Raw genomic sequence first — 70,019 nt, 5'->3', positions numbered from 1 at the left:
CGTTTGGGAGTGTGTCAACATGTCTGGGTGTGTCTGTGTGTGTGAGTGCAGGAGTGTGTGTGTGTGTGATTGTGTACCATTACCTAAAACATAAACCAGAGAGTGGAGGATGAGCTGAATTGTTTGGGCCTTTTACGCCTGTGAATCAGGAGGGCAACATAAAGTCAATATAATCAACGATGTACAGCTGGACCCTTTGGCTGCATGTATATTTTTGCAATATATATATATTATTACTGATATGATGAATAGTATATGGGATAGATACTTTATAAGTACATTGGTTTTGTTCCGTTTTTTTTATTGCTGCCTTATAATTAACATTTTAATAGAGCAAATTTATACGCCCGATGAGGAGCATTCTCATGAGCAGCGCGATCCACTTCCTTGTTGAATATCTTCACGGCCTCAGGGATACTAGCGGGTCTGAGCGAGAGGCAAAAGAATGTGTCCTGTGTGTAAAATAATGAAATAAATAAGATGGAGTGACACAGTTCTTTGGGAGATGAAGGTCACGGGGAGGGGAGAGGGCTTCTGGCAGCGTGCTCCTGGTCCTAGGGGCCTTGTTGTGTACACCTGTGAAAGAGAAAACAGGCTTCAAATTGCCTGACCGCTGTGCAAGACACAGTGTCGCACTGTCACTCCCTGCTGCTAGGGTGTGTGTGTGTGTGTGTGTCTGTGTGTATGTGTGTGTGCGCATAATTGAAACCTGCAGCTATGGTGTGTCTGTCGGTTTGTGTGTGTGTGTGTGTGTGTGAATGACTCTGTGTCAGTCTGTGTGTGTGTGTCTGTGTGTGTGTGTGTCTGTGTGTAGGGGGGTATGTGTGCTGTGTGCAGATAGGTGATCCCTGAAGCTTAGGTGTTTGTGCCTGTTTGTGTGTGTGTGTGTGTGTGTGTGTGTGTGTGTGTGTGCACGTGTGTGTGTGTGTGTGTGTGTGTGTGTGTGTGTGTGTTTGCATAGATGCTTGTGTGTGTATATTTGTATGTGTGTGTTGTATGTTGATCTGTGTGTGTGTGTGTGTGTGATTTGTACGCAGGTGTGTGTGCATCGGTGTTTGTGTGTTTGGGCATGCGTGTGTCTTTTGTGTGTGTCTTCCTGTGTGTGTCTGCCTGTGTGTGTGTGTGTGTGTGTGTGTGTGTGTGTGTGTGTGTGTGTCTGCCTGTGTGTGTGTGTGTGTGTGTGTGTGTGCACACATGCGCATGTACATACGCCGTGTAATGAATGAAGACCAAAATTAGTCTTTAACTGCTGTTCACTTTTAACTCCCTAGCTCTCCGGGAGCCTTCCCGCTGCTCAGACGTGGAGCCACGTAGCTCACCGCCGGGTTAACAGGGGCGTCACTGAGCAGGAGCAACACATAAATCTCTGCTTTCTCCCAATTGGTTCTTGCCTTTCCTTTCCCGAGCCCTTCGTAGCGCCCGTCTGGAACATGGACCAGCAGGACTGTGACTCTAATAGGCTTTAAACCTGTAACGGCGTCTCCGCGGGACTGTGTTTTGCTGGGAAGTAATTCTGCCCAGTGAAGCTGCTGCTACTGCTCCCACAGAGCAATTAAACGCGATGACATCTCTGCGGCATGACGACTGTGCTGCTCCTTCCAATGACAGTCCCCCACTCCCCCTTCAACGTGGAGGAGACAGACCACCGTGTGGACCAGGGGGAGCCCACCTGAAGCAAAGGTATGGAATACAAATCATTTGATAGAGGACTTGATTCAACTAAAATTAAAAATATTTTTTTAGTTGCAAGCTGAGATTGAGCCCATAGTCTTCCCTGACCTAAATGGATGTTCCCAAAGACTTGACTTGTGTGTATTGTAAGCTGTTTCATTCGATTCTGTTCATGTGCTGGAGAGTTCATACACACGTGTATGTGATTGTGCACAAATTTTGCACTGGCAGGTTGTAAGGAAAATGACATAATTATCATAACATGGACAGAATATACTCATCACATACAAGCAAGTAATTTGCACTGCCTAAATATTGAGCATGTGTTCGTTTTACATTGATTGCATTCTATATAGCCAATGTGTTTCTGTGGATATAACATCTAATGATTAATTCAAAATAAGCCATAGTCTTTCAAACTAACCTACCTTATTTATATTTGAGACAAGGAAGAAGTAAAACATTCGACCAATCAGGAAGCAGTGTTCCTGATAGTGTAGAATTAAACGGTTTTCTCAGAGTACAGCCCCGGGGCAGAGACACATAGACAAATTAAACATATAACATATGGTCGCCCATAATAAGACTTGTTCCACCACTTTGAGCACGACAGTGCGATCAGGCGTCTGGCGAGCATGTGATGTTCGGCCCACATGGGGCTGACTCGTGGAGGGCCTGGGGCCCGGGTCAGGGGTCAGGGGTTTTGGGGTGTCAGGGCGAGGCTCGGGGTCCAGGGTGGACGGAGAAAGCAACAGGAGCCAGGGGTGGGCCTTCCCAAGCAGTTCATAATTGGAGGGATTCCATCAGCCTGCTGATGTTCTCCCAGCTGTCACCGTTCAATCCCAGGGAGACACCTCACTGACCACACTGACAATCTGCTAGGAGGAATATTATGTACGCTTGCCCTTCTGAATATGGGACGTAAATAAAGATCTCTTATAAATTAAAACAGCACCACGGTGAGCAATGATGTTTGTTTTTGATTTTTGATTTCAGACGGTGTGTGTAAAGTAAACCTTGAAATAATTTCTAACATTGCAAATAATGATGGAGCAAAAAGAATACAAATCTAACTCAGTGTACATCACTCACTTATATTATGCGCATTATCAACATTGAGGCTACTACTTCCCTCACTTAATTGCAGCCCATTTCTCAGAACAAAACTGATAAGACTCTTCTTTCATTTGACTAGTTGGGTAAATATCCTAGAATCCTGTAAACACACTGGCGGTGACAAAACAGCCGTTTGCCGGGAATCTTCTGTTTTCGACGCATGACACATAATTAATCAGCAAGGGACACAGACTCATTAATGGCTCCCTGCTTATTAATTGTCCCTGGTGAGCTGTGTTCAGTTTAACATGTAAATGTGTGTCGGAAGATGCATCGCCGCCTCAGACCCAGGCACTCACTTAAAGTAAAATGACAGTAGCAGGGGGGGAAGATAACGAGACGCCGTGTTTTAAATGCATGCTGCTGTTGAAGATAACTCGATTATCATTCACTGCATACAGAGCATCATGACATTCAGAGAGGGAGGGAGAAAGGAGTTCTTGCTGGTGATGTAATTCCTGCGGTTGTGTGCAGACTGCTAATCACTTGGGTTTCTCCTTGCAGTGTCTCGCGAGGAGAGGGGAAGGCCAAATCAAAGCAAATGATTACAAATGAGAGCACAGGAGACAGGTAGGTGGCGGTAGGAGAGGTAGGAGAGGAGAGGACGGGCTGAGGAAGGTAGGAGAGGAGAGGAAAGGAGATGACACGAGGAGACGTGTGGATAGGAGGAGAGAAGAAGAGAGGAGAGGGAAGGAACTGAAAGGATGGGAGACGAGGAGAGTTGAGCTTAGGAAGGAGAGCCAAGGAGGGAAGACAGGAAGTGAGCCAAAAGAGAGAAGAGGATAAAAGAGGTGAAACAACAAGCAAAGACGAGGATTGAGGTGAACAGAGTACAGGAGAGGAGAGGGAGGGTTCCCTCTACAGTATCACCACCTATTGACAGAGGAGCTCTTTGACTCAGCTCCATGACAGGACAAACCTTATCAATTGAATTGGACTGAACACCCTTCCAACGAGGTCATCAAATCCCCCCCATCCCCTGCCCTAATCGAAGACAAGCCGAATGTGTTCAACCACATTCTGGAATCGCACCATTTTAGCTTTCAGTCTGAGACCTCTTCATCCACATATTTCAGAGGAGGATGATGGCACAATTGCTGAGCAGATGGAGCCGTAGCACAGTTAAACTCTGGAGGAGCTGTACACACACGCGGGCTATTTTAGACAACGGTTCGTCTGCCTTCACACACAGAACAACACTGTTCCAGTGATAGAAAATTCACAACAACAACTCATATAGTCAAACAAAAATCTTGCACATCTGATTCGCCTTATTGTTTTTGACCAGACGTTTGCCAGTGTTTTAATTGGAGGCCCGTAATGTGTTTGTGTCTTGGACACAAAAACAATGATAAACAGGAGCTATAACCGAGACCAGGCCATATAATAGGGGGAAAACATCCCCTATCAAATCAACAACAACAAAACCCACGAGCAAAGTGAGCCGTGAAATGGAGATGAGTGAACGTGGACTTTGATGAGAGAGCCGTGTGTGCCTTGGCCTGCATTAAAACACTTGTGTGCAGAATTGAAAAGCCTTCACCATCTCAGTTCCACATGCAAAGCGGCTGTGTGTACCAAACGCCTGGCCCCCTCCTCAAGTCCACTCATCCTGCTTCCTCCACACAGCCGGAAGAGCCAGGCAATAACCAGGCAACAACCAGGCCCCAGAAAACCAAAGCCAGCGCATGAATACAAAGTGAACAGAAGTAACCAAAGAGGAGAGGAGAATAGAGAGGAAAGGAAGGGAGGGGAGGAGAGGAGAGCGGGGGAGAGGAGTGGAAAGGAAAGGGGAGGAGAGGAGAGGAAGGAAGGGGAGAGGAGAGGAAAGGAGGGGAGAGGAGAGGAGAGGAGAGGAAAGAAGCGGAGAGGGGAGGAGAGGAGAGGAAAGAAGAGGAGAGGGGAGGAGAGGAGAGGAGAGAGGAGTGGAGAGGAGAGGAGAGGAGAGAGAAGAGGAGAGGAGAGGAGAGAGGAGTGGAGAGGAGAGGAGAGATGAGGAGAGAAGAGGAATACAAATTGTTACAAAAAGAAAGGAAAGGAAAGGAAAGGAAAAGAGAGGGGAAAGAGGAAAGGAACCATGGAGCCGAGAAGGGGAATGGAGAGAATCCAAGAAAACAAAACAAAGAGAAAAAGTGAACTGAAGAATTGTGAAGAGTTTATTTCAGATGCCATTGTCCATGTCCACCACTGCGCCAATTAGGCCAATACTGTGGGACATCTGTGTTCTCTCCCTTGTTATGCAGCAAATGTGTCACAGCTTTTAGTCCCATTCAAAAAACCTTTAGTGGTGGAATGCTCAGACCCAACAGAGCAGGAACAAATGTTTGACCACAAGTCTACACGACCACCTGCTAACAGCTATCTCTACCCCATGAAACCTTCAAAACAGATTTCAAAAATTGGCCCGTGATAGCTGCCTTTATTGCCTGCATTCATCTCAAACTCAAATACGGGATTCCTATGCATGTCTCATTTGAGATGACTTAATGACACAGAGACTGCATGGCAATCTATCTATCTATCCTATCTATCTATCTAATCTCAGTGACTCCAAGACCAAACAAGAACAGGTGGAGAATCGTTCACATGAATGAATCTGCTCTGACTTTGTAATCAGCACTATTTCAGGAGCAGCCCTGCAACCCACTGGAACTCACCGGCGTGATGTGACCGACATCACGCGCTTGCAACCGCCCCCGTGGGGTGTCGTGTGTCACGTTGATCTACGAGTGTGAAGATCTGGCTGTAACTGTAGTGGTGTGTTCTCCCCACAGCACCATGACTCCAGTTCTCACTTTCTCACAAGCGTCCAGCCTCCTGGACGCGGGCCAACTCCTTGTTTGGTTTTTTCTGTCCATCCCTTTAAAACTTAAAAAGCTGCCTCATCATGCTTCCTGTGTCCCGCGCAGCAGATATGAGACGCAGGGTGGGCCGCGGTGACGAGGCAGAGATCTGCGAGTTCACACGGACGGGGGGGGGGGGGGGGACATTTTAATTAGCGCCTATACTCTCGTGTTCCGGAAAAATCCACAAACTGCTGGAAGTCTCTGGACTCGCCTTCTCTACTGCTCCAACAAACTCCCAGTGCTCGTTCCCCACATTAGTTGTGGGTTTCTTATTGTAAACGCCATGACATAAGCACTCACACTACAGTCCATAAGGGTACAGCCACGTGTTTCAGTGTTTGTCCCCAGGAGGGAGGCTAGCCCCCCCCCCCCGGTGAACGACACCCTGAGTGTGGCTCCCACAGATTTGTGGTTTTGTCGGGCCGGGGATGAATTATTAATCAGTCCTCCACTACCATAATGGGCACTTAATTGCGGGGCGTCTTGTTCGACAACATCAGCCAGGGTGATGAAGACTAGCTGATCGATCCACGGCCCGGCTCACAGGCCTCGTCCTCAGCCAACCACTGGGTGCTGGACGGCCAACTGTCAATTCCATCTTACATCGATTTCTTCTTCTTCATTTTTGTGTGTGTGTGTGTGTGTGTGTGTGTGTGTGTGTGTGTGTGTGTGTGCGTGCGTGTGTGTGTGTGTGTGTGTGAAGGGGGCTGGGTTCTTTATTTTGCTGCTACAAAAAACAAACAAAGATGAAACATGAAAGGCTATGTCATTTAACCTGCATGACGCAGACTTGGAAAAGATACAGAGAGAAAAAAGCCCCAAATGCCTATTTTGATTATAATTTTAACTCTTAGGCCTTATCATTTTCATTTCAAGGTAGCCTATAAAGAATATGTATTTTTTTTTTTATTGAAAAACAATATGAAGTCATTCGTGATATATTTGCAGTCTACACAGCAGGACATTGAAAACACACACAAAACGGGTTCAATGTTCGTCAGGATTACTGTAGCTCTATCCATAGCGCAGAAGCACTGATTCCGTTTCCTAACTTGATTCATCCTTTCCTTGACGTATATTTGTGAATGAATGGAGACAGACTTGTATATTTATTTGTCGGGAATCACAACTCAAGGTGGCCCACCTAAATAATCAATAATCAATGTTGCAAAACTTGCATGCCTTCCCCAGCAAACCCTGGCATCTCCTCGACATGTCTCTGACCATCAGGTGAAGTAAGTACACCGTGCAATGAACCCGGAGGCTACTCGTCCCCAACACGGACCGGCTGTTGACGTGACATGAGGATGAAATACACCACTTCCATGTTTTTTTTTTCTTGTGTCATTGGCATGATACAATAAAGCGAGACAAGCTCATAGGAGATAATTGGTTGATGAATCGAGATCATGTTTGATCCCCTCCCCACCCCCCAATCCCATATTGAACCCTAATCAACCCTTACCTTCTCTCATCTCCCTCTGAACGATGGTAGACGTGTGTTGCGGCAGGTCGGTCAGTGACAGTTATCCAGCTCTTCACATGATGGTACACGGTCGTCACATATCTTGAGACCGGGCTGTGAACGTGTTAAGAAGATGGGTAAACAACGCGGTCCTGAAAGCTAAAAACCAAAAAATAAAAAAAAAATAAAAAAACAAGACTGAAACGATCCACCTCGCTTCTCTTCGCAGATGTATTTTCACTTGAATCACTTGTTTCGGCCGAGCCTCGTGTATTCTCCGCTGCCGCTCACGCGTAACGTTGCTGGCTTGTTGCAGCCCGCCGTGTTACAGCGGGAGCCGTCACAGACTCACAGCCGGGGAAAAAAACGCAGTTTTTTTGAGACTGACGGTGACGCTGCAGCGTTTGGTCCATCGAGACGTGGGATGCAAAGGGATGGGGGTGGGGTAGAGGACCCAGCGACGAAAACATTTAGCATGAGGTCTGAAGTGCGTTCAGTGGTCAAACATGACGTCAGAATCCCGTTCTCTGAAGGACCTGGCTACTAGGTGTGAAAGGAAGGATGGAGAGTCGTTTTTTCTGGCACTTTCCTCAGTTTCAGAAGAGTGCTGCTTTTGATGAGTCATCGAGAGCCAAGTAATAAAACAGGCGGGTTACAGCGCTCACCTAATATTAGGTTACAGGTTATTAGGGGACATTTTCACATGCACACACACACACACGCGCACACACACACGCACATACCTGTGTCTCTCTCACACACACACACACACACACACACACACACACACGCACATACCTGTGTCTCTCACACACACACACACACACACACACACACACACACACACACAAATAACACTCATCATTTGAGGGCAAATACATTAATATCAGTCCTTTTAAAGACCAGGATGAGGCTTCAATCTAGAAGCTCCAAGATATTAATTTCCACTGCATTCATCCACTGATGGCATTAGGACTCACATTGTTTGGTCTGTATACTTCCAAAAGGACTGGATGTCTTTCATGGATTTCGGAGGAAAACCATTGTTTGGACAAGCCTCTGTCGCTCAGCTTCCTGTGCGGCATGCTGAACATCAACAGCCGGTCGCATTGATAAGATCTCCCTCGCCGGCCCTTTTTAGCAGCTTGTCTGTTACATGATCTGCTCTATTGTTCGTTTGATTGAGATGTTTCCAGTACAAGACAGCCACTCCACATAATCTGTCCTTGGCAGCAGGAGGAAATTCACTTTACCTTTACCTTAATCCATGACTCATTTGGCTGTGCATGGATACAATCTGTAATTTCTTTAGATGAAGGGGAGTTAGAAACTGCACACTGTATACCTGGGAATTATACACTCAAGTATAAGCATAATGCAATCAAGATAATCATACTTGCCTAATGGAGTTGTAGAACGTAAACTTGAAAGGTTGTCCAACATGCATGAATCAACACATGTAATTATCTTCACAGTAGCAAGGACAAGGAGAGAAGCTGATTTGAGAATTCAGAGAAGCTAAGGACATAATGAAATGAAACTACTCTAAATGCTTTATTTAAATAAGAAAAGTATTTTCACGAAAACTGTTTGAGCAAGCTTTCTCTAATTTTGCTGTGGCAGCTTGAATACGCACACAATTGGGAAATCAGCACTCAGGAATGTGAAAAAAACAGGAGATTATTGAAATTTGATTTTAAATTGGGTCATAGCCTGCCACCCTGTGTGAGTGACTCTAGCCCCGCGAGACCCGGGACTTAGCCTTGTGAGACCTTCCAGTCTATTCAAGTTTGCGCAGTGATCTGCAGAGAGAAAACAGAATGTGAACTCACGATAACAGATTGGTCCCACAAGGCTCGTCACTCAGAGTGCCGTTACAATTGATTTTTAATAGGTTTCATATTTCATTTTGGACTGTCTGTTTGAAATCCATATTAACAGGCATTATTTTATCTATACACAACAAAGAAGGGATATAAAGCAATGTTATAATGTGCAGTTCAACTACGTGGCAATAAAGGGAAATCGAGGATATGCTAGTTGCACACATAGGCGCTAAAAACACGGAAGACCCTTCCTTCTGTGGTCTCCAAAATGTCTCCAGCATTTCAATGGAGCAATATCGTGATAAAATGTACACGGCTATTCCTTCACCAGTGGACGTCAACGTATCCCAGACATTTTAAGTAAACTAATGAGTTTCATGGTCAAATTTGATTAAGGTCTTCATCAAAAAAAATCCACAAATGCTACAACTACCGTAAAGAACAGAAAGGGAGAAATTCTTGTCACATCGTTTAAACAGCTATTGCAGTTCATTTCATGACATTATGAATGCAGCTATTTCTACAAACACTGCGTCACATTTACACAACACAGCCACAAGCGCTTCACAGTGTTTGACCAAGACCATGCTCCATGACTGTGTTTTGCAATGTTCAGAATGCATCAGTCCCCAGGGGGTGACTCTAGTTGCCATCCCATGCCATTTCTCCACAAGCATCAATGCACAGAACAAGTTTCCAGAGGATCCTTCACGTCTGCTTGCATAACCTGACATCCTGTGGAGTATTGGCATTCAAATGCAGACGGCTCCGTGTGCGTTTTCCCTCAACATGTCACGCCAATTATTTGTCTCTGTGGGAGCAACCTATTTGTGGAGGCAAGTTCTTCTTTAAATAAGAGGAGTGGCCCGGCCGTCGCAGCCCTTTAATGCTCTGTTCCCCCGTGGCCTCTGACTGGATGGTTTATAGCCACTTGCCACCTCTGGCTGTGACCCCACGGGCCGTCTTCTATCTGTTGCTGCAGAAGGGCTGTGACGCGGCGGCGTGGCACTGGAGCTGCTATCTTTAACCCCGTGTTCGCACTCCTGCAGGGAGCACGCTGCTTTCCGTGGGCATCTCTGCACCACGGAGCCAGCGGCCCATTCTGAGGGTTTATGTTGGATCAGTGAGACAAACGGTCGAGTCCATTTTATCTGTGGTGGTCTTTACGTGCAAAATGCACAAATGCACTTAAATGTTTTTTTAATTTATTTTTGCATGTTGAAATGTATAACATGTATGTAAACAACGGTTCTGAAATTAATAAATCAGTTTGATGTTTGAATAAAGATGACTCGCCGTGTCTTTTCGCTGCTGGAGAAGACGTTAATTTCTTCTCACAAGATAATCGGTAACATGAATTAACCCTGAGATGAATTTGCACCTGTAATCCACTGCAGAACAACCATTGAAATTGATTAAGAAAGGTTTTATTCACTGCCTACAATTCGATTTTTCACTACAGTAATGTGAAAGGCGGCCCGTGAGCGGCTGGATGATGGTAGAGAAAAGTTGACGACGACCGCCGAGTTTGGGCCAAAAACGAGGGCAATGGTGTTAAGACAAAAAGGTGAAGCTTTATTTACTCCAAACCAAGGTTGAAAAATAAATAAACAAAAATAAATCCATTAGTTACAGAAATAAAGCAATGCTCCAAAAATAAACAACTGGTTGCATCAATCTGCAGCAATCAGCGCAGCATAGCCTAACAAAATGTACCATGTGCTCTGCTGCTGGCCTGTCAAGCCAGCTCCTTCCCCCCAGCCACAAAATGCGACTCTCCTTAAATAAGCCAATCAGTCCCAGGTGGACTGATTGGGCCATACCAATCACACAGGGAACTTCCCTGGCCAAGGCTGGGTTAACCTTCTGCCCCCTAGTGCTCCGGAAGTCCAAATGCCACATTGAAATATGATGTGAGGGGAGAGACAGTGAGAAGGGATTTTCACCTTCTCACAAGTAAATACAAATTGCATTAAGCAGGCAAAGTAGGTATCCTTACTCAAGTGTAATTTCCGCCATGACATCTCCATCCAGCCATACACATGCCACCTTGAGAGAAAACAGGTTGGCAAACACCACAATGGGTGGAGGCAGTTAGATGCAACAATCTATGCATCTACAATGCATCTACAATCAATGGGCAGGGCCAGGGCTGGAAATGCATGATTTTGCCAGCCAAAAGCACTCAAGGAAAAGACAGGGAATTGGTGAGGAGAGTAGAGGGGAGAGGGTAGTATCATGCTAGAATGTTGGTTGTTTTGGATAGAATAAAGCACTGCAGGAGAAATAAATGGGAATGGGCAAGGAAGGCATCGGGGCTGAGGTTAAAGCAGAGGAGAGGGTAGGAGAGCAGAAGGGGACAGCCGATGAGAGGAGAGGAGAGTAGGGTTTCAGGGAGGCAAGGTGAGGTAATGAGGTGGAGAGGAGAGCCATTGCGAGGAGACAAGAGGACCGAGGAGAGGAGAAGAGGAGAAGATAGGTGAAAAGAGGAGAGCAGAGGAGGCGCAGACGATGAGGGTAGAGGACAGAGGAGAGGAGAGGAGAGCAGAGGAGAGGAGAGGAGAGGAGAGGAGAGCAGAGGAGAACAGCCGGTGAGAGGAGAGGAGAGGAGAGATGGGAGTATCATGTAATCTCAGTACTCTGAGTGCCAGAGAGCAAAAACGAGAGATGAATGCGATGCTGATCATTATGTAAGCAATTGGTCAACAGGAGGAGAAGCAGATGAAAGAGGAAGAAGGCCATGTGCGGTGGAGAGCATGAAGAGTTCGCACTAATCTACCATTCCGATTGTCCTCCAGATCAAAGAGAGAGACCCTCTCAACAACACTTGTTATCCCACCGTTGTGCAATAATTAACCCTGCTTTGTTCTGACACAAAGCAGTTCTTCTCTCGGTAGATTCCCATCTTCTTCTGCACTATCGTGTGGACTGCATTGTCCCTTCTGTCCACATTGCACAGGACAGAGCAGATCTTTTTTTCCTATGCGTTGGGGATGCACTGTGTCGTACCTATTAAGTCTCCTGAGCTTCTCTCCGGCTTGGGTCAAGGCTGTTAAGCACAGGGTCTTCTTCTGAACAGCAACAGTCTGGCGATTCTGGCACCATGCTGGTGGCTCCGCAGGTGGCCTTGGGAAGCCAGCTTCAAGACATACCGACTGCATTTCATTCAGAGAAAACAGAACTTTCATTATGTGAAGAAGGAGAGGCTGAAGGACGGAGCGAATATTTAAATAGCAGAATCATTAAACATACAGTTTGTAATGAAACCAGCTCAATGTAGATATTGTGTTACGTGTGTTAATATGCATATGCTCGTTGTGTATCTAGAGCTTCTTCGCAATCCTTTTCTGAAGAGGCCCACTTACTTCAGGAGAATCTAAATTGGAGAAGGCCTTTCTGGCCGTGGGCTGATTGTGGTTTGGAGGCTTTCTAGCAGATTAATGAAGATTGCTGGGAGAAATGTGCTCCATGAACCGTATCGTGAATACATGGCCACACACAAACATACTGTAGTTGCACGCCTTAATCCCCGCCTATAGCAACAGGATGCATGGTGCCAGTGTTGTCTTATAATTGTCAGAGGCCTTTCATTATTTCTTCTGTCATTGTTTCGTTGTTCAATATCGATGCATGCAATTTGCCTTCTGAATCCTCAGATTGAAAATGAGAGAAAACCATCGGAAGACTCAGATTTACAGGACACAAAGAAACCCATCATTTATGAAGACACCCTCAATGCAACAAACAAAAACCATGACAAAATAAATTATCTTCAATATTCTTCTCTCTCTCTTTTCAGATAGCTTGACGCTGGTTGTATATAAGCAATTCTCCCTTCAACCAAACATCTTCACAGCCACAGGCTGCACTGTACACAAGATATACAAAATGAGTTTTAGTTTGCCACCTCGAGGAACTGTATTATGTTGATACGTATTATATTTTAAATGAACAAACCCCTGTCGTTGGTCTCTGTTTTCATTATACCTGCTTTGTGTTGAAGACAATTCTGGAGGCTGACAACGTGGGCCTTGCCGTTTTGCTGAGGCTTCTGCTTAGGGAGAGAGGACAGCAATAAACAGTTGGGAAAATTAGTTTAATGAGCACCATTTCAGGCAACCCGACAGAGGCTCATCATTTGCGTGCATCGTACAGCATGGAACTGCCCCTCTTTCTCGCAGAATAACCATAAAGATCCAAAGACAAAATATGAGCTCCATTTTGTGTGCTTTTGTGCATTTTCATTTGCATGTGTGCGTGCGTGTGTACGTGTCTTCGTGTACGGGGAAACAGCTGGGAATAGTGGCACTGTATTTAATTATGCAAAAAGTTTGGAATCGTTGCCACAATCATGATTACGAGAGCATCTCAAAGAGCTGACATTGATAGCTCTCTGGCTCCATTTAAACACAACACGTTAACTATCTGTCCTTGAAAAAAATACCCGAGGGATGCGCACAGAATCGTGAGATTTTTTTTTTGGAATTCTAAGAACTTTTCTCTCTGAATTATGTCCTTTAACCAGGTTGAAAGCTCATTTGATATTGTGATGATTAGAACGAAGAAAAACACTGCTCTCTAACAGAAACAAAGACGGTGGTTTTGTGCCATCTATTGGAGTCATATAAAACTGCATCTGTGACCAATAGGTCCAATGCCTTTTAAATGTGTACTAGAATAAAACGGTAAAATCACTGAATTAATGAGAATATATATTTATTTTAATTCGATTTAAATTGATTCTTCCTTTCCATACATATATCAATATCCATAACAAACCACGTTGAAATTAACAAAATGGTCAAAACTATAAATCAAATCCGTCTTGAAAAATAACTATCCCCAATAAAAAATGAATTGTATTGCAATGTAATTATATTTAAACTACATTCACTCAAAACTGCAAAGAGATACCTTTGTTCGTTGGTTCTATGTCCTAGAAAACGATATATGAAAAAAGCCTTCGGGAAGGAACTAAAGCAAAACACAGTAGTATTTTTAAACGATGACGTGATGGATGCGGGAGTGTGAAAACCACGCGATTTGAGGACACGCTAGTGGGCGGGGCCAATCATGAGGAAGCAAGGGATAGGTTGAGGTTGAAAGGTGAAAGTTGAATCAATTTTGTCTTTTGTGCAGAGCAGAAGAGTGGAGTCTGACCGAGCCGCAGTTTCTCTTCCCTTTTCCCCGAATCCTTTTAAAACTCCCTCCCGAACCTCTCCCCTTCCACCCTTGCCACCCTACCCTCCCCCAAACCGCACTTCGACGGCCCGATCGGGTAAGCATTCATGAATGGGCCTTTTTATTTGCAGTGAAAGAGTGGGTTAATAATGGTTCGCTTTGCTTGATTGTTAAGGCCGCAGATTGAATGGATGCGGCTATTTCCTGAGCCATGCAAGGCTCACGCAAGCAGGCAATGTGTGGATAAACCATCAGGGGAATCGGTATTCCTTCCCTTGTGAGCGACATTAGTGCAGAATTTGACCAAGTTAAACGTGAAGGGTGCGGTGCATGCATGGCTCTGGGAAGGAGCTGGTGTTGGATCGTATCAGTGTAGGTGAGCTAGGCTACTTGTTTAGCTTCGGACTCCCACGATCGGTAGGATTACTCCCAGCGATCCCACCTCGACACAGAATTGCCGAATTGCTTATTCCAGTGCGTAGAAGATGTGTGATCCAATCTCGCAGTTCATTATGAGTTTTATACCAGGGTTTACATCGATAGCGTCCAGTAGCTGTGAGCGTTCTTGATGCTTTCCACGGTGTGATGGGCTCTCTGCTAAGCTAACCGTAGCATGGAAGATGCAGATCTGATCGAGTCTATGAAGTCGACGTTTACTAAATATTAATGAGTGCACGCAGAATTCTGAACCATACAGGCATGGTTTTTAATTAAGCATGCTCAATTATTTAATTTTAAATGTGTAATACACATTTTATAAAAGAGATCTCAATCTGTCTGTTTTCTGTTTATTTTATTTTATTTTCTTTACAGATTCTACGACCAAAGATTATTTTTCTTTGCAAGCCTAAACGTTGATATCTACCGCTGTTATGGACTCTGGTGTTGTTGAAGGAGGGCTGAATGTGACCTTAACTATCAGGCTTCTGATGCATGGAAAGGTGAGTTTTGTACCTGTAAGCTTGAGCTTGTTTGGATGAGCATCACTGCCTTGTTGCTCTTCAATATATTTGATTGACTCGTTGTACTCATTCATAGTGGCTGTATTACTAGACTAATGCAATGGTTTGTTTTTTGTAGGAGGTTGGAAGCATCATTGGCAAGGTAGGTCCTTTATGTCAACATTGGGAAACATCTTCACTCACTACTTGACTTGTCCTTTCTTTTAAAAAATGCTCACTGACTTTTATTTGACATTATTCTACAGAAAGGAGAGTCTGTAAAGAAGATGAGAGAGGAGGCAAGTACTCACTGTAGACTAACTCACTGCATGAAGGATGCAGTCAGTTGGATATTTTTACACTTTATGCATGATAATATAGGTTGAATATGTATATCGCAATAAGTCATTGTTTATTACATTTTTTGGGTGGTCTGTAGAGTGGTGCCAGAATCAACATCTCAGAAGGAAACTGTCCAGAGAGGATCATCACTCTGGCTGGACCCACCACCGCCATCTTCAAAGCGTTCTCCATGATTATCGAGAAGCTGGAAGAGGTGTGGACGGTTCTGCACACATCATAATAACAAATGCAACGTGTAATGCTGTTATAATCAATTCAATTCAATGGCTATATGTAATGATATACTTGCGTGTGTGTGTGTGTGTGTGTCCAGGACATCAGCAGCTCGATGACTAACAGCACGGCCACCAGCAAGCCCCCGGTCACTCTGCGCATCGTTGTCCCCGCCAGTCAGTGTGGCTCGCTGATCGGCAAGGGGGGCTGCAAGATCAAGGAGATCAGAGAGGTTTGTTGCTCAACGCTTACGGGAAACGGGCACCGCAAGTGGCGGGGAAATGACGCCACAAGTTATGAAACATTTGTCGGACGCAATCACAAAATTCCAAAAGAAAAGTCAATGTAGTACACCTGAGTGTGGTGTTGACGTATTGTTATGCCTCTCCCAGTCAACAGGAGCTCAGGTACAGGTAGCAGGAGACATGCTGCCAAACTCAACGGAGCGTGCCATCACCATTGCAGGGATCCCACAATCCATCATCGAGTGTGTCAAGCAGATCTGCGTTGTCATGCTTGAGGTGGGCCTTTTACTTACCTCCTCGCTCTGGGGTCAGGGTACCGGGGTGGTCTCTGTGTATGTCGGGGTTGGACAGCAACTGATGGTGGTGGTTTGTGTTTCCCTAGTCTCCACCGAAGGGAGTGACCATCCCTTACAGGCCCAAACCCTCAGGCTCTCCTGTCATCTTCTCAGGTGGTCAGGTAAGCAGTTCATATCTCTGGATGGTTGTTTTTTTCACCATATTAGGCTCCACTGTAAGGTGGAAGGTGGGACTCTATAAAGCTATTTCTTTTGTTTTTATTAGGCAGAGGCTTTGCCTTTTTTTAAAGTCGTAGCACGTGTTTGGCTTGTTTTGAGTGTTTTGTGTCTGCCCTTGAAGTGGTGGATAGTGGCTGCTTCAAAGTAGGTCCTCATTGTACTGCTTCTTGTCTTGCAGGCTTACGCTGTCCAAGGACAGCATGCCATTCCACAGCCTGATGTAAGTGAAGGTCCCTCTGTAAGTGATCCCATTAATTTTCTTATTTGGGCGTGGTTGGGGTAGAAATGACAGTTTTTAGCTTCATCCCTGTGACCTCCTGTTTTACCCACCAATAACTCCATTTACATTCCATCAGATATAGAATCTTTCAGTTTTCCTTTTATTAATCGAATGCCTGTCTTGTCTTTCCATAAAAGGTTCTGTTTTCATCCTTATTAATATTGAATGTATAATGCATAAGTGCATGTACTATGCAATGCGCTTGCTTATTTGTATGTAATGTTGAACTGAAACATTCAGCACAATATATTCAAATTTAATTTAAAAATTGCTCTTGTCTTGATTGGTATATTGCGTCTTGCTTGAGTCATTGCCAATAGTAATGTTTGGTATTCTGTTTCAATGTAATTTATTGTTCTATTGTACTGTGTGCAATGCATGTGTTAAGCATTTGGAGATGTATAGTAAACATTTTATATTTCTTCAGCTCACCAAACTACACCAGCTAGCCATGCAACAGAGCCCCTTTCCCATCGCCCCTAACAACCAGGGCTTCCAGGGTAGGTGGTCAGACTGAACTCTGTCACAGCTTGTTCATTCTCAATGGTCTCGGGAAATGAACATATTCTCACCCTGTGTGTTTGTCCTCTGCAGCTGGGATGGATGCTTCTGCACAAACTGGCTCTCACGAGCTGACCATTCCAAATGATGTAAGTTTGAAGGACCGTCTCAGCGACTCACTTTCTGTTGCTGCGGTGACCACATGGCACATGATGCGCCTCCAGCAAAGCACTGGACCCTAGGTTGGGTTGTGGGAATATCACACACGACTGTTCAGTGCTTTTAACTCTTAAAACATGAAGGCTTGAAGAAAGCAGGTCTTTAGATTTTGTTGGTTTTACGGCATCAAACAAAGCTGTTGTCTGATTGGAAGGTCAGCGGCAACCAGGTCATCATTGAAAATGTTTGAACTCTGATCGTTCAAGGTGGAGAATCCACTGTCAACGGCCAACGGCGACACTCAACTCGTCACCATCACCTTTTGACCACTGTACTGCTTTTGTAACCCTGGAAACCTGACTCGGACTCACTCTGTGCTGTTTTTCCTCTTCCTAATTATAGCTGATTGGCTGCATTATTGGCCGCCAGGGATCGAAGATCAATGAGATCCGTCAGATGTCCGGTGCTCAGATCAAGATTGCCAACCCAGTGGAAGGGTCCACTGACCGCCAGGTCACTATAACTGGGTCCCCCGCCAGCATCAGTCTGGCAGAGTACCTGATCAATGCCCGGTAAGCAACCGTAGGCTAGGAACACCTCACCAGGAATACACTTCACTGTAGGTGGCTTTTAAGCCGTCAATCCCAAATGTTGTTGTAATTGTTAGATATTTACGATACTTTTATGACCAGTCAATAATTCTAATTGAAAAACAATGCACTTAAGCTGTGAAACAAACGATTGTAGCAGTTAAACGTTGATGGTAGTTTCTGGCATGCTTAACACGTTGGTGAAAATATATTTTTTGCTGTTGTTCCTAGGCTGTCTTCTGAAGCGACGGGACTGGCAGCCAACTGACGAGGAGGTTCTTCATTTGCACCTTATGTTACCCCCCCACTACTTTTTTACCAAGATCTCCCTTACTGGATTTAATGCAAAAACTAAGTACTCTGAACTCTCCTTTCTTTTGGTTCCACACCTACTCAGCTGTAATTATATCATTGATGTAATGATATTTTATTTATTTATTGTTTTTAAATTCCCTCTTTTGCCTAGTTTTTAAAAACATTTTCTTCTGTTTATTGTTTTTTTTCCCTCTTATTCTACTGTATTTTTCCGTAAGACCTTGTTGATATAGCGGAAACGTTTTTGGAAAAATCTGAAAAGACATAAATGCGTGTTTTTTATGTCAGATTTTTCTTAGAAAATGTAAAAATAAAAAAAAAGACGATCCTAGATTTGACTGTTCTCTCCCCTGATTTAAAAACCTATTTATTTTTTATTTAATACACCACTCTTTATTATAATCCCTTGCTAGCTGCCACTGTTATCTAAAGCTATACTTCCTGAATGGGTCATGGTTGGTAATGTTATGTGGATATAATTTTTAAGTACACTTGAAGATGTATGGAAACCATTTGTGTGAAGGTTGTTGCTATAATCCTACTTTTTATTTTATTTATTTAAAGGTAGCAGCGTAATGGAGCATACTAAGCTGCATAACTAAGCTGAGAACTTTGTCATTCCTGTATTTCCATCCATTTTGTTTCTCAATCAGGTCTTTTAACAAAACATTGTTGTGTATCGGATTATGATGGGTCAGGTTCACCGTATGTCTCCTGCAAGGGGGCCAGACCTGAGGTGTGCAAAAATATTTTTCTTTTCTCTGAAATTAATAAGATAATGAGGATTATAATAACATTGAAAAAATGTTTGTTTTAAATAGAGAAAATATTTTTTTTAACTGCAGGGCTGGGGACTGCTGCAAGGGGGGGCTGGGAAAGACATGAGACACGTAGGTCTTGATATAAGTATCACGCTGAGGTATTAAATTAAGAAATGCGAGAAGATTCTTAAAAGTAACACTAGTTTCTTGCTATCCTTTATGCCTGGGTCGGATTTTAAAGTTTTTTTATTCTTTGCAGGATGAAGAAACCCTTTCTTTGTGAGATTTCTCAAACTGATGTAGATTTGGGTGCAATTGAATTGTTTGAAGAGCTTAAACAGAAATAAAAATGTGACATGCTATTGTTGTGCATCTGCCTCTTTTTATTACATTGAAAATATCTGCCTTGCATAACCACAATTCACTAGTGGGCAAGGGCAATGCAATTAGAGTATTTTGGGCATTCAAAATGGGATTTGATCTTGTTTTACAGTATAATGCATTCCACTCCCAATGCTGGATCCAGAACAGAACAATGCATTGTAAACAAACACATTTTTACCAATACATTATTTATTCATATTTTGTTATAGTTAATATGTCACCGGTACAATGTGCAATGTTGTATAAAAAGGATACATCTAAATTAATCCAAGGATATTTGCTTTTATTTTATTGACATTTTTACTAGTACCACTAGGGAGCAGTGTTTTTCAAAATTCTTATTCTCTGCTGTAATTGGGAAGTGTAAAGGGATAGTTCAGCTTCTAAGGCCTACATGATTTAGTCAACTATGACTCTTAAACAATCCTAAGTCATAATATCTGCCCCAGTGTCTTTGGTTGTCAAGACCATGACAGTTGGTAGCATTTGTTGAGTATTCAGGTCCAGTCAGAAGCCAAAAGTCATTGTACTGAGAAAACGCATGCAGCACCTTAAAAGCATTCAATTTTACTCCTGCTTCGCTGAAACACCAAATGCTATCAACCGTTATTTAAAAATCTTGACCAAAAAACGGCATCAATGGGATTGACATTACATTGGAATAATCAGACTTCCCTTCAGTAAATTTAAACAATAGATAATCCTCATAATCATACAAATCCTCCCCAAAAGCAAATTGTATTTCAAACTCAGGAAAAAAGTACATTATTTCCTGTTAGATAATATTTTCATTCGGTTTGACATTATTTTGTAAGTGCCCAAAAAAATATTCATTAACCAAAAAGATAAAGTAATTCAACTATTTAAAAAAGTGTAAACTCTCTCACAAAATATAAAACAGACACATCATAAATTATTAACATGTAGTCATGCATTTGTTCATAGGGCTGCATAACATTTAGTCTTAAATTCTATTTTACACTTAAAATAAATTTAGATTTGTCATGTGTGGTATGTAATTAATATTTACATTATTAGTATTTAACACAGATGTATGGAATGCCAAGACTCTCCCACAGAGGGCGTTGGGGTGCCGAAAAGACATGGACTTTATAATTTGTGAGTGCATCTGTTTTTTTGTTGTTTTTTTCTGCACACATGGAACAGCTGCTGAAGGTATCTGGGTCATTATCTGCCTAAACTCTGAAAAACCTTTAATAAACACACCAAAAAAAAAAAAAGAGTAATTTACCTGATGTCACAAGCTGCCAAACGATCTGACATCTATTCATGACACATACAACGATGCCATCTTTTTATCGCTATACCCAATGACAAACTCGCTAAACACCTAAACCAGCTGTATGACGACATGCCACACGCTAATGAAGTAGTGTCCTAAATGAAGCCTGCCCCCCCGCCCCCCCGTTCGTGACCACGGTGACGCGCTACAGACTGACAGACTGGTGGACACTGGTGGTGGAAGCTGTTCAGCTGTAAGGTAGATTAGGTTGACGCCCGGTGTGCCTCCTGCTGATCTACGACGGGCCCGCGTGGGGGGCCGGGGGGGGGCCCTGCTGGGCCGCCGACGGTTGGCACGGCGACGCCCGGGGCCCGGCGCTGGGCGGGCGACTGGGCTCTCCGCTGCCTGACTGATCCAGCTCCGCACTGTCACAGTCCGAGTCGTCACACAGGGAGCGCATCTGAGGAGAGGGAGGGAGGGAGGGAGGGAGAGAGAGCGAGAGAGAGAGAGAGGGAGAGAGAGGGAGAGAGGGAGAGAGAGAGAGAGAGGGAGAGAGAGGGAGAGAGAGAGGGAGGACATCACAGGGGGAGCTGAAGTGGTGGGTCTAAATGGCACTCAGTGAGGTGAAGCCGTAGGGACGCGGTGCTTTACCTCGGTGGAGGTCTGCCCGGGCTCCGCCCGCGCCCTGGCCCGGCCGGGGGCGCCGTCCCGTTCCGAGAGGCCGTCGGACGCCTGCGTGGGCTCGGTGTTGTCGGCGGGGATCTCCGACTCCTGGGAGAGCAGGTCGTCGCTGCGGTCGTCCAGCTTGTCGTCCGTGTTGGTGCTGACCACGTCGGGCGTGCCGCTGTGGGAGTGGTCCGTGGTGTGGCCCTCCTCGCCGTCCGACACCGACAGGTTCTCCGAGCTGAAGGTGGACACCGACGGGCACTTGGTGATGCTGGTGGGGCGTCTAGGGAGATCCGAAAAAAAACAACAACGACGACAACAACGTCTGACGAGGACTGGCGTCAGAAGCAAACGCGGACAAAGCAAACATGCGTCACCGCGCTCGCCGCCGTGCCACCGAGGCATTATGTCATCCGGTCACCGCAAATAGCAACGGCACGGAGAAAAAGTGAACTGCAGAGATTTCAGGGGAAGTGCGTCTCAGTGGGAGACGGAAAAACTCACCGTCTCCGTGGCAACTCAACCTCGCTGTCAACCTCACCCTCCTCCTCCTCCGATGACACCCCACGCCTCTGTAGTCGGGAGACAGAAAACAAGTAAATGAGGAGAATGTTGTGGCGCTGCGACAGAGCCTTGCAAAAGGGGGGGACACGGCGCCCGGAACGGCCGGCGCTCGCGGTTCCGGCGGCGCTACCTGTTTGCGCGATATGGCCGCCCTGTAGAGGATGGCCGAGGGGGTGAGGTGCTGACCGCCGACGCCCCCCGAAGCCCCCCGGGGCATCCTGACGCCGCCGGCCCCCTCGTCCTTCTCCTCCCCGTCGTGGGGCAGGCGCGGGATGCCCAGCGACGCCCTCCTCGCCGCCGCCGCCACCCCCCGGCCGCACGGCGAGTCCGGGCTGCTGGAGAACGGGAAGGACGCCGCGTCCTCGCTGGGCGTGTCGCTGCGCGGCGGCGTCTCCGTGAGGTCCTCCAGGCCGCCGGCGCCCCCCGACTCTGAGCCCCCCAACACCGCCGAGGCGCTGACGCTCCCCCCTCGCTCCAGCCCGCCCGCCGCGGGACCCCCCTTGCCCCGGCCGCCGCCACCGCCGCCGCCGCCGCTGCCGCCGCCCTCCAGCGTGGAGCAGATGAGGTCGGGGCTGGACGAGGAGAGCTGCCTCTGCGGCTGGTCGTGGCCGACGCCCCGCAGGGCGGCGCTGGGGTCCAGGAGGTGCTTGGCGGGGTCCGGAGCGGAGCCCGGGCCGTCCTGGGCCGTCACACCCCCGTGGGGGGCGGACTGGGTGGCCTTGAGGCCGGCCAGGTCTCCGCTGCTGCCCTTGCCGGGCTTGCGGTGGCGGGTCTTCACCCTGCGGGAGCGGCTGGGGGAGGTGGAGCTCCGGGTGGGGCAGGACGGGACGGTCACCTGCATCACAGAGGAGTCCAGTTTGGGAATGATCACCTCCGACTTCAGGATGTCCGGCCTGAGGATGCGGACGGAGAAAATAGGGTGAACATAACGTAGGAACATGTATTACCATGCTCATAGCCATCCTTGTCAAAACCGATTAAATTATGACACTATTCTTTATGCCCAATGACCCGTGAGGTGAGCCTTCCCACCTCTTTCCTGAGGGGAGTTTCTGTGGAACATTTCTCTTCTTGATGAGCTTGTCCATGGAGTTGGTGGAGCTGCTTTGTCTGGAGCTGTGCTTGAACAGACCGGGGAACTTCTTGTCCAAAGACTGCTCTCTCCTGGGGATTGCACAATGATTTATGTCATTTATGCATTCATTTTCTGGCTGCAGAATTATTTGGATGGAATCTTCTCTCAAATGTTTTCATGCTGCAGTTAGCTTTCGATGCATCAACACATTTTGGAATACAGTAAAATTGAATACAGTACAAGGCAATGGAACTTAGTTGTAGGAGTATTTTTGGAACAAAGTCCCAACAATCCCAACGATATATTCATCAGGCAGTACAGTGATATTTTGCCAGTGAACATATTGCCAGGCCCAGCTACACAGACCGTGTGATTGGTGGACTCGCTCATACCTCTGCAGCTCTTTCTCTTTGAGCTCCAGCTGAAGCATGACGGCGTTGAGCTCCACGTAGAGGTTGTTGGCTTTCTCTAGCTTCCTCTCGTAGTGCTCACGAATGTCCAGCGCGTGCCTGAGGAGCACACACAAACAGACGGGGATCAGTCCCTGCTGTGGACGCCACGCTTTCCGCCTGAAAAGCTCTTCATGAAAGAATGGCACTCTCCGGCAACTTCTTTTAGCCACGAGGTTCAATAACAAGAGCAGCATGGAGAAATAGGACACGGTAGCCCTTCAGTAATAGAAACTGGTACTGTTACCAGCATGGGTAACACTTAACATAAGGGTACCTTAATTAACATTGGCTAGTGCAGTAATAAACATTCACTCTAAAGTGATGCCCTATTATGGGCTGGATGTAGTAAGGTGTGGTTTCCTGCAGTAAGCCAGCAGTAACCACACAATATTTCCATGAGAGTGGGTTCACTTTACAAATGCATACCTCAACTCCTCCCTGCGTCGGTTGACCAACTCCTCGTCCAGCCGGTGGATACAAGTGCCCTCAGATTTGATCTTCTCAAAATGCTGTTTAACCTCTTCCCGCCACTCGGCCTGTGAGGTGGACCACATTTATTGTAATCCAATGGATGGGATGAGATGGGAGGACTTGTTCTATAATACAACTCGTCTGATTGGTTTAAGCATTGTGAATCTGATTTCTTCGTACCTGAGACTTGAAGTAGGTTTCCTGCGGGGTGGAGAGGATATCAGCGGACGCAATGTCCAGGTGCAGGAGAATCTGCCGGAAAGACGGCCGATTCCTTGGCTTAATGTTCCTGCAAAGTCGGAAGTGTGTGTGAGTTTACAACTAACCTGTCAATTCAACAAACGGATGATCCTATAGATGGGGTTGCCTTGTTGCAGAGCACCTGGAATCAGAACTGTGTTTATATTATAACTATTCTATACAATAGCTCCTCTGCTTGATCTGTCCCTCTGAGGATGGCTTGTTTCATCCCCCTCCTCACACTTTATCCCAGCCTTGTCTTCAGTATCACAGTTCACAGGACGTCTCACACACCAGCACTGCCGGAGCAGGATCTTGAAGCCGTCCGGGCAGCTGTCCGGTATGGGCAGCTGCAGGCTGTTGTTCCCAATGCCCCAGATGATAGCCGAGGAGTCCACATCCTTGTATGGAATCTCCCCGGTTAGCATCTCCCATAATACCACTCCGAAGGACCTGGAAGATCAAAAGTCATTATTGTATTGATGTAGCACTTTAGGAAACACTCAGGAAAAGCTTCCAGGACACAACATCAAGCAATGACCGTACATGTAATACACTCTCTCTCTCTCTCTCTCTCTCTCTCACACACACTCTCTCTCTCCCTCTATATATATCTATATGTATAGATATATATATAGATATATGTATCTATCTATAAATATATATATAAACCCTAAAAAAAATGTATAGACATTACACAGACATCAATGTTTGTGCATCAGACATTAGAGAGCTTTCTCAGACTTACCAGATGTCGACCTTTTCGGACACTGGCTCATTTCGAATGACCTCAGGAGCCATCCAGGCTACGGTGCCAGCGAAGGACATCTTGGTGCTCTTCTCACTCAGCTCCCTGGAGGTGCCAAAGTCAGAGATCTTCACCAGGTCGTCGTGGGTAATCAGCATGCTGAAAGGAAGAACAGGAACAACCGGACCCGGTACTGTGATGATGTCCCATCGTGGAAACCAGGATGATGGGACTGCACTGTGGGAGCTTACATTGTCTAGTGTCTGATTGGACTGATGATATAACCTTATTACCCATCGCCTTGTTCACACCAAAACCATCACGTACGCTTAGCGTTAGCATTGTGGCATACGCTTCATATTGATTGACATGTTAATCAATGTTTTAAGTCACATCTGCTCTGTGAGTTGGCCATTTCAAGGCCTTCATGATTCGCGGCTCCTTGTCTTTTTTCACAAGTCTTCTCTATTTATCAACGTCAACTGGAGCGTATTTCCCATAGCTTCATTCAAAGCATGCGTATTTCAGTTCTGCTACGCTCGGTATGCATCACCCACATGTATGAATGACTGATGTGATGATCCACCCAGAGTGAGTTGGCAAATCCATCTCAACAAACATGGTTATCAAATGTATTGGAAATGGTTGAACAAGAAAATGTATCTTGTTCATTCGACTCTCAATCTCATTTAGAGTCGAGTAAATCTGTTTCAACGAGGTAAAGTGAGTACTGATCATAGACTTCAATAGTGAACACAGATACAGACAGATACAGCATGTGTTTTAATGAACAACGGAAGTGGAGACAGAGTCGTTGTGAACTGGATGTGCGTGGATCACGCCCTGCTAACACTTTGCTCACGTTGCGGTGTGGGTGTGAACGTGGGGTGTGACATACTTGGGGGACTTGAGGTCTCGGTGGATGATTTTATGGAGATGGAGGTAGTTCATGCCCCCGGCGATGCCCATGGCCCAGTCCACCAGGAGGGACGGGGTGATCTTGCGGCCGGCCCGCAGCACCTCGTAGAGCTGGCCCTGGGCGCAGTACTCCATCAGGATGCAGTAGCACGGGGCCTGAGTGCACACCCCCCTACGCAAGGGACCAATCACAGGGGTTAGCTGACAGGTGAAGTCAAGCTCAGTCTCACAAACCAGACTTTAAAAGAACATCGAACGTAATCTTTTGGCAAAGCTGATGGCAACCAAACTCATATCTGGGCGAATCATGGTTTCATGTTCTTTTGCTTTGTATTTTTTTCAACCAATCATATTGCTTGAGGCTGGGATCTGTAAGAGTGTTATTGGTCAACACAAAATTGGAAGTAGTAAACCGTTAAGAAGACTGTAAGGGTCTCAAATCAACACTGGTAGTGTAGACTGACCACTGTAGCAATACACTTTTTAAAATCCCCTTTTGACAGCTTCATCAGCTGGTGCAAATTGGTTTTCTTCAGGAGCATATATCTCTGTAACAGAACAGGAAACAAGGCGTCTCTGCGCCCCTAGCAGTTTCTGGTTTCCGGCCCAGGCTCTGTGCCGTCTTCCCCCAGAAGCTCTGCTATAACATAGTGGGACTGCTCGGTCTGAGATAAGGTCAAGCTAAAGGCCCATCCCACCATTGAATCAAAGTCCTACGCTGATGCCCTTTAAACACAGCCGTGTGGAAACAGGATTCCAGAGAGCGGCTTTCTTTAGCTCCTTACTTGAAGGTGATGATGTTGGGGTGCTTGAGCTTTCGCAGGTGTTTGATCTCGGTCTCTTTGATGTCCCTCACTTTCTTCACGGCAACGTCGTCTCCGTGGTACTTCCCGAGGAAGACGGCTCCTTGGGCCCCGCTGCCCACCCACTGGAGCTCCGAGATCTCCTCGAACGGAACCTCCCAGGATTCTGGAAGTCACGGAGAGAGAACCGTCGTTGGTTACCAGCGTTGGTTTGAGGGTCCATGACGAAAACCTTTCATTGTGTAAACTCTCACACAATGAAAAGCTGACCTTCATTATATCTTCAAAGCCGGGTTTCCATCTTCAGGATTTCATGCAAAATTCCAGCCACAGGAGAATCATTATTAAAAAACAGCCTTTGCTATTGTAATGTATGCATTTAGAGGTTTACTGACTATAATCAACTACGTGTCACAGCATGGGACATGAGCAGGAACGTCTCAAACTTCTCCGTTCATCCACTATGTTCTGCACTCTGAGCATTAGTTGGATGGATAATTGTGATAAACCTGATGCCTGCCACTATTTGCACGACGCACACACACACATACAAAGACACAAACAAACACAATCACACACACAAACCCCCCCCCCCCACCTAAACACACACACACACACACACACACACACACACACACACTTCCCATAGTGTGCTCCGTGCATCGTTTGTCTTTGTCGTCGTCGGGAGACAACGCAAGCGCATGAGGGAAGATGGACGGTAATTAACGAGATAAGCTTGGCAGAATGAAAGAGACGCTTTCAGTAGACCACTTCTTCACCAAGTCCTCTGATGGGCTCAAGTCCCCAGCTGGCGGGCGCAGGCAGACGCACATATGGCCACACTAGTAGCTGAAGGGAGTGTTGTCAGTGAGCAGTGTGTCGTCCTGAGGCAGTGATTTGCGACGATGGCCATGGGGGCAGGTAGACGGATGAGAAGAACGACAAAAACAATAGAGGCCCCCGGTCAAGAACCCAACTCACCCCGGGCTGAGGGGCCAACTCAGTGATCAATCTCCAGTGTCTACGATTAACTTTGACAGTTTAACGCTGGAAATGATGTACCGGCCTGATCTTGAAGTTCTGTTTCTTGGCACTGCATCGGTGTGTGATCAGAGCCCCGAGACACCAGACGGGGTCGTCACTAAACACGTGTGTGTGTGTGTGTGTGTGATCTGCTGTTTGCGGCGGATCGTTTGAGAGCAGTGAGGTGGAACCCGTGTTATTCCCGCTCCACGTACCTTCCTGGTGATGCTTGTGCTCTGTGGAGTAGGCCTTCCCGATCATGGTCCAGACGGGCTTCAGGCAACCAAACAGTCCCTCCAAAAAACCTCCGCTCCCCGGCTGGAGCCGGATGTTATCCGACTGACCACGGACGGCCCCGGCCTCCGAGCTAAGCCCCGCCTCCGCCCCTCCCCCACCGCCGCCGCCGCCGCCCCCGCACTGACAGGCCTCGTGTTCGTGCAGCTTCAGCACGCCGTTGTCGAAGCGCCCCGAGGGGCCCTCGCTGGGGGTGGGGCTGCAGCCACAGGTGTGGGGGCCCCCCCCGGGCACCACCTGCCCGCCCGTGTCGATGGAGAGCACATTGCGGAGGACACACTGCGTAGGGGTCAGGTCCGTCTCCGGGGTGCAGGCAGGGGTCTCGGCATCGATGCGGCGGTAGGGGGACTCTGAGATGGGGGTGCTGAAGCCTGAGAGGGAAGGGGAGGGGGCGCGGGTCTCATGGATACAGGTCCCACTCATCAGGGGGTCCCCCACCTCCGATAGGTTAGGGCTGGATGGGAGGTCAACGGAGGAAAGGAGGAGGAGGGTCAACCTTGAGGAGGAGATGTGCGGAAATGAGATGCGTTAGAACAGGTCCAAAGTCCGTCTGCAGCAGAATCTGAGGAGACTGATTTATATTTTCATGCAAGCCTCTGTCGAGGCCGTAGTACTACTGCTTCAATTCTCCCGTCTGCTCTCGGCACCGGACAGCTCCCACAGTAGCACTGCGACCCTGGGCAACACTAAGGCTTACAATAAAAGATTGCATGTTTTATACATGTTGTTGTGTACTTTTTGGCATCCCATCATACGCCAAAAAGACCCAGCAGGTTGAACTGCTGCCGTCAGATTCGTGTCAATACGAACCAAAAGATCTGGGGACATGAGGCCATCGCACTGACACGAGACGAGGTTTTTATGAATGAAATTGTCTACGAGGGGGTGCCTTTTACAACCCTCTTTTGTTTAACAATATCACCGAAGAAGCATCGCTGGTATTTGTCCTAGGACTCCAAACAGACGATTCGACAAAACAAACATGCCATGCATCGTGAGCAATGTTCATCTAAAGACTTTGGAAAAATTGCATAACCTTTTCAACGTGTGTATGTGTGCATCTGTGTGTGTACGTGTCACGTGTGTGTATGTGTGTGTATGTGTGTATCCGTGTGTGCGCGCGCGTGTGGTGTGTGTGTGTGTGTGTGTGTGGGGGGGGGGGGGGGGGGGGGTGCGTGCCTGCGTGTGTGTGTGTGTGTGTGTGCGTGCGTGTGCGTGTGGGTGTGTGTGTGTGTGTGTGTGTGTGTGTGTGTGTGTGTGTGTGTGTGTGTGTAAGTGTGTGTGTGTGTGTGTGTGTGTGTGTGTGTGTGTGTGTAAGTGTGTGACAAGCGCTCCTATGCGAGAGAAGAGCAAAAAAAAGAGAGAGGTAGGAGAGAAAGACAGAAAGCACATGTACATAGTCACATAGTCTACACGGGCTCGTGTACTGCACCACCACCGCGTGAGGAGAACGGCAACGGCTGTGGACTGGAAGCGTGAAATGGAAAATAACGCCAGGCCCGTGGGAAGGAGCACTGCACATAAACGCAGGAAGATCAATCTTTAAATAACCAAGGATGCGATGATGATGACACTCAGTAGCATCATAGCCGACGTGCATGAATTGAAGCCCAAATCCCACTACAGTCCGTACACAGTAAAACTGCCGCAGCGCCTGTAGATTTTACTGAATGTTGGCATCAACACAAATATCTCGTAACATGGGCTATCTCTCTACTGCACATGTATCATTTTCTACAACAATAATCGACGCTGATTTGCGTTTGGCAACGGCGATTCATTGGTGCATTGTGGACAGTGTGTACCGCATGAAGGGAAGGCATCATGCTTGAACGTCACACAGTGCCCAATTTCTTATTTAACCAGCATTCATTGATAGGATGACATTCCCATACCTTTTTGCCTTGGTTGATGTCGCGTTGTCAAGTGAAGGGGTGTGTTCCGGTTTGCAGGACCTTACTTGCAGAAATTATGAATAAGTCGTTGTTTTGTCGGCGCAGGTAGTCTCTTGTTTGGTCCACTCGACTCACAAACCACGCGTTCACGTTATCAGAACGAATCCCAGCGGGCAAATTGTGTTATCAATAACCGGGGACCCATGGAAGGGGAGACGCGCGGGGTGGGGGGAGGGAGCTGTCTCCTTCAGAGTGCTGAATTGACGTCACGGAGCGGCAGCCTGCGGGCCACCAGGGGGCGCGAGTCTCGCTCTTTTCTTGTTGTTTTGCCACTAACATATCACGGTCGTATATTGCAGCGAGATAAATAAATAAATAAAAATCCCCAAACACAAAAAAAATAGTAAATAATAAATACATTTATAAATAAATGAATGACAGTCTTTGTAATGTCCAAAAATATTATGAGTTATAATTGTCCATCTATGAGGCATTTGTTTTATTGGGGACAAAAACGAGATAATGTTCCGGAATAAAGATTGTATTTATTTTTCTGTCTGCGCGGTTGAAGTATGAATGTTATTAATTTTTTATCCTGAAGAGGACAGCAGTTTCCACAACGGCTTTGTGAGCCGCGCAGTGTTTGTACCTCCCCGGTTCCGGTAGTGTTGCGCTGTATTCGGCGGGATAGTAAGTGGTTTACCAATGGATTTACTCTCTATGGATTGACTTCATATAGAAGCCTTCAACTTTTACTAAGCTGTTAAAAACAGGATGCTCATTATGTTCCTCCAGATAATACATGATGAATAACATAACAAAATGCCACTGGAGCCTGAGCGAAAACATTGCTAGTTAGCCAGCAAGGTAGCGCTCACGTCTGGTGGGTCATTGATACTGTTGTGGTTGTGTTATCCATGCATTGTGGACAGCACTATGTGTATGGTCACTGCACATCGTTACAGGGTTTACAGATCCAACACGTCAGCGTGTTGTTGGATCCAAACACTTGTGGGACCACTGTGATCTCTTGCAGGTGCTACCAGTAGTAGCAGATGCAGCGGTGAGCTGTCAACACAGAGATCATGTGCTCCTTGGCGTTCTTCCCCCCTCCGCTGTCCCCTGGAAAGATCACTCTCTGCGAGACCAACAACGAGCTGGTGTCCACGGAGAGCTGTCAAAAACAGGTCCGAGAAAAACCTTCTTATATTATTCTTTGCTGTTGTGGGATTGTCAATGTGTCTCTAGCTTGTAAACGCACTGTGTACATGGGCAATAAGCATAGACCAGTCAATTCACGTTCTGCAATCATGTGAGTTTTATTATGAAACATTTGAATAATTAGTTAATGGCCTTTTGTTGAAGAGAGCTTGACTAACATTTAATTCATCCTCACAAGTGTGACGCTGTACAGTACACTGGAGCTAGCTAGTATAATAATCTGTGGAGGATACCCATTGTTATTGTGGGAATCATTACTATTTTTATTGCTACTGACACAAACCTATTATGTCATTTCCCTCACCGATATTCAAAATCAAAACCCATATCTCGTTCTTGACGTCTGTGTTTGTGGTTTGTATTTTCTGTAGGACTATGGTCCCTTGAGTCTTTACTTTCCCCGGGAGTCGCTGAAGCCACACAGTCGTACGGAGAACAGCAGCAAGGCGGCCTTCCTGCAGCACTCTGAGACGCTGTGGATCAGGAGTGCCACGTCATGGTAACACACGCACACGCACACGCACACGTACGCGCACGCACACACACACACAGCGTGTGCAGCCTGTGCAAAACTCCCACCATCGAAATCTATTTTTAGTAGCAGACTTCTTGTATTTTACAGAGAATTTCCGCTGTTTTACAACTTTCCACACAGAAATGTGTGACAAAAACAATTTGTGAGACCTAAACAGATCGGTTTTCAGCTGAAACAGTGATTTGGGGGTTTGCTCTTTAACTTTGTGGTTGACAGGAGGGAGGCAGGGCTCACCGGGCTTCTAGAAGAAATCGTCAACTCAAGCACAGAAGGTAGGTGACGCTGCTGTCCTTCTGCTTGTAGACATCCATCCTCCCACCCACCAGTCCTACTGTAATGACATGGAGTCAAGGGTGTGACATTAACTATTATGATATTTAACTGACTGAGGTTACCTGTATCAAAGTGATTCATGGATACTTTACTTCAATGAAACTGATCTAAATAAATAGCTTGACTCTAATAGCCACAAGAAGCACTTAACTTGAGGCTTTCAGCCAAGTGTGATGGATAAAATATTAGTATTATGGGACTTTTATTGTGTTATCTGATCAGATATATGTCAGTGTCAGACTTTTATTTTGTTTTGGGGTCTTTCCAGCACCGAAGTGGCTCTCTGTGAGTTCGGGCTGCGTCCTGGCTCTGCTCCGGAGGGTCTCGTCCCTCCATGGTGCCCTGTTCCCCCACCTCAAGGTAACGCCTTCAGTAGGCTGGGTGGTGGTGGTTGTTGTTGTTTACACACACACACACACACACACACACACACACTCACACATCTCACACATCTCACACACATCTCACACATTTTCCAAATTCGTGAGATGCACATTGCTCACGATGCATGGCATTGTTTTGTTTTGTTGAATCGTCTGTTTGGAGTCCTAGGATAAATACCAGCGGTGCTTCTTTGGTGATTTTGTTAAAAAAAAGAGGGTTAGGAAAATTTGGTCTCAGCCTTTTTTGTGTTTCTACTTAGTTGAGCAGTGAGAACATGATTGCAGAGTTCTCCCAGGTGCTGAACTGGTACGTTTTAACCTTTTTTGTGCAGATTTTTTTTGCAGTATTAATAATAGTCCTTCCATATAAATGTTCTATGTAAAACCTTTCAATGTGTTTAATGCAAAACCATTCACTAGGACTTGGCAATAACTTATGTTGTGCTTAAAGTTAGGTTTGTAAACATAAAAAATATGCCATCCCATTTATTACAGCATTGTTCAGTTAATGCTTTTATAAATAGGATTCTTCTGCTCCATGTTTTACCAGGTCAGACTGTGCAGTGCGAGCCTTTGCCTGGCATCCTCATACAGAAAAGTTTGCTGTGGCCCTATTGGACGATTCGATCAAGATCTTCAATCCCAAGAGGTAATGCAACCTTTGTGCAGACGGCCGTCACACAGGCCTGCTTAGTATGCTCGGATAACAAGCTTGAGGATTCCAAAACGCAGACCAGCAGCAGCTCTCGCACTTTAGAGAACGATACTGAGCTATAGAACAGATCTAGAATAGATCAAGCCAGTGTAATCCTGATAATAGCATTTTATCCTAACAGTGGCGAGTAAGATTAGTGTCTTTGTAACTGGGTAGACACGTCCGTCCTTGAGGGAAATTTGAGACTCCTAGTCCCCCCTCAGCAGCATTTATAATTTGTGCATGTCATTCCCTGCAATCTGATCCCCACAGTTTGTGTATCAGGGCAGCAGTACCACCCTATCTGGGTCGATCTCCTGCATCACGGTACGGTGTTCTCTCTCTCCTGCTCTCTCTATCTCTCTCTCTCTCCCCCCCAGTGCCACACCCCCCACCCTGAAGCACCGGCTGCAGAGGAGCGTGGCGTGTGTGCAGTGGAAGCCGCTGTGCGCGTCTGCGCTGGCCGTGGCCTGTCAGACCTGCCTGCTGGTCTGGCACGTGGACCCCTGCTCGCTGTCCATCAGGTACACCCACAGGGCCTCCCGATGACGTTAGCGGGCCGCGTAGCTCTACAATGCTGGACCACTCTGCTCTGCTGCCCCGCTTTAAAAAAGGGAGCGGTTCAACGTCGTCATTTAGGTTCCATACACACTTTTGACATTTTGGTGGAAATGTGCAAATATTTAGATTGCTCTGTTTACGCTGGACGTCATCACTGCGAAGGGAACATTGCACTTTTTTTTTAACACTTTTTATGTTTTGGTCTTGTGTAGTCTTAGTTATATGTTTTTTTTAATTTAATTGTAGTACATTATCCCTTATATAATCTTGACTGTATTGCCCATCTGAATGCATTTAAACTGCATGCGAGGTCATCATATCTAAAAAATATTTTATTGTATGATTATACAATTGATCTTTGTTGTCAAAACAGTGACTAGCCAACAATAAAAACTCTCCCCTCCCTCTGGACATCCCCCCAGGCCGTCCTCTGGCTGTGCCCAGGTTCTGTCTCACCCGGGCCACTCCCCGGTCACCTCCATCGCCTGGTCTCCCAGCGGGTCCCTCCTGGTGTCGGCCTCCCCCGTGGACACGTCCATGATGGTACCTAGTTAGCATTCTCATCCGTGACACAATGGGTGCGTTCCAATAGTCATTCTAAAGTGTAGTTAGCTGGAGAAGCAGCCTCAAGCGGCCTTTGAAGCTGCTTCGGGTCAAGGATACATCAGTGTATCCTGCACAGGAAGAACTAGAGATATTATGGTCTGACTTAAGATACTAATCTAAAATCTGAAGGCAAGCTCACATCTGGGATTCGCTTCATATTTGTTTTGACCCATCATGTTGCTGGATCAGTAAGCCTGTCATTGGCTTTTAAAGCAAATACAAACTCGGGCAGCAAACAGCAAAAAGTGTGTTTAAACATTTAAAATGATCACATGTAGACCACTGCAGAAATACCATCTCCTTCTGCTATCTTCGTCTACTTGCGTGAATCAGTTTCTGTTCAGTAGAATATCTCCACAACAGAACAGGAAACTAACTCTTCAAGTTATGGTGAGAAGAACCATCCCCCCTCAAAGGTTCTTCTAGGACCGCTCTGTATGCAGTGGAGGACGTAGGAAAAATATTTGGAACAAACCCAGTATTTGTATCTGTAATCCCTGTGTTGGCTTCTTGCCGTCTTATGTGCGTGTTTGTGTGTGTGTGTGTGTGTGTGTGAGGTGTGGGACGTAGCGGCGGAAAGCAGCGTGCCCCTCCAGCGTGTGGGCGGGGGAGGGGTGTCCTTCCTGTCCTGGTCGCCCGACGGCAGCCACGTCCTGGCCGCCACGCCCGCTCCCCTCTTCAGGTCAGCGCTTGTAGTGTTGTGTAGACAGCGGCAGGGTGTTCATGAGGCTGCCCTAATCTGTCTGGAGCTCTTTGTCTAAATTACTGAAATATCTTTGCACACATTTTTGGTCTGTATCCAGTATTTGCTGTCATCAAGTCTTATAATCGAGATGCAACAGCTATAGGGCTTGTAACATGCATACATGTAGCAACGATGTAGGTCTCCTATTGATTAATTGAATGGCCGTCAAAAGTCACCCAACCCAAAGTGATGTCTTGCATTTGCTGTCTTAAAGTTGCATTCACACCAAATTACAAAAACAATTTCTTTAATTGTTTTAATTTGTTTTAAATGTAATTTTCACATTATTCAAATGTTGCTTCGCTTTTGGTGTGACCATTACTTTAGCCCATGAAAACTTATGCCAATAAAACGCACCTCATTTCAGAATGTGCGTGAGGAAGAATAAAAAGAAACTAATTGTTTGGATAATCTTTCAAGCCATAAACAGAGAATGTTTTGATTGTTTGCTTCTGGTGTTTGATTGTTAATTGACTACTTGTTACAAAAGGATGTAGTATATTACTATCTCGCATTCCAGTCAATGTATGTATATCATATCATGAATGCAAAGTCTGTTATTGTGTTTCAGGGTCTGGGAGACCAGGATGTGGACGTGTGAGCGCTGGCCCTGTCTCAAGGGCCGCTGTGAGGTGCGTCTTATTAAGTCTTATCTGTGAGGCTCTCAGCAGCATCTCGTCCTGGCGGTAAGGAGTGCGTCCTAACCGTGTGTGTGTGTATGTCCTCCCGTTAGTCCGGCTGCTGGAGTCCTGACGGCAGCCGCCTGCTCTTCACCATCCAGGGGGAGGCCCTCATCTACTCCCTGACCTTCAGCGACACGACAGGTCAGCACACACTCCTTTAGGGCTATTATATGGGGCCACTATACTTAAAGGTGACATTATACCACCAGGTGTGAGTGTGATTAGGCGTTAGGCGCCTAGATGTGTGCCGGATAGATCAGTCTACCAGCCTACCCAGTGGACCGTAGCAAACGTTGCTTATCTATCCACACATCTAGGTGGAAACGCCTGCTTGTGATGTCAGGTTGTAACGGCTAATCACACTAGCACCTGGTGGTAATATGTCACCTTTAAGGTCCCCTTTTTGGTATGCCATTTCCTATTATTTAGATTTTAATGTATAGAATTCAATGTTATTTTGCAATTTGCAATTATGCAATTTACATTTTGGTTTCAGCAACGATGTCCCCACGAGATTGAATTCAATATTTAGATTTTATTTTACAAGGGTTGAATCATCTATTACATATTGTATCAAATATATACAGTATATCAAACATAAAACACACACATTCCAAATTCCTATTCCATGTTGACCACACAACTAGTGACCTATTTTCGTTCAACCCTCAGGAACTATGAAGGGATCAAAGGCAGCGGCGATCGTGGCCGACCTATCAGAGACGACCTTCACAACGCCCGCAGGTGACATCATGTAAGAGAGGCTCCGATGCCACATCATCCGTCGCCTGATCTATTATGAGACCGTGACTAAGATCACGGACACGGCTACCCCTGCAACTGACTCCGTATCGCCCCATCTCACCATGATACGATTCACACACTCTATACACGGTTCATCTGTCCACCAGTGTCGGCGGTGAGGTCCAGCTGCTGGCCTGGGACCCGAGAGGAGAGAGGCTCGCAGTACTGCTCAAAGGTCACTCTTTTACTCCTCTTTTTACTCCTCGTTCATTCACTCTGACACGCAGCTGTTCCCTTTGATGTTGGGAGAATAGACGGCTGCCACTCTAACGGATGTCATTTCGTGTCTCTTCTCAGGGGATTCTGGAGCAGCAGCCCGGCCTGCTATGATAGCGGTGTTCAAGACCAGAAATGATCCCATTTTTGAGCTCCTGCCATGGTGACTAGCTTTGACTCCTTTTTAAAAGCCGTGTTTTAAACCTGATCCGATGCATGTGTTTGTATGTTCCACAGGAGTGTGCCAGTATGATGGTTGTGTGAATACTCGTACTACTGTACTGTATACTGCATACTGTAACTCCTATATGGAGCTACGACGAGTGTCTTCCAGGCAGAGTGGTTCATGCGGTCCCTGATTGACGCCTGTCTCCTGCTCTTCCCACAGTGGTTTCATCCAGGGAGAGCCGGGGGCCCAGCCCAGACTGATGCAGTTCAGCCCAAACTTCCCCCACGGGGCCATGCTCACTGTGGTAAGGGCCCAAGGGAGTTGTGTTGTTGTTCACTCATCTACTCATTGAGGTGATGGTTCTGGTTGTAGTTGTACACCGATGGACAGTCAGTGACCGAGGCTCTCTCTCTTCCTCTCTCTGCCTCTCTCCGTCTCTCCCCCCCCAGTGTTGGTCCAACGGTAGGATCACCCATGTGCCTTTCTATTTCCTGAGTGCCGGCGTTCCCCACCTGGGTCTTAACGGGAGTCCCGCCATGCCACAGCCTGAGGAGCGGCTCGTGGACTACGGCAACAGCACCCTGTTCACAGAGCTCTGCTCCTGACCACGCACACACACTCACACACACACACTCACACACACAGCCTCATCCTGCCCAATGCCAAACCGTTTATACACAGTGGTCAATTCATAATTTCTTAAGGCTCATCCATGTGTATTTAAATTTCACCTTGCAGTTATTTGAGTATAATTATTGAGTCTGGCTATTGTAATAAAATATTTTTTTTAATTTGAGACTTCAATGTGTCTACGTGTTTTTCCTTATGATTTACAGTTCACCCAGGTGATAGGTATTGGGTGTCTGCTGTAGGCTGCTTAGGGGAATAGCATCTGCTAATTGACTTAAAAAGTGAGGTAAATATTAATTAGATCTATTGGAATGTTTTTGGGGATGTTACTTATTGAAAGACTAAGATCGGACTACATGATTTTAGTCATAATGTTTTTGATTGACTGGTTGGTGCCAGTCTAGACTGAGTCATCCATCCGTACCCAGGCAATGGAAATCTATTCAGCGCTTCATTTGAATTGATTAATTTAGTCTTTCATGAAACTACAGGAACACCTAATCACAAACAGAACCACAGACACACTCACACACACACTGTGACACACAGTCACTCACACACACAGCCTCCACATTGAGGATTACCCGACCTCAAGAATTGCAAATAAACATGCATGAATGGTTTTGAATCACCATTTCCGGTTTTATTCAACAGCTCAATAACAAAACGAAAGGCATTGTTATTTTGGATTTTCCATTTATTTTTCAATTTACATCAATTAAAGGTGTAACAAAACAAAAAAAAACAAAAAACAAAAAAAATGATCATGGTCATAATAAAATTAATGATAAAAAATATACACAGCCTCACACACACAGAGACAACCCACCCTGGTGTTGCAAAGTTTTCTTCCCCCTTGGAGTCACATCGTTCAACTGGGAGATGTGAACCCCAGGGAAGCTTACCCACAATCCCCTTCTCCCGTACCTGTCTCCCAGGGTGGGGTGTGTGTGTGTAGTGTGAGGTTAGTGGGACGCGCTGGGCGGGGTTAAAGGGGGGGGGGGGGGGGGCTGGATCAGGGTAAGGGGAGGAGGGGGGAGGGGCATTGAAAAACAATGTTGTCAAGACTTGACTTCTAGAACTCGTAGCACCTTCTGAAAGAGAGCTCCAAAGCAAAGATGGCCGCCCGGCCCCACATCCACTCGATATTTTGGGTCCGCGCGGATTTAAGGAAGACATTTTCACTTTGTTTCTGTTTTTTCTTTTTTTTGCGTGAGGTAGCTTTAAACAATCAGGATGGCTACAGTAAAAGTAAAGCAGATTTTCCTCAAATTTGTTGTTTGGATGCATGAAGCCTGGGTGAAAACGCCTTCTTTTCAGGGCCAGTCAAGTCCCAAAATGAAACCTCACTTTCCAAAGTGTTGGTGTGCGTCAAGACACATGTACACACGTAATGTGGAAATATATATATATATATATAAAAACCATCTGGTTGCCTATAAACACAGACTTTTACAACAAGAGAACCAAGGATTTATAATACACAGTAACAGCCGTTCACTCCCGTTCAAGATGGAGTCTGGAGCGATCTGCTTTTTGGATGTGTTTTTGTATTATTGCTCAAAATATTGCGTTGGTCTACATTTGGTTGTGTTTTTGGGGGTGGGGGAGGCTGGAGACAGGGAGGCGAAGCAGGACTGGGTCAGAGGTCGTTGCTGTTCTTTAGTGGGAGGGGCTTGTCTTCTCTTGCGTCATGAAAGAGAATAACCCTGCACAGTCCCACCTCAACGCTGCCCACGAAGACAGTACATACGAGACATCGAGTCATGTTTCTGTCCTCCATCACTTGCTCTGTTTAGCTCGGGTCCTCGGGTCGTCCTCCGTGGCTCTGGTTCCCGTGGTCGGTGGTGTGGGGCCCCGGGGGGGGCCCGGGGGGGGAAACATGACTTGATTTCAGGGAGCGTGCCTGACGGGGGAAGGCTGGTGTGGTGGACAGATATTGCGGATGCCCATCAGTGCTAACTCCCGGAGAGACGTAACAACAGGGGAGAGCACTCTGCTTTTAGTTTTGTTTGAGAGAGAGAGAAATAAAAGTATCAATTTTCTTTCGAATTTCCTATCTTCTTTATTGTGGAAGTGTGTGTGTGTTTGTGTGTTGTGTTTGTGTGTAATGTTTCATGGTCGAGTTATTTAATTCATGGGTTTTTCTTTTTGGTTTTTCTGCGGTAGGGGGTTCTTGCTACTCCTCTCTCTCTACAAGAAGCAGACGGCTCCGACGTCCACCCCGAACTCCTGGTTGGCTCCTCCGATGTCCATGGGCGCCATGTCCACGATGGGCAGACGGGAGGTCTTCTGTGTCTTGTACTCGAACACCGTCTTGCCCCACTGGCCTGTGTGCGTCTGTGGGTGGAGAGACAGCAGGCAGATGTGTCACCACAAGCGTAACGTCACACAAGCAGAGATCTGAAGTCTGAACTGAGAATGAGCAATTGATTGATCCATCGTTAATGTTACTGTGAGGACATTGTCTGCTGTTATTAACATCACTATTGCCAGGGCAGGATAGTCTAGCGTGTTAAACTCCCAGACTAAAGGGTCCTGTATTTGGACCCCAATGTATGCAGTCTGTCTGTAAGCAGCCATGTCTTAAACCCCTGCCTGCTTATTAAGGGCATGCATCAAATTGTATTTTATTGTAGGACACTTTTGATAAAAGCATGTAAAACTACAAAATAGTAAATATCGGTCAAGTATGATGGTCTTTTCAAGCTATTCGAGCCATTATTACATTCAAAGCATTTTCCTTTTACAACAGACAGTTTCTGGGGAGGTCACAGCAACCACAAGCGTCTACTCTAGGGCTTGCTCTGATCCTCGAAGCGGCCGCTCACCTTGCAGCCGTCCTCCAGCACGCTGTACGTGAAGCGGCTGTTGCCCTCGGCGCGGATCTCCACCTCGTTGGATCCCTGGAGCAGCAGGGCCTTCTTCAGGTTGCCCGTGGCCTGGTCCATGTAGGCCACGCTGTTCTTGCAGTGGTACGTGACGTTCTGGGTCGCCTCGGTGGACAGCAGCCTCAGGAAGGTCAGCTGGATGTTGGCGGCGATGGCGGCGGGGCCTTCCTGGGCGTAGTTGAACTGGAGGGGAGGGAGCGGCGGACAGAGTGTTAAGGTGGTCCGTCTTCACTGACTCACACGAGTGCCTTGATCACTCTGATTGGAAACGCGACGAAACGCAAGCGTTTTTTGTGGAGACTCACGTGGAATCCTCCGTTCATGGTCTCTCCGAACCACACGTGCTTGCGCTCCTTGCTCTTGCTGGTCCACCAGTTCTTCCTGGGCACCTTGGCGATGCTGGGGTACACGCAGGTCTCGCCCGTCTCCATGTTGCAGAAGACCTTCATGGCGTCAGCGGTGCTGCCGAGGTTGGGGTCGACCCAGTAGTCGCCTGGAGGAGGTGGAGAGATAGGAGAAGGGTTTAAAAATGAAGGCAGAGTTGGGTTTCTCTAGTGGTTCCTGCTGTGGTCCATCAACTGTGGTCCGTGGAATCTGGTATGTGGCAACGTTACATCGCAATGAATGCCTCCATTTTGGAAGCATAGGAGTATTTGATCGTTAGTTATTATGTTAGCCATGAGGCTTTTATGGTCATTGTTTAGTAATTAATCGTGAAATTATTTGGCATTATTGGAAGACACAGTTTTTCATGTGACACGTTCATTAGCCTAGGTAACTTTATACTAGGTATATTTACGTTGATTGTGGATTGTGTACAGTACTGCTACAGTATCACCACTATGGTATCACCAACAAAGGATCCTATTATGCATTCTGACATGTAAGCCCGATCATATAGACCCCAATTTCCCGTCTGGTATGACAAAGTCCATCCTATGGATGTCACCAGAGGACTCTCCTCCCCCCCTCCCCCCTGGCTCCTCCTCTCCCTGGTCCCTCACCGCTCTTCCATGTGGGGTGGCACAGCTTGAGGTCTCTGCAGGAGCGGGCGGGGTTCTTCTGGTTGCCGTCGGGGCTCAGCATGTTCTCGATCTGGCTGTTGATGGACTTGAGCGTGGCGTCCACCTCCACGTCGTGGGTCCTCAGGGAGCTGGAGGCCTCGTCGGCCCTCATGTAGCGCAGGGGGTCCGGGGACTTCTCAGTCTGGGAGAGGCCGGCGAAAGCGGACATGTCGATGCCAGGGCCGGGAGGGCCTGGGGGCCCGGGGGGTCCGGAGCTACCAGGGGGACCCTGGAGGGGAGGGGGGATGTGGAGAAGAAAAGGAGATCAGAGGACGGGACTGGATGCAGTTTAGACATTGTTGGTAACGCTTTACAATAAGGGTACATTAATTAACCATTAATTAACATTAGTCAATGAAGTAATAATAATTCTTATATATCACTCTTAGGGTAAGGGTTAGGGTAAGTGGGATAGGGTTGAGGTTAACCCTAGCGTTAAGGTTAACTCTAACCTACATTTATTTATAAATGAATGAAAATACTAGACACATCAGTGAACTGTTAGTTAACAGTTAGTTAATGCTTATCCCTGCATTAACTAATGGTTATGATTCAGAGGATTCGCTGGACTTTAAGGTGGTATGTTAGTGCAACTCACAGCAGGGCCAGTCTCTCCGGAGCGACCTCGTGGTCCAGAGGGTCCGATGGGGCCGGGGGTACCGTTGGCGCCGTCTTTGCCAGCAGGTCCAACAGGTCCATGGGGTCCCTGCAGAGAGAGAGGGTTGGGGGTGAGCATCAAAACAACATCTATCTATATACAATCTGTTTGCCTGAAACGCTTGTGGAAATTAAACAAGAGAGATAGCGTTGATCATTTCCAGGGTCACACAAGGGGTTTCTGCAAATGCATCCGCAATCAGCCATTATCATCAAAATAAAGTTTTTGTTAACGTTATTAAGGGGCAAAGGTAAAACTTTCTGTGCGTGGCTGATTGAACTGAAAGGCTGCGGCAATCGAAACCGCATAGAACGCATAGTCTTTTTCCCCTGTCAATCTCCCTCTATCGCCACAGAAAGTAATTACTAAAGCCCGCCGCTGTTTATCTTATCACAGCCACGGGTAATGAAAGTACATCGCCTCTCCTCCTAGCGCGCTACTTTATTCCACCGAGGCCGACCTAACGGGCCATTCATTAACAGCACACAGAAATGGTGCCTCGGCCGATAAACTGTCAACGCTAATAATATATTCTCATGGGCCAGACTTAATACGGTGATAGAAGCCGTCACTCTGCCTCGCCTGAGAACAACATGAGCCTTCAGGAGAGCTAACTCACCTTGGCACCGCTCGGCCCAGCAGGTCCGGAAGCTCCAGCATCTCCAGCGGAGCCCTGTTGGCAGGCGGTTTGGACTTAGTTCATGTTTTAGCGTTTAAGGTGCGATGTAACGATGGATCGGCGTCCTGGTGGTCACTTACGGGAGGTCCAGGAAGACCCTGCAGACCAGTGAAACCACGGTGACCCTTCTGTCCCCTCTCGCCGGTCTCTCCCGCCTCTCCCTTGTCTCCACGTGGTCCTAGGGGTCCCTGGAAGGCACATTTATTTGAAGGATTATGCATTTTGGTTTCAGTAGATCCAAAAATGGCATTTTGGAAGATAGTGTTTTCATGACAGTAGCTGTGATTCTCTGGAGGTGTGTGAACCATCTAATCAATCCAAGTGGATTCTCTTTTGAACTGAGTTGTGAACTGAAGACTCACAGCCATCCCTCTGGCTCCGGCGGGGCCGGACGGTCCGGCGGGTCCTTGGGCACCCTGAAACACGACAAGACGCCCTGGATCAGTGACACGACGACCACCATCAACAGGTACGACACACTGAAGAGGCCCCCGTCCCCCTACTGATGGTAACAATGCCCCCCGTGCTCCCAGGTACTCACAGACTCTCCGCGGTCGCCCTGTTTGCCCAGCGGTCCGACGGGACCGGGGGAACCGGTGGAGCCCGGAGCTCCAGGGGCCCCGACGGGGCCGGTGTTACCGCGCTCTCCCTACAGGGGCGAACAAGACACAGGTCAGCAGGTAGCCCAGGCAGGCCGGGACGGGTTAGCACAGTACAACACCATCATTTGATTCCTTTCTAGTCAAGTCAAGTCAGTTTTATTTGTACAGCCCTTAATCACAGTTACAGTCTCAAAGTATGCCCCCCCCCCCCAACCCTAGCAACCCAAAGGGGAAAAAAAACACAGAGCGGGGGATCCCTCCTCCCAGGAAAGGTTGATAGTGAAATGGGGGCCATAATTGACATACCTAGTACTCTAAAAAGCGAAAATTTGAAATACAATGTTAATTTTTTTTTTATTATTATTGTTTAGTATTGTTTCCCGAGTGCTTCCTGAACAGGGGTTAGCGGTGTGCTCTTATTGGTTAAGGTGGTGCTCACCTTGACTCCCACAGATCCGTCTCTGCCAGGGGGTCCGTCGGTTCCAGCGTTACCCTGAAACACACGTTTTCATTTGAAAAATTACATTTTTGTTCAAATAACCTTGAACATCGCATGGCATGCCATTTGCTCTGTTGTTTTTATTCATGAATTATTTCATTTCACACAAAGGATAATGTAAAATTCCCTGTATCAAATGTAGTAGAAGTACATCTTCAAACTTGAATGGGCCCTTCTCTGTTCTGGTCATGGTTATTTAACCTCGTAGTGCTTCTTTACTGTGAGAGTCTGATTATTGTGTGTTAAATGGAGGATGACTAAGTGCGGACCTCTCTGCCAGGCTCTCCAGAGGGCCCAGTCAGCCCAGGGGGTCCCACGGGTCCAGGGGGTCCGCGGTCCCCGGTGCTCCCAGTAGATCCCTGCTTACCAGGCTCTCCCTGAAACACACACAGCAACAACACATTAACGACACATCGGAGACTGTACATTAACTGTACATTGACAGCGGTCAATGTACATGCATTTTATGAATGCATATTAATGTATGTTATAGAGAAGATCCAGGTCCATTGATGTTTTATGAACTCATAATCAGACTAGATTACCCCAAAAAATATAAAGTAGATCTTACATTTTCGGTTGTAAAATGTTATCTCTGAGTTGGAGAAGTTCCACTCATTCATGAATGTATCTCAAGTGATCCCAAGGTCGGCCTTAGACTCTGATCGCTCCTCAGATGTTGAAGACACTTACAGAAGGCCCAGGGAGTCCAGGGAAGCCTCTCTCTCCACGTTGACCCGGCAGACCAACGATACCACGGCTTCCACCCAGACCCTGGGGCCCCAGAGGCCCGTCGGGACCCTAGGAAACATGGAGGAAGGTGGGATGTTGAGCACAAGCTGGTGTTGTGGGAGACAATCCAATAAACACTGGAGCAACATGCAATCAGTCAATCTGCTTGACTGACATCCCTGTCCATTATGAAATGTCCCTTTATACAATGCATGCATTTATTAACAATAGATTTGAAGAAACCACAAATAATTGTTTGTGTGTGCTGCAGAGTCATTGCTCTGTGATCTAGATAGAGTAGCCCTTATACACTTATTCAAATGGTTGGAAAAAGAGGCTACAGCAGCTGTTTGTAAGCATAGTGTAGCTGCAGGTAACACGCATTAAAGTGAGCTTTTGAAATCTGACATGTGATCCGACACTATCTACGTCCAAACCACACCGACGTGTCCCCATTCAGAAGCAGAACCACACTTACAGCGACTCCGTCCTCGCCAGGCTCTCCCTTCTCTCCTGGGGTACCAGCGGCTCCCCTGAGCCCAGTGTCTCCCTGCCGTCCTGTGGGGCCAGCGTCTCCACGAACACCCTTGGGACCGTCTTTACCAGCAGGACCAGCGGGGCCGGCAGATCCAGGGTTACCCTGCATTAGAGGAGAGAGAGAGAGGGACAAGCCAGGGCAGGAAGAGTGAGCATACCACACAACACAGAGATATGATGTTGATTTGATTGAAGAAAGGAGCTCCACTGAGGATGATTCTGTGGCAGAGAAGGACACTCACGTTGGGGCCAGGAGTTCCAACTCGTCCTGCAGCGCCGGGGAAACCAGTAGCTCCCTGGAGAAGGACAAGGGAGATGGACGGGGAAGGTGGATGAGGACGGATGAAAACAAATGGACTTAATAATTACTGACCAATAACTATGTATTGCAGCTGTATGGTAGGATGTAGAAATATACTCGAATGCAGTCGTGTACATGAAGTTACCAGTCAAAGTAGTGATTAATGTTCTTCCCTCAAAGGTAAATCTATTCTAGAAATATCTATTCCAGAGTCAGAAATGGTTGAGATACCAAAAAGGACAAATATAGATGTTAATGTAGGCACACAACTAAGCCCCCACACTGAATGGGATTTCTTAAACTAAAACTAATTAAAAAATGATGTTTGTGCACCGAAGGCCAATGCAATTGTCAATGTGTGTGGGCGGTAGAGGGAGGGTTTTTTATAATCTGTATATTCTAGATGACAACAGCATACACATACATTACTGTAGGATGTTTGAGGACAGGATGTCTGCACAAATACTGGAATGAGTGTGTGCCCATTTCATTGTTTGTATTGGAAGTACAAATACATTCTGATTTGAGTTATTTAAAGATTGCCTTTTCTGACAATATTGACATAGCATTACGTTCCTTCTGATGCCTCAACACAAACCGTCAGTGTTGAGCATACATTGTCATCTCCAGCTACTTCGCAATCTACATACTCCATCATTCCTGAGTATTACTCTTCGTGGTCGTAAATCTGATCAGAAGGTAACTTACGGGAGCTCCCTGAGCACCACGTGCTCCTTTAGGTCCAGACACACCAGTAGGTCCCTGTAGTAGAATTCAACACACACAGCATGTTAACCACAGGTCAAACTACATGGAGCAGACTTTTGATACATGTGATATAATATCATTTTACAGCACGAATTCCCTCTGCAGTCTCTGGTTTTAATACTCACATTAGGTCCGGGGGCCCCAGAGGGTCCCTGGGGGCCAGGGCTACCGGCATCTCCCTTCTGTCCACTCTCACCCATCTCTCCCTTGATACCAGGCTGACCATCTGAGCCCTGGATACGCAGAGAGAGAGTGAGGACGGCACAAGGTTAGTGTCCCGTACTACTGTGCCAGTGTAGCGGTTGAACATAGGATGCCGTGCAGAGGGGCTTTGACTTACAGGGGGTCCAGAGAAACCAGCAGGCCCGGGGGGTCCCACCTCACCGCGGTCACCCTGCAGGGGAGATCAGAGGAACTGGGTTAATTCTGTCAAACCCTTTCAAACTTTAGAGAATACACAGTGTAGACTTAATACTGCCATGACCCAATTTTATGATTAGCTATACCGCATGTTTCTCTTGAGATATGATGGCTGAGTTTTTAAGTCTAAATGATGGGCTTCTTGCTTCATTGTAGTAAGAGTCACCGTCTAGAATGCCATTAGATCCACAATTGACTCAATTGTTTATAACTAAAGAATTGTTAAATGTCTTGTCTGGGCGGCCAGGTGGCTCAACCCGCTAGTGCTCTAACCATGTCGACGATTAGCCTTAGCAACCCTGTGGACCTATACCCTACTAAAACGATGCAATTACTTCTGTTCTTCAAACCGTTTTCCTGTCTGGAGGACTTTAAAGGGATCCTACACTGTAGCACTCATCAATCAGAAACCCAAAGCGACTGGAGGCAGACCAAGATGGAGGTGGACAGACCCAGACAGACCAAGACCCAGATGGGGATGTACTTACAGGAGCGCCACGTGCACCAGCAGCACCGGATGGTCCAGAGGGTCCGGTTTCACCCTAGGAGGCAAATGAACTCAGAATGAAACTCACAAATCCACATAGAAGAGGAAACCCCCATATTGCCCCAACCCGAGGTTTAAACCCTCAGAGGTCAACGTTATCCTCACCTTGGCGCCGTTGGGGCCAGCTGGGCCAGGAGGACCAATAGGACCGCTCAAACCCTGGAGAGAGAACACAGAACATGGAGGGTGAGAGGAGAACGATGAGGTAGAGCATGATCAGATGTTCATGTTCAATGTCCATCTTGTTGGGATGGATATTAAAATTAAGATATTAAAAGGGTGCAGACGAATGTGTATATAACTCACTCTTGAACCATCCTTGCCAGGAGATCCCTCAAGTCCCTTCTCTCCATTGTCACCCTGTGGAGCAGAGAGAGACAACCGGTTAACATGGGCACCACTTCCAGTGGCAACATATTGGCTCAGGCCTGAGGGCCTCATGTTCATATCAGGTCATTACTCCCACCAAGGAGGTACCTCAGGGATAAACAAGTCACTGCATTGACCTCAAACTAGATTAAAAAAAAAGATCCATTAAAATGAGATCAGATGAACTTCATTAATCTGAGACAGGAAATGATATGTCTATTATATGTGTCATTTCGAACATAGATTGCCGCTAGAGGTCTTGGTGCTGCTGTTGTAACTCTTGTCATATAATTACGAGAATGATGTGACTCTTACTCTGTCTCCCTTTGCTCCGGGGATGCCACCCGCTCCTCTCTCTCCGGGCATTCCCTGCAGGCCGGGGGGTCCCTGGCCTCCGAGAGCACCAGCTGGCCCGATAGCTCCCTGGGGGAGAGGGGTCGGAGAAGCACTGCATTAGTATGGACGGTCATATCGCAGGATGCTTGGAGAAAAAACGTTCACTCCAATGTGTATGAGACCGACTCTGGAATCTCTGTATGAACAAAACAAGGAGATTGGTATAAATGGGGGAACATGTGGGTGGATTGACCCCTGACCTTGGGTCCATCAGTTCCGGGGGTACCAGGCAGTCCACGGGGTCCCTGAAGACCCTGGGGTCCAGCACCACCCCTCTCACCAGGGAAACCACGCTCGCCCTGTTGGAGGGAACAAGACAAAGCACTCAGATACACTATCTTAAGCTACATTGTATAATACATCAGTACATGTGAATACGCTCTGTGGTCATTCTCAAGTGCAATGTGGCTTGAACACATGATGCAAATCAATGCACAGTTCAGCTCATCACAGTACAAATAGATGGATCAAACTTGTCAACTCACTCTGGGTCCAACAGCCCCAGGGACTCCGGCCTCTCCGGAAACACCCTACAGAGGGACAGAGAGGACAATCAGAGGACAAAACAGCACACAGTTTATCAAAACCCTTAAAATATAGTATGGATCAAATAAATGTTTATAGAAAGCTATAGCTTAATGTAATTGAGTCTGAAGATGGTGTATTATTAGTAACTCTTTGAATAGTTTTGTCAATTAGAGTGCCTAGTAGACTTAACAGTAAAGCTATCCATACTGTTCTTACATATAAATAATGTATATACAATAACCCCCCTTTCAAGCAAAAGGACAGTTATTTAAAACCATTGGTCAGTTCATCTTTCTTTTGTCCAGATTGTATACACAATGTTGTCTCATGTTGTTTTCCTCTGCATCAGGACATCACATACAGACGTGTGGACCCACGTGTCTGGACCACTCCTCTGAACCTGCTGCTAGAGACACTCACCTGCTCGCCGGGTTTGCCTGACTCTCCTGGGGAGCCTGAAGGTCCGGGAAGACCCTGCCAAACCACAACAACAACAACAACAAAGGGTCAGCCACGCTGCAGAGTCTACTTTACACACACCAGACCGGTATGAGTGGCACAACACATTACATCTTCAGAAGCACACTGATCTGAGTTATAGGGCCAAAACGTGGGTCTTGTGTTGGGCTGTGTAGCTTAGCAGCTTTAGCTTAGCAGTTTGAACAGTTTGAGCAGTTTGTGTTGCTTAGCAGTTTTAGCTTAGCAGTTTTGGTCTAGACTGTTTAAGCCTGATATGAGGGTTTCTGTGTGGCTCTGTATTGAAGCATCTTTTGAGTTCTCATCATGGGAAGGGATGCATGCAGCTGGTTTCAGTAAGTTGTTGGGGCTCTTTTGGGCTCTGTGCACAGGTACAAGCTGTCATCGTACGGTCCTCTCACCTGGAAACCGGAGGGTCCGGGCTGGCCTTGCTCTCCTCTCTCTCCAGCGGGTCCCTAGGGTGGACATATTCACAGGGAGTTAGACTCTGAAGAGATACCAACGTGTTGTGCATTATAGTATCAATATTATATCACTTCTTCAAATCACAATTCAAAATCAAATGATTGCCGGCTCCAACTCAAATTTATCTTGTATGAATACAGCAATTCTCTGTTAATTCAGAAAGTATTGATTCTGGATTAGCACTGCACTGAACAATCATCTGTTTCCATTATTCATTAGTTCATTATTTGACTAATTTATGGGATTAGCAAGCCTTTTTAAATCACTGATATTGAGTCACAATCTTTTACATTTACAAGAATGCATGGTGCTTAATACAAAAGATGAGAACATGGTCTCATTCATTTCCTCTTAACAGATGTTTCATTTCATCTAAACATCTTACAGCAGGGCCGGGGGGTCCAGATGCTCCAGTCTCTCCATCTTTTCCAGACAGACCCTGTTCAGGAAGAGCAGAGGAACGGTCTTATAGCGTGATTCCCATCATTAATAGTTGTGTATTTAAAAGTGTTGTGGCAGGAGTAAACAGTATGGATAAACTGGGACTTACCCTCAGTCCTTGGCGACCAACAAGTCCCTTCTCTCCGGCCTTTCCAGGCTCACCCTGTTGGAGCAACGTACTGTTAACCTGAGAGCATGGGCTACAGCGTCCAACAGGACCATTATAATGCTTTCTGGCTGGATATATTTTATATGGTTTATATGGTGACACTGGTTGTGTCACACCTGTATTGCGTTAACTGTCGTCTCCCACTGTAATGTTGTGTTGTCTTATTGAATTCAATTCTTATTGAATGAAATCAAGCTTTGTGTTATACCTCACAAATTAAGATAATATTTTATTTATATCATATATATCATTATATCATATCATATATCATTATATATTACTGTATATCATTTATTCTATATTGAAATTATTGTATTATATAAACTGCTAATGAGTATTTTCAGAGGGGTGACTGTGTGAGAGACCTTCACGTGTTTATTATTTTTTAAATTGAGTTATCATATTTTTATATTTTTTTGCAGGCTTACGTTGGCTCCCTTGGGTCCCGGGAATCCCATGACTCCAGGCTGTCCACGAGCCCCCTGGGGTCCGGGTGGGCCAGGGCGACCGTCCTCACCAGAGGCACCCTGTCAGAGACACAGAGGGGGGTCACACTTCAGCTGGAGGACAAGAGCTGGGAGCTGTAAGTGTATTCATACTGCAGCACTCAAACACAGGGCCATGGGCAGTGCTTCACAAAGGAAGAAGCTTTACAAGGGCAGTCATTAAAAAAAAAAAAAAGGTTTCTGTAGGATGGTTGTATGGAAATAAATGTTTGTTAAAGCCTTCAATGATGCAGGATTACCAGAGAACTATTTCCTTTAAATGGATTTTATTCAGATGTTGATTATAATCTTTACATGTAATCTGGGTTGTTATCTATAATGTTTAAATGTGTCATTTGCCAAATAAGTATAAGCATTAGTTCTCCTTCTGTATACATTTTTCCCCATCTATACTTTCAGTGAGTTAGTCTAAGGGTGGATTGAAGATGAACCTTTATTTTTGACAACATGTATAACGTGTATATGTATATGATGACAATAACAATGTCTATAATTGTAATTAACTTACAGAAGCGCCAACTTTGCCTTGAGGACCAGCATCACCAGGACGACCAGTAAGACCCTGCAGCACAAGAAAACACACAGAGAATCACTCACACACCAAGCCACAAGCGTGTACCTGCAACCACCCTTATAACATGCACCACTAACCACACCGACTCCCAGAGGGATGGTCATAAGATACAGAGGGTAATTACAGAGGGTATTGTTATCCACTCGTTCAGCTCTGAAGAACTATCACCACTGCTCATACTACTACCACTACCACAGCGTACTCACCCTGGCGCCGGGAAGACCAGACTCTCCAGTGCGACCGGGATCACCGGTGCCTCCCTTGGGCCCTACAGCGCCAGACACACCACGGTCTCCTGGAGCCCCCTGCAGACACACACCCAGATAATGTCACTCATCAGGCCTGTGATTGGCTTCAGTGTGATCACATTGTGAGTATGTGTGCTTTAATGATGATGGATATAATCGATACAACCAAGGAATGGTACCTGGTAGAGTGAGCGCTGTTAGCGTTGATGATGTGCACTGTATGTTGTGTACTGTATGTGTCTAGTTGTGTGGTGGGTTTTCTGGTATTGTGTCGGGACGTTTACGTGACATGTCACTGTGTTGGCGATGGTTTAATACATGCTTGGATAGTGTTTTCTGTGATTTGGTGCAAATGATTTTGAGCAGCCCGTACCTTAGCACCAGCAAGACCATCTTGACCTGGGAAACCACGGTTACCAGGTGCTCCCTGAAAACAATCACAGTGACAACGTGAGTACGACGATGACAACAACACCATTGGTGGACAAACCTTATTTCACTGAATGGATTTTGTCGATTTTCTGAAAGACTCACTCTCTCTCCGGGGGGTCCGAGGGGTCCAGCAGAGCCGGGCTCTCCTCTTGCTCCTCGCTTGCCCTCTTCTCCTGAAGGTCCGGGGGCACCTTGGGGTCCCACGGGGCCCTAGGGTATTAAGAGCATCCACACCTCGTTAGACTACAGTGTCCCTTCAGAAAAGGGAAAGACGACATTTGTTTTGTGTTGAGTAAATCTCGGTCTTCTGTGGCCACTTACGAGCTCTCCTTTGGGTCCAGCCTCTCCCTTGAAGCCTGGGATACCGGGGTCTCCCTGAAAAGAGCAGAACATATAAACCATGAGAATCAGCCCTAACCTGTCACCTCAGATCAGCCATATCCATATCACACCTCCACCACCTGAACATCCATCACATCCATCCACCACATGCTTCACGTGAACATGAACTCAGGTGCTGGTGGGCGTTTGTGGACCAGTGAGGTGATTCTAGGGGGCACTCACAGACTGGCCCTTGGGCCCGAGGGGTCCTGTCGCTCCCTGAGGTCCGGGGGGGCCACGGGGTCCGGGGAAACCTGGGGCTCCGGCAATACCAGCACCGCCCTGTGAGGACGGACGGACCCAGTTTAGTTGAGGAGATCGTGTCAGGACTAGGAGAAAGTAACAAAGTCAAGACCCTGGTGGTAGTTTGAAGCTTCAACTCACAGCAGATCCTTTGCTCCCGGGAATACCATCAGTACCAGGGTTGCCCTATGGAGAAGAACAACAGAGGGGAGCCATGTCAGCAGCCTAGCAGAGATGTCGCACCATACAGACATTTGTGTGAGATAAAGCATATATAATATGTATAAATTTAATAGAAGAGTCCAAGTGGTATGGAATCAAAACCTGGGTGGTGTAAGGAGGGCAGTTCGTGATTGGGTGCCAAGTGCTATCGTGTGGGTTAATAATAATCCCCAATAGCTCCCCCTGCTGTGGTTTTACACAAAGAGAGTATCTGAATTGTATCCTTGTTGCGTAGGCCTATGTGCTACATGCTATCAGAGTTTGGGCAGAGAGATGTGTCAGAAGGGAATAAATGCAGAAGAGCCTTGGATTCTCGGAAGCTGCTAAAGTGTTATTCAATAGCTTGTGTTTGGACCACACAATGGATACATTTTGTCTGCCCTCTCTCTGTTGTTTGTGTGATCGGTTCACTCAAAGAGAACGTACTGTGTCTGCTTTTCTCATATCGTTCGTACCGATCTACCCTTAAACCTCCCCTGGACGTGTCCTAGGTAAGCGGTCCTATTTATGTGTTATTTAGTATTTTGTGAGTCAGGTGGACGTACAGAGGCTCCAGCGGGTCCGGGAGATCCAGGGGTGCCAGCCTCGCCGCGGGGCCCCTGAGCGCCCTCAGCTCCACGGGCTCCAGTGGGGCCAGCCTCTCCCTGTGGGGGAACACAAGCACAGGTCGGCTTTGAGCAGGCGGGTCTCTAACTCAAAGGCGCCTGACAGACGGGAAGTAGCAGAGCGAGGTAGAGGCCTGCAGGTCGTCGGCGTACTGTCATACCGCCTGTTAATAATGGAGTTGGACGTTCGTTCAAGCAAAAGACAGTTCTGAAGCATTATAGCGTATTATGATTATGATTATGATATTTTCCACATCTGATGGTCTTGATCTTCAGTTATCTAAATTCAGTTTTCAGTATGACTTGAAAATGCTATTGATGATAAAGAACGATTCTAAAGGTTGTAATTGTATAGATTTCTATAATACATTATATATTTCCAATACAGGTCATGTCATTTGAAAGAAAATATTAATTATCTATAATTTTATGAGCAATGATGCTGTGGGTTTCAGGTTAAATGAGATATCATGGTATTCATGGACAATAACTATCTACCTGTGTAATTAAGAATGGACAACAAATATAAACCTATGTACCTTCCAAGAACCTTATCAAATAGCTCCTCTTTATCATACTATGTTACCAAAGCTTCAAAAGAACACAGCTGCACCTCAGAAATTGTGTTTCTTAATCAAACTGAAGTAGTCCTCGTATGGTTAAGACAAAATGCATTTTAAAACAAATGAACAAACCTTGGATCCGGGGGATCCTGGGAAACCGGGTGCACCAGCAGGTCCAACAGCACCCTAGAGGGTTGACATCAGCACAGGTCACTTTACACGCTTCAGACGCCATATTGTGGGACAATATGTTTGAGTTCCATAACGGACCACATGATTGTAAGTGAGTTTAGGGCTGGGCAATAATTCAATATTGTCGTTTATCGTCTTGGCATGGGATTGTATCCTTATGAAATGAAGTTATAGACTTGTCGTGATACCCAGGTTTATAGTGTAACTGAAAATACGATGAGAAGATATGCCCTTAAAATGATCAAAGATGAGGTTTGATAAGTCAGTGAAGAAACAAAACTGGCTTTAGACCGAAACCATACTTTATATTTCCATGTACCTCAATATGATGACCCTGAGGTACACCGCTTAGAATAGTATTTTGAATTCATAAGCATATCGTGATATGTATCTAATTGTGTAAGACTTGGATATGGCCCAGCCCTGAGTCACAGTGAGAGGTGGTGGTACGTACAGGGGGACCAGCGGGACCAGGCAGACCATCATTACCACGGGCACCCTGGGGAGAAGAACAACACAGGTCACTCAAGTCACAAGACGTCCCAGCAGTCTCTCAGCTAGAACACATAGTGGAGCACAGCTGACTCCCAGCTCCCCCTGAACACAGAGTGGAGCACAGCTGACTCAGTAGCTCCGGCCACAGCTGTTCCAGTGAAGAGGCCTCTCATAGATCGCTTCTCCTCTATGGTCCTGTTCTATGAATCATCACAGTGTCCCCGCGTCACTCACAGCAGATCCGGCTGCTCCGGAACGCCCTCTCTCGCCGGGCAGACCACGGGGTCCCTGTGATCGGAGGCAGAGGGAGGAGGACACGTTAGGGACAGAGTCTCAGATGGGAGACACGCACACAATGAAATCACAAAATGGTGATTTTTCATCAATATTTTTCACACACTTCATCCATTTAGGGTGACTCATGGAGTGAAAAGCGTAGTATTGGAGAGGCTGCTGCTGTTTTGCACAACTGGAGAAAGAAACAGTATTGTGTAAGGAGACAGAACGACTCACCATGGGTCCAGGGGCGCCGTTCTCTCCAGAGGATCCACCCTCGCCCTTAAAATAGGACACATCACAACAGTTAGAAATAGTCGTCCTCATAGGTGCCAAATAGACAGTGTATGAATTTGATCTACATTAAGAGTCCCAGCCAACTCTCTGCTGGTCTCTGGACAGATGATTTATGGTCCTGGTGTTTGGCGCTATTAGAGCTGACCCTAAGTCGAAGGCAGTGTTTGACCTTTGCAGAGTAGAATAATAACAGCATTTAATAATCATACTTTAGCTCCGGCAGCACCGCTCTCTCCCTTGGCTCCATCCAAACCAGAGTGACCCTAGTGAGAGAGAGAGAGAGAGAGAGAGAGAGAGAGAGAGAGATAAAAACATGACATTAATCCACTATCAGCCACCATCAGGTCCAACTGAACAGCAGTCAGTGTATAGATGTTGACATGTGATGCTATCACAGGAAGAGAGGGCGAGAAGGGGAGGGGGTCACTTACTCTGTGTCCTTTAATCCCAGGAAGTCCAGGAGTTCCAGGGAATCCACGGGCTCCCTACAATACAATGTCAGGAGGAGGAAATTAACCACACAAGAATAATGTGAATTTTCTATTTTCAATAATGACCAGTTCTAACCAAGCCCATTCTTAATGTAACATAGATGAGTTTGCCGATAGATGATTGGATAATGTTTAATTATCCTAATGTGTGGTGGTCATACTTTAGACATATCTCAGCCTACCTGAGGTCCAGCAGGTCCACGCTCGCCACCCTTTCCAGGTTTACCAGCTTCACCCTGAAATAAATACAATTCATTAGTACCATTTACTTACTTACAGATGTCTTCAAACCATGGGGGAAACACAGGGACACTACTGCCCCCTAGTGGCTGTAGGGTCATGTGCTAAACATTGCTGCAGCTAGCAACTTGGGTTTTAGCAAGGTCAACATTTTCTATGCACTGTAATGATTAAAACCATGTTATAACGTGGTCCACTATATGTTGATTTGACTTTTTGACCCTAGCCTGATTATGTTGTCTGGCTTGAGTTTCAAATATGCTTATGTTTCCACAAGCATATGTTTATTGTGCCAAAGTCTGGTTATATTCCCATCATATAGGAAGTGTTCCTGCTGATACTCACATCACTTCCTGATTTTCCTGAGGGTCCGGGGGGGCCACCAGGGCCGGTAGGTCCCTGTTTCAAGCAAAGAGAGCCGTTGTAGTGAATGTTTGTACAGTCTCACTGTTTACATGCAATAAGAAAGGGTGCCAGTAAAGCAAATGTATGTTCTGCTTAACTTAGAAGGATTCGGTAACTGAAATATGTATTTACAGAGAGACAATATAAATAACATAAAATAATATAAAAGGGTCATGTTTTGGGTCATGCTTTTCTTTAATCAATTCATGCATTCAGTGAGAAAGAGCTAGGCCGATGACTCAAGCATCAGCATTAATAAACAGGATTTCAATGAAGGGAGACATTCACATTTCCTTTTCATCTGTAACTGTAAGGAGCTAACCCACACCGTGTTTATGTGTTTATGGGAGCTGGAAATACTTACAGCTGATCCAGGCTCTCCAGTCTCCCCGGGGTTACCTTGGAAACCTTGTGGGCCCTGAAGAAATTCACACTCATTAGCACCTAGAGCGACCAAAGCCTCCGTATTTATGGTGGGCGACGGAACAGCATCCCTGCCTACTGACAGACACCTTTACCAGTCTACCGACTTTATATTTTGGGTATGAAGTACAAAACGTGTGGTAAGGGGTTGGTTCAGTAGGGTTGAGATATAGTTTTCGAAGTATAAGTATAAGTATTCGATCATACTCACTGGAGATCCGGAGGGGCCAGGGGGGCCACGGGGACCCATGGGGCCCTGAGAAAGAAAAGACGAAAACAGAGCAAGAGAAACGTTATGCGTAATTAATTTGTCATCCTAAGTTATCTTTGAGTTTCTAGTGTTCATTCTTGTGATTCGATGAAACAATTGTCCAAAATGGTGCTGAAATTTTAGCAATCTGTTCTGTGACGGATGCACTGCTAGGCATCTGTTGGGTGTGTCTGATGTCTCTGCATGACAGAGATGTCCTCTACACACACACACACACACACACACACACACACACACACACAATACACACCATAGGGCCCTGCATCACTCCCATCGCAGCACTGCCGGCCTTCTCATCAAATCCACCAGCCATTTGAGCAGCAAAGTTCTGGAGGAAATAACAACACGCACACGTTACAAGACAGATTCAGTTACTGGAGAGCTAACAAATAAGCAAATAAGCAGATGAGGAGCGAAGACAATGTTGATCTCCACACTCACTCCTCCCAGCCCAGAGGGTCCGGGTGGTCCGGCGGGTCCAGGGTTCCCCGGAGTACCGGGCTCTCCGTCTCGGCCTCTGGGTCCAATGTTTCCCTGCAGGCAGGAAGTGTGTGGGGGGAGGGTGGGGGGTGGAGGGCGTTACACAATGAACGAGGGGTTTCTTATTAATAATGGAAGCAGAAATACACACAGGCTCTGAGCGATATGTGACTATATAAACTTGGCCCAAGTAGTTTTGAATTGTATTAATTGTCGATCACCTGTATTAGACCTCGATGCTTAATAGTGAATATTACATTTGAATAAATAAAGAAGATGGTCTCATATGGCTCAGGCCAGAACTGTTACTGTATGATCTTGTATATTTTTGGCCCTCAGTACATAGGAGTTCATTATAGTTTTATCCCAATATTACATCCCTCAATTACTTATTTGGAGTCACTGTGCAGAACATGCATGATCAGCAGTATGAGGCCATCTTGCTTATTGAGGCGCGTTAGTTGCGTCTGCGTTATCGGCTGTTACGTTTCTTTACCTTATCGCCCTTAGCTCCGCCTGGTCCTCGTGCTCCCTGCTCTCCGGGGGGTCCCTGCGGGAAGAAGGGCCCAGCGATAAATGAACATGTCAGGTAAGGTGAAGCATGAAGTGAGAAGGTTATATGTGTACCTTATACATTGTATATATGTTTATCAGCTGCCATAGTGTGTGAATAGTTTACCATGGGGCCATGAGGTCCTCTTGGTCCTACGACCTACAGAAGGGAAGAGAAGGCTGTTAAGGATTGGCCCGGCTTCATGTGATCAGACATCCTGTGTTGTAACACACTGGTGCGTGCCCGGGTGCACCACCAACCGGACTCGGCTCAGCCAAGACCCAAGAACATTCCGGTACAATGTCCCGCCCCCCAAAACAAATCATGTTTAATTAAAACTTTTAATTTGACAGTCTTCTTAGCTTAACATCAGCCCTTCTTAGCTTCAACTTGACATACTTTGTTCTTTTTGTGGTGTGAGACAAGAGAAACTGTTATGAGAACGTAAGAGGATTGGGTTGGGTTCATTATGTACAAGGAATGTAGGGTTCCTTCCTTTTGGCACACTGAAACACCAACATCAGTTACAGCACATTCTAGAAACATCCCTTAATAATCATTATTAGTGAGTGTTGGCTGAAAGAGTGAGATTCATGATAGCACTGACCCGATTTGAACATTTAAGGCTCTTTAAGAGTTTGAGAATGTTGACAGTAAACAACAGGCATTTGGAAAAATTATGATCAACAAAACAGAAGTCACAGACAGAAGTTTAAATGTATGCCAAACACATTCAAATCCTGGAAACCATACTTACATCTGCAATCTCTCCTGGTTCACCTTTCTGCCCCTTTTAGAAAGAACAAAGAAACACGATTTATTCATCTATACATTAACCTCAGAAACATAGTATAGATTTGGCTAACCATGAATTAGGTAAATATATATCTGCACAGTTTGTAAGTGGGTTGCCACAGGCCATTTTCTCACCTGCGCACCAAACGACTCTGATGTTTCAGATGGATGATGGATGAGGGGGAAGCAGAGAAAAGGACATTAAACATTAAAACACAGTGACCCAAATTAAAACTCTTGTGGACTTGGGCTAGTTGGATTCTGTTCCCTTTTTACGCAGTTTTCTCAGACACAATTGCTGATGATACCAAACGGTAGAGAACCATTATGGATGTGATTGAATTGGAAAAAACTTCCTTTTAATGGTTTGGAAGCCAAAGCAAGCGAAAACAGGTTAATTAGGTTAATGACAAATTGGCACTGGGATAAAATCGCTATAGCAACGATAAGTCGGTTTTTAATAAGCAAGCAAGCAAACAGGTGGAAACTCTGAGAAAATAAATTGGAGAAAACGTATTATCATTTATTCTATCTATTTGTTTTACCATTTACTAGAAGATATAAATATTGACACATCATTCTATGCTATGCTATGCTATATGTCAATTGTGAACCCTCTATTACTGGGTTCTGCAAGATTCGAGGAATCTGAAGCTGTTGATGTGTGATGATGTGACAGTGGTGACTCACTCCAGCTAACCCCTGTGTGATGCCACATGCCCCTTAATAGTAACGGCTTCAATGGCGTAATATAGGCTACTGATGTTAAACTCTGTGTATGCATGCTAAGCTCTTGAAGGCCCATCTGACTCCATGTCAAAAGAGCATCCAAAGACAACAATAGTCCCTATGATTTTATCTTTTTAACCTTGATTTTCGTTCTTCATTAAAATCAAGTAAAAAACGTGTCACTTTAGAATAAGGAACATCGCACCGTGATCCAGCCATTACTTTACATCGATGTGTATCATAATACCGTCGTACCAGATGGCTTATCCCTCAAGTAAACAGGCCGTGATTCCAGTCACGACTCCTACACCCATGTAAAGTACCCTGGACCACCCACGGGTGCTTGTTCCTTACTCAAAGTCCTGCTCGCTCCGTTAGAAGCGTTTCAGTGGGGAAAAAAAAGGGGTCATTTATTTATGGTGACAGTGAATAAATAAATGAACAACCAATGGGGGAAGCGGAGGAGGAGGAGGAGGAGGAGGAGGAGGAGGCAGCGTCGGCAGGGCAGATGGGGCAGCACTCCCCGGGAGGGATGGACGGGCTGGCGCACTCTGTCATCTCGTCGCAGATGATCTCGTCGCACAGGACGGAGCCGGTGTCGCACACACAGACGCGACACCGCTCGGACCGCCACACGTCCTTATCATTGTAACGGCGGCCATCCTGGACGCAGCCGCCGACCACCTCTGTTGTGGTGGTGGTGGTGGGGGGGGGGGGGGGGGGGGGGCGTCACCGTGTGGGAGGGGAGTGGAGGAGGAGGAGGGGGGGGGGGGGGAGGGGGGGGTGGGGGTGTGTGTGCAGCAGGTGGACAGCAGGGCACAGTGTTAGGAGCAGTGTGAGTCGTGGTTGTTTGTCGTTACGGTGGTGGGAGAGGCATTAGCGCAGGAGAGGCGGTTACATGAGGAAGACAAAAAGAAAAGGCATTGATGAAGAGGATGTGCATTTTTGGTTGTAGTCGCATTTGTTTGCTCTGTTACATGGGACTTATTTTGTTCTAAAATAAGTAAGTCATATGCAAAATAATATAATACATGTGTTGATGAGGGTAGGATGGAGGAGGGGGTTTGGTGGGAGGAATGGAGAGGGGGGGGCAGGAAGTGGGGATGTGTGTGTGTGTGTGTGTGTGTGTGTGTGTGTGTGTGTGTGTGTGTGTGTGTGTGTGTGTGTGTGTGTGTGTGTGGACCTTTGCACCCCCAGTAGGGGGCGTGGTTATTTAGTAGGTCAGAGGTAGTGGAGAGTGGGGGGAAAGTGATGTGAAATTACAAGGAAGAAAGACACAAGTCTATCTTCCAATCAAGGAATGCTTCTCTTCTCTTGCACACACACACACACACACACACACACACACACACACACACACACACACAAAGTAGCACAAGATGCCCAGATTACTATTAATATTTCAAGTTGGTACACAACATATTTAGCTTGGATGTGCTTTACCTGTTTCCTTTGATAAATGGTTAACCTTTGTATAAAGAATACCTTTATATTTGATCTTGTGAAGGGTACAATTTACTGGGACACCTTTTCAAATAAACCAATTCACAAGAGTGGTCTGTTACCTGGCAGAATGAAACCCAATTAATAAAAGATCTATTGATTTATTGAGATTGCATTTAAGTTTATAGCAACCATTCACTTTTGTATAGGCAGGTCCTATACACATTACGCTACAGCTCAATTTCCATTTGAACAGTTCTAATAAAATGGTTCTATTCCATGCAATGGCATCATAAACTGGTACATCAACAAAAGCCACATTTAGCAGTGAACTCTCACCAGTCATGGCATTTCACATGACAGAGTGAGTCCATTCAACATGCAGGCCTGCTAGGCCCTCCGGTGAATGAGAGAGAGGGAGTGAGAGAGAGAGTGTGAGAGAGAGAGATAGAGAGGGACTATATGAATACACTTCTCTCACAAGGGAAGACTGTGCCCGATTGACAAGCTGCTGCCTTAAGTAAACAGGGGCTGCTTCTAAAAATTCACCATCTGGATCTCATAGCTGTGTCAAGTGCCAGTTTAAACACATTGGGAAATCAAGAATGGGTGGCTTGTTAGTATACAGGATGTGCCTATTAAATGCTGCTACTTGTTTATTATGCATCTATGTGAAAGCTGTCACAGAGTTGTATGTGTGCTGAAATATGGTTTGCAGCCAGCTTGCAGTGGAGTCAAATATATTGCTAGAACTCATTCACATTGGAATGATTATGTATTATGCATTATGTATTGCATATGCACTTAGAAACAATACTGTATTAGTCATTTCTGTATAATGTTGCCCTTTGAAATGCCATTACCTTCCTGAAACCCTGTGAGCCCACAAGTCAAGGGTAAAGACATATCTGAGCCTTTTCATTTACCAAATCCTTGAAAGGCAATTTTTGTCAACCTTGTTGGACAATAAATAATTTCATTCACTTCAACTCATAAGTTATATTTTTAATAGATTTTTGTAATTGGATTTTTGTAACTTATCACAACAGAATCACCATGCAGCCCCTGTTCCTTTTTATTATAATCTAATAAACATTATATAGGGATGATTATAGGGGCTGTCAAGAGGAGGAAACGATTAAGTAACATGGCGGGCCTTAGGACCCAGGAAGGAACAAACGGATGCTTGTTCACCTGGTCCTCCATCCCACACACATGCACCTTGCCAGCCTCACCTATGATCCATAATGAAATCTCTGTCTCCCAAAAAATAATGCAGTTGATGAAAAATAAAAGAGGCAACAATAAACTAATCATTTTTAAATTTCTGCTTTTTGCATGAAGAATCTACATCCTCACGGATTTGAGAGCTGTCATATGGCAAATTGGCAATTTAGTGGTATTTTCCTAGTTATGCACCTGAGTTATATAGGCTTGGCCTATTAGCCTAATTGTAGAGTAGAAAGCTAAGCACATTCATACCAACCCCCGTTTGACATGAGTGACATTGAACTTAATTGCATTATTTTTTCCAGGCTTAATTGAATAAATATCCCCTATGACATTGCATTTCTTTTTACAGTAGAAACTCAAAAAACAAAGATTGTTACTTACGGGCGTCCTCTTCTTGACATCTGACAACGGAAAGCAACACAACTTGGGACGCTACAAGTAGCAGAACAGTCCTTGAATCCACAAAGCTGAACATGTCTAAATATTAGACATGCAGGACCTTGGGTGAGAAATAAAGAAAGGGCGCAGACGCGTCTCTCGGTGGGTCAGGGGTGTCTGTGTGTGAGTGAGATGTTCCCAGAGACTCTATGGAACCATGCAGCCAACCTTCCGAAATCAAAGTGGAATCCAACGTGGGGCCCCTGTCTGCAATTAGCACCCACCGCGTCAGGCCGAGCACCGCGGTTTTATGTCCAGCTTGGCCCCTATGAATCTTCGTATATTGCTAAATACCGGTCCGTCCCCTAGACCCCCAGCCGAGCTGAAACCCGAAGCTTATCACCCTCCCCTCCTACCGTCTGAGGGACTTTGCCACCGTGACCCACGCCCAGCTTAAAAAATGGATCTGTTTATGTGGTTTAATGTAAAGAAAAGCATTGCTGTCATTCGTTTAAAAAGCGTTTCTAAATTGGCCACCTAAACGTTTGGGAAAAAGTTGTCAGTGTTTTTGACAAGCAAAATAGGCAATTGAAAATACACAGCAAGTTGAAAAACTTTTGAAAGACATAACCTTTTGTAGAGACATACAAATGAGTCCTATGTTGGTTATAAGTAGACCAATGATCGGAGATCAAGTCATGCATACATCTCAGCTATTGCGTGTAAGGGAAGCTGATTAATATAAAAGTACATATATTATATGAATTAAATTATCTAATTTATCAGTGCTTTAATTTAATCTACATCTCAATGTATTTATATATTTATTTATAAATAGGGCCTACTTAATGAAGTAAAACCTATTTACTAACTAACTTAGGCCTACTTACTGAATCAAATATTTACTAATATAATTACAGCTCAGGTTGGCCACCACTTACAAACAATTACTATCCAGCCACTAGTAAGATTATAAGTAATTGATCAAATCTCACACCAAGGCACCATCAATTTGAATATTGATGGTGTTAACCACTTAGTGACACAGGACTTTGGACTTAATGAAATCAGTGAAGGTGTATATAGTTGAATTAAATCATCACCGGTACAGTTTTGTCATGTTCACATGACAGTCCAACTGCGGTGGCCTTTTGAGAGGTCATTCTGTTTGGACAAGAACCAGTTGGCAAGAGGCTGTGAGAACAGTGCAGAGCACAATCCCTTTGGCATGCCTTTGGTGGCCGTACCAAGCGTTTCAAAAGGAAGAATAAGGAAGCAGGTTTTCCTTTACATAAATAGGACATTTTGAAATAGAGATTCAATGTCGCTAATAAAAGCAATAGCAATCTAACCTGATTTAAACGTTGGATTTTTACTTTTCAAACCATTTTGTCCCGTGCATAGTGCAATATATCAAGCATCATCTGTGTTAGACTGTGCTACCAGTACCTGCTACAGTGCCACAGTGGCACAGTACCATACTGCTCCTATACCTAGACTATAGTCTGCGAAGGGAGAAGCTAGTGTCTGGTCTCGTCCTATAGGACCAGGGCTTGAAAGGGGTTCTTTGTCACACTGGAAGGCACAGTATTTCCAGGGTCACGGCATTCTAGGAGCTCCCCCTCATTCCACATACAGGAAAGAAACAGCTGAACCCTCTCTTGCAGACACTGGCCCTCAGCTCTCGGTTTCATACCTCACAAATGGGTGCCTGCCCCCCTAATGGGGACTGGAGCAACAAATTACTTCTCCCATGGATTTCCTCTCCGCTAACTAAGCCGAATTGTGTTCAGCCATGCCTTTAAATATTTCTGACATTGACTAAGTAATTGTTGCTGCTCAGGTAGCATACGGTAGGTAGGCCTTTGCCTCAAAGAAAACAGATTTGTGTTTTTTTTTATTTAGATGGTGATAGTTATACCCAGCTCACCGTAGATCCTGCGTACGTGGACCGAAAGCATTCAAGGAATGCATGCCGCTAGTACACAGCTGAATCAATAACCTGCACACTTTGGACAACAAAGGAGCACAAAGTGTCATTTCGCACCGCACTCCGGTTTACCGTGCTGGGTCTATTGGCTGTTGCCTGGCAACGTGATTAAAGATGGAGGAGAAAGCCGAAGCCGAGACGTTTTTCCCTCGGAGCTCATACTTCATGGTGATACTCGTTTAGTAAGATAGATCTCACTGTAGGTTAGTTCAATAGGAGAAGGAAAAAGCTATTATACAGATATGATGATGGATGAATATAAAGAAGAGTTCCCTCCAAATTGAATGTATTCCTGAATGACTGCGGAGCGGGGATGCTAGTAGGATGGATGGTGTAGATTGCACAGATGACAAAAATAAATGGAAGGCGGAACTGGTAGCAACACACCGGAAAAGACCGGTCTTGAGTTTCAAAGCCTCAGCTTAAAGGTCTGGCTTGGATTTTAAATGAAAGACTTTGAAGATGTTGAATGCTAAAAGACCTTAATCCTGCCGCAGAGACTCTTTCTCTGACTCTGGGGAGGGCGGAGGGACCAGGAGCCTTACTCAGACTCATTCAACCGTATAGGCCCATAGGACTTAACTGACAGAACGTTTGGCTTTGCCATGGTAATCCATGCTAATCGGCCCTCGCGATACAGCTGCAATAGCAGCAGCAGCGGTGACCTGTTCGGTCCTACACTTCCCGGTGCTCTGCTCTGTGTGCAGCCATCTCCATCTCTCTCTCTCTCTCTCTCTCTCTCTCTCTCTCTCTCTCTCTCTCTCTCTCTCTCTCTCTCCCTCCCTCCCCGCGGCCCACACAATAGAGCCCTGTGTGGAGAGCCCGTGGAATGCAGCGAGATGGCAGGGCAGTGGGGATTGCCGCACGGTGTGGACGAAGAGGGGGGGGGGGGGGGGGGGTACTAAGGAAGGGTGTGGAAGGTAGGAGGATGAAGGTAGGAGGAGGTGGTGGTGGTGGTGGTGGTGGTGGTGGGGGAGCAGGGCCAGGGGCGGGCTGGACGACGGAAGGAGGGAGGGGGGGGGCTGATCTTCGCTGGCTCTAAGGGTCTACAGAGGCTCCAGGGGTCTAGAGGGTGTCTAGGTTTCCTCACGGAGATCCCTGCCCAGTGCAGAGCGGAGTGGCTGGGCCCTTCAACGTCGTGTCTGTGTCCACCTGGAGACGAAGGAGAGCAGAAGAGTGGCACAAGCGGCCCACGCGGCCCGGTCAGCCCAGCTGTCTCCACCTAGAAACCTATCAGACTCTAATTACCTATTACCGTCTGTAACTGATCTGGTAATAGCAATTTAGGATTTTTATAATTACGGAATTAGTATGATTCTTCAGGCCACATGGCCGGCGATTACGGAGGTATTGTGAAAATGAAAAAATGGATGAAGAAAACATTTGTAGGAAAATACCTGGATTTCTAAGTCAAAGGGATAAATGAAGCCATTTGTGGAGTGTATTTATAGGTCCAGAACCAAGACTTCATTTCCAGGGCCAGTTTGTAAAGGTGAAAGCACTCCCACTAGTGGAAGTGTGGCCAAACTGTCAATCTATAATGAACTTGAATAGTAGCTTATTATCTGTCATAAACTATCATGAATGATACTTTATCACCATATCATAAAGCAATGCTGACTATTTAAATTAATCATTCAATTTAGTATATATAATTGAGTGAAGCATTTCAGATACTTATGAAATAAAAAAAGGAAGAAAGACAGGAAATGTTAGGCTAAACATTTATTCATAAACTTGCAGCTTGCAAAAACAATGTATGCATTTTAAAGTTTGGTTAAAGCTGTTTGTTTTATATAGTAAAAATACTTAGACCGGTTAGAGGAAGTTGGGAAATCTGCAATTTTTATCCACAATTCCCTGTATGAGATGAATAAAGTTAATTGTATCTTATCAAAAGGGTAAGCTTGATAATAGTGTATGTGTAATAATCTGATGCAGTGATCGGAAATCTATCTCCTACTTTCCTGCATCTTGGGATACAATCAATGTCTTTACACTATAGATCACAGAATGACATTTATTCTAATGACCCCAAAACACAATTGAACAGCTTTAAACCACCTCATCTTGCTCAGTCTGAACTGGCTACTCCCCCAACCTTATCCCTGAACCTCAGTCTCCTGAGTCTGAATCAAGGCTTCTCGACCTGCTTGTCTCTCTTCCTGTGTAGGACGGCGGTGGTGGGACGGGCGGGGGGGGGGGGGGGGGGGTAAAGTTTGTGTAGGGATGGGGGTAGCGGAGGTAAGGGGGGAGGGGGGGCTTTTCACACAAGATGGACGCCAGGGGGGACAAAGCTAGCATTCATCGACCGAGGAATGAAAAACATTTTTCTGAAGAAAACAGAGCGGCTACAAGCAGCAGAGGTAATGCCGAGGGGCCATGGGGTTAGTGTGCACACCGGTCGGAGAAGGGGCGGGGTGGGTGTGGAGGGTGGAGGGGGGAGGCGGGAGGGGGGGGGGGCGGGGGTCCGTGCCTATAGCAAGACGAAGGGGGGGCCACTGAAAAAAAAGTGTGAGTGTTCATTTATTTGCAAACTGAGCTTCTAAAGGATGCCTATCTTTGAAACTGTGCGCGAAAAGTGAATTCACACATTCTACATTGTATGTTGAATGGCCTACAGATGTAGGTCTACTGTACATGTGTATGTTCTGGAATATGAGCAAGGTGCATCCTCTTAACTGTTTCTATCCCAACTGTTTCCAACTCAATACTGTTTGGACCTCAACTGCTTCTAAACTATTTTACTAACTCGACTGTTTCTATCTCGACTGTCAATCGGCCTGATTGCCTCCTCCATGTGCATTTCATTAGAAAAGAGGCAAGTGGAACCATTATGAAAAAATAATAGTGACGTCCACACAATTTATACACAGTTGGCAGTAACAACAGGCTGATATCCAGAAAGACAGAAACACAAATCATAAAGTAATTAAGTTAAAACCTCTGCTCTTCCTAGCCATAAACCGTTTCTAATACATTAAAGCACTGAAGTATAACAGAAGCATGATGGAAGAAGCCTAAGTAAGTAGGCCTAAGCTAGACAAACATGATAGACGAAAGCATCAGCGGGGGCCGTGGCTGTGAGTTCTTGGGTCGGTGTGCCACCTACAGACAGTAAGGAGAGTTGACTTGCTTGTGTAATAGCGCACTGTCACCTTTAGGTGTCGCAATGTAACTGCTGTTGTTTTTAGACCATAGGCCGTGCTACTGCTAGTCGTTATCCAATATTGGTTCTAGATGGATATCGTACCTACCTTTTTTCTCTAGATTTCCTATCTGGAAAATGACCATGTTAACAGTGCCGGTCAATACATTACATTTTTCCTTTGTTTCACGAGCTTCCCAAAATAATGGAGCAATCAATGATCGCTGCCAAGTGATGATAAAGAATTGCACCACACAAGCAGTGTGGTGCAAATACCATAGAGGAATAGGTAGGCGGCCGCTTGGGGCCCCCATAGTAGGGGGGCCCCCAACCAACCTCAAAAAAATAATAATAATAATAAAAATTGTAAAAAAAAATAATAAATTAAGTACCCAAACAGAGATGAAGCAAGACGAGTCTAAATGCGAAAAAATAAAATAAAGAGTTAAGAAAAGGGTTAGGAAAAGTAGGTTAGAAAAAAGAAAGTTACCCAAGCGGGTCAAATAAAAGAAAAAAGCGAAAAGACGCTGATAAGTATTTGGTAACGCTGCCAAAGATGACACACTTTTACAGACAGGAACAACAACGTCCAAAGCGTTGAACATGCCGCTACAGCAGCAGCAGCTAGCTGTGAAGTGGCGCTAGGTGAAGACCTGTGAGAAGACGTCAATAAGTAGGACTAGGAGAACAATCTATCTTTTCTCTCTCTCTCTTTCTCTCTTTTTCTTTATATATATATATATATATGTATAGGTTTGTTTGAAATGTTCAATCTCAAGTGCAATATTTATAATACCCTAATATATGCAATATTTGCTAAGTATATGGCTGTTTGTGATGTTTTGCTAAGTAGGCCTATATGACTGTTTGTGGGGGTTTACCCTAACTACTTGTCTTGCTGTTATACTGATATTGATTTGATCTTAAAAAAAATAAAATAAACAGTGCTGGCATTTTGGCAAAGACAGGTGTTATCTGAAACTTTATTCTCTGTTGGGTTCCATCGTGACTATTAATTTGTGTAGTGCTACACTTTGTGTGTTCTCTGCTTTCCATCTTCATTTTGGAGTAAAGCAGTGTATGCAGGGTTTAAAGGGGAAGATTTTTTTTCTCATCTCCAACCTTTACTTCCGCATCGATTAGCTTTACCTGCCTATCCACCATTCAGTCTGTACATTTTTTTTCTCCATTCTCTTTTAAAGATCGGATGAGGTGGGCCCCATACATATCTTCGCCTTGGGCCCCCAATTTGCTAAATCCGCCACTGCACACGAGTAAAGTGTAGCAATCTAGAGAGCAATAAAAACTGTCTCCTCCCGAATTACACTGAATAACAATGTTGAAATATAGACAGAAATCTGTTGTAAGGCTTTTCGCCGATTAGAATATGGTTTTGCTCTGATTGGCTGTATTTTTTGGGACAAGGTATGGCGAAACGCAAAGGTGAATATAATCTCATGATGCTTGATACTCATGGGGTTCCAGGAATCTCACAATTCGAGCATTGCTGTGGGGAAGGGCTACTTGCATAATATGTCCAAAAGCTCACTAACATGTGTCCTTCAAAACCACGCCCCCAAGCAACTGTGCCTTACGTCAGGAAGCCCCCGCCAGATTAGTTCATGACCCAAGGCATCTGATCTGTCACTTTTACTACCACCACCACCACCACGACTAGTACTCGCTGTCACCTGCACTTTCGTTCTGTGTGTACTATTGAAGTGACCCCTTCGCACAACAATGCACTGCATTAAAGGTCTACGGACCACTAATAGAGGGATCCTTCTGTTACTTAAAAATTCTGGAAACTCTGCCCGGGTTGGCGTTGAAAACACGGCGTTGTACAGGACACATCCCGGGCAGCTGTTCTGGTGGAGCTCAGCATCGCAGATCCAGCGATCTTTTCATCAGACGTCTCACGAAGAAAAACAACGGGGCAAGTAGGTTATTGAGAATGATTGGACGTTACGCATGATACCAAAAGGTTGGTTTAGTTATGTGTAAGTTACTTATGGTTTGATAATTATTGATTAAAGCTTAATGATGAAAGCTGATGAAGTGTCACTTTTTAAGTCGATTGTGTTGTTGAACAAGTGAGTTAGTGATGTTAGGAACAGAATGTGTGGATGCATGCCAGTACATTTATTTACCCCACCAACATGTTGCCCAACAGCTTTCTGTATCAATACAGGAGCTGTTTACATTGTGCTGTCCTCCTGAACACGCTGTGTGCTGTTTATACAGAAACCGGCTGATACATGGCCTAGAGGACCTGCTCTTCTACACCATCACAGATGGCAAAGACCACATCCCCCTGCCCCAGTTCATTACTGTAAGTCCATCACACATTCTCTATATTTCGTGTGTGTGTGTGTGTGTGTGTGTGTGTGTGTGTGTGTGTGTGTGTGTGTGTGTGTGTGTGCGTGTCTGCGTGTGTGCGTGTTTGTCTGTGTTATGAATGTCCAAACACATTGTCCTAAGAAGGCAATGGCAAGGCATGGATGGCAATCATGTGTAGG

The 70,019-nt window shown here is 45.9% G+C and overlaps 5 protein-coding genes across 8 annotated transcripts in view; 3 read left to right on the top strand and 2 right to left on the bottom strand.

Moving 5' to 3' along the window:
* The first annotated feature begins 14,059 nt into the window (after positions 1–14,059).
* Positions 14,060–19,350, top strand: pcbp2 (poly(rC) binding protein 2). Of its 2 annotated transcripts, none has more exons than XM_084480286.1 (13): positions 14,060–14,202; positions 14,919–15,046; positions 15,186–15,209; positions 15,313–15,345; positions 15,486–15,602; positions 15,723–15,854; positions 16,015–16,143; positions 16,250–16,324; positions 16,561–16,602; positions 17,090–17,162; positions 17,257–17,312; positions 17,725–17,894; positions 18,144–19,350. In XM_084480286.1, the coding sequence occupies exons 2-13, from the start codon at positions 14,978–14,980 to the stop codon at positions 18,178–18,180; spliced, it is 957 nt and encodes a 318-aa protein (XP_084336412.1). In that variant the 5' UTR covers positions 14,060–14,202; positions 14,919–14,977; the 3' UTR covers positions 18,181–19,350. The 2 variants fall into 2 exon arrangements, with proteins under 2 accessions (XP_084336412.1, XP_084336411.1); XM_084480285.1 differs by having other exon boundaries at positions 16,561–16,620.
* Positions 19,351–20,910: 1,560 nt separating this feature from the next.
* map3k12 (mitogen-activated protein kinase kinase kinase 12) lies at positions 20,911–28,292 on the bottom strand (the record flags this gene model as incomplete). Its single annotated transcript, XM_084479859.1, has 13 exons — positions 20,911–21,075; positions 21,267–21,564; positions 21,786–21,853; positions 21,976–22,738; positions 22,878–23,009; positions 23,313–23,429; positions 23,799–23,908; positions 24,024–24,132; positions 24,378–24,536; positions 24,832–24,990; positions 25,730–25,921; positions 26,535–26,718; positions 27,791–28,292. The coding sequence occupies 13 exons, from the start codon at positions 28,290–28,292 to the stop codon at positions 20,911–20,913; spliced, it is 2,958 nt and encodes a 985-aa protein (XP_084335985.1).
* Positions 28,293–30,425: 2,133 nt separating this feature from the next.
* aaas (achalasia, adrenocortical insufficiency, alacrimia) lies at positions 30,426–37,490 on the top strand. Of its 3 annotated transcripts, none has more exons than XM_084479549.1 (17): positions 30,426–30,454; positions 30,801–30,951; positions 31,357–31,484; positions 31,737–31,792; positions 32,122–32,213; positions 32,497–32,543; positions 32,787–32,885; positions 33,311–33,454; positions 33,914–34,034; positions 34,655–34,779; positions 35,414–35,474; positions 35,576–35,666; positions 36,198–36,279; positions 36,437–36,504; positions 36,627–36,708; positions 36,934–37,018; positions 37,164–37,490. In XM_084479549.1, exons 2-17 carry the CDS (start codon positions 30,850–30,852, stop codon positions 37,317–37,319), a joined length of 1,539 nt encoding a protein of 512 aa, XP_084335675.1. In that variant the 5' UTR covers positions 30,426–30,454; positions 30,801–30,849; the 3' UTR covers positions 37,320–37,490. The 3 variants fall into 3 exon arrangements, with proteins under 3 accessions (XP_084335675.1, XP_084335677.1, XP_084335676.1); XM_084479551.1 differs by lacking the exon at positions 30,426–30,454 and adding an exon at positions 30,466–30,631; XM_084479550.1 differs by lacking the exon at positions 30,426–30,454 and adding an exon at positions 30,466–30,647.
* Positions 37,491–39,305: 1,815 nt separating this feature from the next.
* Positions 39,306–62,459, bottom strand: col2a1a (collagen, type II, alpha 1a; the record flags this gene model as incomplete). Its single annotated transcript, XM_084479322.1, has 53 exons — positions 39,306–39,684; positions 40,176–40,418; positions 40,541–40,728; positions 41,240–41,528; positions 41,898–42,005; positions 42,577–42,630; positions 42,717–42,824; positions 42,999–43,052; positions 43,178–43,285; positions 43,678–43,731; positions 44,007–44,114; positions 44,431–44,538; positions 44,948–45,109; positions 45,249–45,302; positions 46,016–46,069; positions 46,201–46,308; positions 46,416–46,469; positions 46,984–47,037; positions 47,148–47,201; positions 47,349–47,402; positions 47,727–47,834; positions 48,008–48,106; positions 48,293–48,337; positions 48,756–48,809; positions 49,214–49,267; positions 49,663–49,716; positions 49,828–49,881; positions 50,316–50,414; positions 50,902–50,955; positions 51,174–51,272; positions 51,589–51,642; positions 51,750–51,857; positions 51,969–52,022; positions 52,212–52,310; positions 52,413–52,457; positions 53,039–53,137; positions 53,794–53,847; positions 54,308–54,352; positions 54,583–54,636; positions 54,862–54,906; positions 55,131–55,184; positions 55,353–55,406; positions 55,595–55,648; positions 55,998–56,051; positions 56,422–56,475; positions 56,692–56,736; positions 57,002–57,079; positions 57,193–57,285; positions 57,728–57,781; positions 57,911–57,943; positions 58,542–58,574; positions 59,771–59,994; positions 62,366–62,459. 53 exons carry the CDS (start codon positions 62,457–62,459, stop codon positions 39,538–39,540), a joined length of 4,464 nt encoding a protein of 1,487 aa, XP_084335448.1. The 3' UTR covers positions 39,306–39,537.
* Positions 62,460–69,130: 6,671 nt separating this feature from the next.
* Positions 69,131–70,019, top strand: part of gls2a (glutaminase 2a (liver, mitochondrial)) — a 9,684-nt gene continuing 8,795 nt past the window's right edge. Inside the window, exons 1-2 of the mRNA XM_084480159.1 lie at positions 69,131–69,440; positions 69,745–69,832. Of these exons, the coding sequence (XP_084336285.1) occupies positions 69,241–69,440; positions 69,745–69,832 (288 nt within the window). The 5' untranslated portion in view covers positions 69,131–69,240. The remainder of the gene's footprint in view (positions 69,441–69,744; positions 69,833–70,019) is intronic.

This window comes from Micromesistius poutassou (genome assembly GCF_964030765.1).
Source record: "Micromesistius poutassou genome assembly, chromosome: 15".
NCBI lineage: Eukaryota > Metazoa > Chordata > Actinopteri > Gadiformes > Gadidae > Micromesistius > Micromesistius poutassou.
Note: the sequence above shows the minus strand (reverse complement) of the source record. Positions and strands in the feature narration are given on the sequence as shown.

Bases quoted from the DNA above. Each gene is read 5' to 3' on its own strand.
- pcbp2 (XM_084480285.1), top strand. From the start codon at position 14,978: ATGGACTCTGGTGTTGTTGAAGGAGGGCTGAATGTGACCTTAACTATC. The intron at 15,855-16,014 runs GTTTGTTGCTCA...TGCCTCTCCCAG, and splicing joins AGATCAAGGAGATCAGAGAG to TCAACAGGAGCTCAGGTACA. The intron at 16,144-16,249 runs GTGGGCCTTTTA...GTGTTTCCCTAG, and splicing joins TCTGCGTTGTCATGCTTGAG to TCTCCACCGAAGGGAGTGAC.
- aaas (XM_084479549.1), top strand. From the start codon at position 30,850: ATGTGCTCCTTGGCGTTCTTCCCCCCTCCGCTGTCCCCTGGAAAGATC. The intron at 32,214-32,496 runs GTAACGCCTTCA...GTTTCTACTTAG, and splicing joins CCCTGTTCCCCCACCTCAAG to TTGAGCAGTGAGAACATGAT. The intron at 32,544-32,786 runs GTACGTTTTAAC...ATGTTTTACCAG, and splicing joins TTCTCCCAGGTGCTGAACTG to GTCAGACTGTGCAGTGCGAG.